This window comes from Rutidosis leptorrhynchoides, chromosome 6 (genome assembly GCF_046630445.1).
Source record: "Rutidosis leptorrhynchoides isolate AG116_Rl617_1_P2 chromosome 6, CSIRO_AGI_Rlap_v1, whole genome shotgun sequence".
NCBI lineage: Eukaryota > Viridiplantae > Streptophyta > Magnoliopsida > Asterales > Asteraceae > Rutidosis > Rutidosis leptorrhynchoides.
In genome coordinates this window covers 15022314-15094402 of record NC_092338.1, presented here as the reverse complement: position 1 = coordinate 15094402, position 72089 = coordinate 15022314, and the positions used below count along the sequence as shown (strand labels likewise).

The following is a 72089-nucleotide window of genomic DNA, read 5'->3' as shown; positions in this document are numbered from 1 at the left end:
TTAAATGTCTTTACAACGATAATCGTTACATATATGTCTTGTTTAAAAATCATTAAGTTAGTAGTCTTGTTTTTACATATGTAGTTCATTGTTAATATACTTAATGATATGTTTACTTATCATAGTATCATGTTAACTATATATATATATCCATATATATGTCATCATATAGTTTTTACAAGTTTTAACGTTCGTGAATCACCGGTCAACTTGGGTGGTCAATTGTCTATATGAAACATATTTCAATTAATCAAGTCTTAAAAAGTTTGATTGCTTAACATGTTGAAACATTTAATCATGTAAATATCAATCTCAATTAATATATATATACATGGAAAAGTTCGGGTCACTACAGTGCCCACGGTTAACATATACTTTATCATACTGTTTTGAAACGCTCCTTGTAGCACTGAAATCTCGTGGCCTACCTTACATACTGTTATATTTAACCTATAGCTCACCAACCTTTGTGTTGACGTTTTTAAGCATGTTTTTCTCAGGTGCTTGAGGTTAGCTTCCGCTGTGTACTAGTCATGCTGTAGACACCCGCTGCTTAGAGTTGTTATCGCATGAACTACTTTATTTTGCATTCAAACATTAGTACTTTTGAACTATGACTTGTAACGACCGTTGTGGTCACATACACTTATTATTTGCTTCTACTCAGTGAAGCATGCTTTTGGATTGTAAAAGATTCGATGTTGGTTTAGACATCACTTTATTTATGAATGCAACTTCTTTAATTACAGCATATAGTACTTAACATTGTAATGATCCTGTTGTTGATGATTCGTACACGATGGTTTTGTACGGGGCATCACATTTGGTATCAGAGCATTGGTTGTAGGGAATTAGGTTGCATTAGTGAGTCTAAGACCGACCCGATTAGGATTCACTAATATGACTAATCTACAACTTGCTAGTTTACTTGTTTCCGCTGAACTTACTACATGCTGCTGCTTACTGTTACTGCTATATGCCGTATGATACTACATGATTTCACTACTGTATGATATTACTTGCTTTCGATTGCATGCTACTTCTGTACGATTCGTTATTATTGCCATGCTACTTATTGTTATACACGATTTAAACTGTTGGCCTAATACGTGCTTGCTTTATGACTTACTGACATGGAAAATTTATTTTTCCTTGTTCAGATGTCGGATGTACCACCTGCTAGCATTTTGGGCAGTTTAGACTCTTCAGCTACTCCACCTACCACCATTGCCAATCCACCAATCCCGATACGCACAAGTGACCCCGGCGCTTCATCTTCCGGGACTAGCAGCCATCCGCCTGCACCAGTGGCTACTTCTGATGGACACGTGAGCCCTACGGAGATTCCAGCTCCGTCTGCTCCCGGACCCTCGGATTCACAGCCCCGCATCGGTGGTGTTGTGATCCCCGCGGAGTTCGGGGAAGGGCCATTCCGTAACCATATGCGCATGCCGTGCCGACGCACTTCAGATGGACGTTTAGTGCCGATTCCGCCAGGCAGACACAGAGAGATGTTGGCCACCTTCGGACTGCCAGTTCAGCCACCCGTGCCACCACCGCATGATTCGGATGACTCATCATCCGCCGATTCTTCATCAGATGATTCTTCATCAGACTCCAGTGATGACGAGGACCCTGCTGATATACCTATTCAGGAACCCTCCACCCCGCCGAAGAAGCGGTACCGTCCTGATGGCACCGTCATTCCAGGGGTGAATGGAGGTCGTGCTTTCACTGACACTTTTGGTCGGCGTCGGAGGGTTACTGCCCGTAAGCGGCTTGTGCCGTACCCTGCCGACCCACTCATACATAAGGCACCTCGTTACGTGCTTACTATTTCTGGAGCCGGGACATCTGAACCCCGCTTCGTGCGGTCTGCATCACCCGCTCCAGCCGCACCATCGGCAGCACCAGCATCATCCACTACACCGGCCCCACCTGCACCACCAGCACCGCCCGCCCCACCAACACCCACTGTCGAGGAATTGACAAGGGAGGTGGGAATTCTCCGAGCTCGGGTTACTGAGCTCGAGGAACAGTTGGCTCAGGTTTTAGACATCCTACACCCACCTTCACCGTAGGACCTTTTGTATTAGATTTCATGATGTAATCTAGTTGTATTTTCTTATTTCACTTATGTATTGTTCGAACTTATTCAGATGTATGAAACTTATTATTATTAATGAATGGAACTTTGTGATGTTACTTTTTGCACAAGTGTTCTATTTACGTTACTGTATGGTGTTTTGCGGTACTTGTATCAACTTGCGTTACTTAATTAACATGTGTTGTGCTGTTTACATGTTGGTTGTTATATACTATATTATTATATATTGAATGCTGGATTTTGACTTGAGTCAAAATTTTTGTTTAGAACATCATGGCTAACGGTCGATCCACACCTACTGCTGCTCAAATTGAAGAGATGATCCAAGAACGTGTAGCCGCAGCCCTAGCAGAAAGAAACCTCCAAGCTCCACCGCCACCACCACCGGTTATCCCACCCGTTCGAAATGGGTGTACTTACAAGGAATTCCAGAGCTGCAAACCGCATAACTTTAGTGGAACCGAGGGACCGGTTGGTCTCACCAGATGGTTCGAGAAACTTGAATCAGTATTCCGAGTTAGCAACTGTTCGGAGGACAATAAGACCAAATTTGCTTCTTGCACGCTATCTGACGACGCGCTAACGTGGTGGAACACGTTAGCTCAAGCGAAAGGCATTGATGAGGCGTATGCTACGCCATGGGAGGAATTCAAAGCGGCCATGATTGATGAGTATTGTCCGAGAACCGAAATCCAGAAGATGGAAATCAAATTTATGCAGTTAAAGGCCGTTGGGAACGACCTTGATGGTTACAACAGGAGATTTTTGGAACTAGCCCTGATGTGTCCGACAATGGTCACCCCAGAATTCAAGCGAATGGAGAGATACTTCTGGGGACTCCCTAAGAGCATTAAGGGAAACGTCACCTCTTCCAAACCACCAAATGTTCCCGAAGCGATGTGCATGGCGCATACTTTAATGAATCAAATTCTTATTGATGAGCCGGAGAAGGCTAAGTTTGAAGCTAGTGGTAGCGAAAAGCGAAAGTGGGATAATAACAACAACAACAACAATAACAACAACAACAACCACCACAACAACAGGGGGAGAACCTATGACCAGACCCCCGCCAAGAGGCACAACAACGGTGGAAACCCTAACTCCAACAACAACACCAACTCCAACCCGAACTACAAGGGAACCTTACCACAATGCAAGCGGTGCTACAAGCACCATACTGGATATTGCAATGTTGTCTGTAAGAAGTGTCAACGGGCTGGACATATCGGGAAAGACTGCAAGGTCGCCACTTTGAATGGGAAGCCGAACACCAATAGACTGAAGAAGTGCTACGAATGCGGGCAGACGGGCTATTTCAGAAATGCGTGCCCAAACAAGCGAAAGGACGGCGGACCACCCCGTGGTAGAGCTTTTAATGTTAATGCAAGGGATGCACGCGATAACCCCGACTTGGTGACAGGTATATTCACAATCAACAATCTTTTAGCTTCTGTCTTGTTTGATACTGGTGCGGATAGAAGTTATGTATGTAGACATTTTTGCGATAAGATTAATTGGTCATTAGTCCCATTAAAATAAAGTATGCTTGTCGAGGTCGCCAATGGAAAACTTGAAAAGGTTGACCATATTAGTCGTGGAGCTATTATCAATATAGCTGGCGCAGATTTCGAAATTGATTTGATACCAATCAAACTGGGAAGTTTTGACGTGATCGTCGGTATGGATTGGTTGAGCAAGATAAAGGCCGATATTATCTGTGGAGATAAAGCACTTCGCATACCACAAGGAGATGGCGAACCACTGGTTATCTATGGAGAGAGATGTACCTCGAAGTTGAACCTCATTAGTTGCGTGAAAGCGCAAAAGATTATGAAGAAGGGACGTTTTGCTGTCCTAGCACATGTGAAAGCGGTAGAAACTGAGGTGAAGAGCGTGAACGATGTTCGAATTGTGAACGAATTTTCCGATGTCTTCCCAGAGGAACTGCCTGGATTGCCGCTGCAGAGAGCAGTAGAATTTCAGATTGACTTAGTGCCAGGAGCTGCACCTGTAGCTCGCGCACCTTATAGACTCGCACCTTCTGAGATGCAAGAATTACAGAGCCAACTATTAGAACTACTTGATCGAGGATTTATCCAACCAAGTTTCTCGCCTTAGGGCGCACCTATGTTGTTTGTGAAGAAGAATGATGGATCCTTCCGTATGTGTATCGACTACCGTGAACTCAACAAATTGACAATCAAGAATCGATATCCTCTTCCACGAATTGAAGATCTTTTCGATCAACTACAAGGATCAAGTGTCTACTCAAAGATCGATTTGCGATCTGGCTATCACCAGTTGAGGGTAAAGGAAAGTGACGTGATGAAAACTGCATTCAGGACCCGTTATGGTCGTTATGAGTTTCTTGTGATGCCATTCGGATTGACCAATGCACCTGCCGTGTTCATGGACCTCATGAATCGTGTCTGCAAGCCGTACTTGGATAAGTTTGTTATCGTCTTCATAGATGATATCCTCATCTACTCTAAGAGCGACGAAGAGCATGAGCAACACCTCCGACTAGTACTTGAACTCTTGAGACAAGAGCAACTTTACGCCAAATTCTCCAAGTGTGAATTTTGGTTGAAGGAAGTTTAATTTCTGGGTCATGTTGTGAGCGACCAGGGTATCAAAGTTGATCCCGCCAAGATTGAAGCTATCAGCAAGTGGGAGACCCCCACTACTCCGACGCATATTCGCCAATTCCTAGGTCTCGCCGGTTATTACCGAAGGTTTATCGAAGGTTTCTCTCTGATTGCGCGTCCTTTGACCGCACTGACTCACAAGGGCAAGAAGTTCATTTGGGAACCCGCACACGAATCAGCATTCCAAACTTTGAAGAAGAAGTTAACCACCGCACCTATCCTATCACTTCCTGAGGGCAACAACGACTTTGTTGTTTATTGTGATGCATCGAAGAGTGGTTTTGGTTGTGTACTGATGCAACGATCAAAAGTTATTGCCTATGCCTCCCGCCAATTGAAGATTCACGAGCGAAACTACACTACTCACGATCTTGAACTTGGAGCCATTGTCTTTGCACTCAAACTGTGGAGACATTATTTGTATGGAACTAAGAGCACTATCTTCACCGATCACAAGAGTCTCCAACATATATTCGATCAGAAGCAACTGAATATGAGACAGCGTCGATGGATCGAGACGCTCAACGACTACGATTGTGAACTCCGTTATCATCCTGGCAAGGCCAATGTTGTAGCTGACGCTTTAAGCCGAAAGGAGAGGACGGCACCTCTTCGTGTTAGGGCTCTGAACATCACCATTCATTCGAACCTCAACAACCAGATCAGAGTAGCCCAAGATGAGGCTCTCAAGGAGGAGAATATATCTCATAAACATTTGAACATACTTGTCTCTCGATTCGAGGTTAGGGAGTCTGGACTCCGATGTTATGTCGAAAGAATTTGGGTACCTTATTATGGAGATCTACGGAACCTTATACTTGACGAAGCCCACAAATCGAGATATTCGATTCATCCTGGAGCGGGCAAGATGTACCACGATCTTAAAGAACAGTATTGGTGGCTGAATCTTAAGAAGGACGTTGCAACTTATGTTGGGAAGTGTTTGACTTGTTCGAAAGTTAAAGCCGAGCATCAGAGACCTTCTGGGTTACTTCAACAGCCGGAGATCCCACAATAGAAGTGGGAAAGGATCACAATGGATTTTATTACTAAGCTGCCGAAGACGGTGGGCGGATACAATACCATTTGGGTTATTGTTGACCGCCTTACTAAATCTGCACACTTTCTAGCGATGAAGGAAACGGATACAATGGAAAGACTTGCTCAACTTTATATCAAGGAGGTTGTATCATGACACGGTGTACCTTTATCGATCATCTCCGATCGCGATCCCCGTTTTGCCTCTAGATTTCAGCGTTCATTGCAAGAAGCCATGGGAACTCGTCTCGACATGAGTACTGCTTATCATCCTCAGACTGAAGGGCAAAGTGAACGAACGATTCAGACGTTGGAAGACATGTTGCGTGCATGTGTCATTGATTTTGGAAAGGCCTGGGAAAGGCATTTGCCACTAGCCGAATTCTCGTACAACAACAGTTATCACTCTAGCATTAATGCTGCACCTTTTGAAGCATTGTATGGCCGTAAGTGCCGATCTCCTATTTGTTGGGCCGAAGTAGGCGAAAAGCAAATCACCGGACCCGAGGTAGTCCACGAAACGACAGAGAAGATTGTTCAGATTCAAGCTAGACTTAAGACTGCCCGTGATTGCCAAAAGAGTTATGCCGATCTTAAATGAAAAGACTTTGAATTTAACGTTGGTGATCGTGTAATGTTGAAGGTTGCACCTTGGAAGGGTGTGATTCGCTTTGGAAAACGTGGAAAGTTAAACCCACGATACATTGGTCCTTTTGAAATCTTGGAACGTGTTGGACCCGTTGCTTACCGTTTGGATCTACCAGCACAAATTGAGCTCAGTTCATCCTACCTTCCATGTGTCAAACTTGAAGAAGTGTCTTGCCGCACCCAAACTTATCATACCACTTGAGGAACTCACGATTGATGACAAACTCCACTTTGTGGAAGAACCAGTTGAGATTATGGATCGTGAGATCAAAACTTTGAAAAGCAACAAGATTCTGATCATCCGAGTACGATGGAATTCCAAACGAGGACCTGAGTTTACTTGGGAGCGAGAGGATCAAATGATGCGGAAGTATCCTCACCTTTTCCCGACTCCTCCATCTACCTCAGCTTAAAATTTCGGGACGAAATTTTCTTTAACAGGTGGGTAATGTAACGACCCTGGTTTTTCCAACGTTTATTTATTAATAATTATTATTATTAATACGTGTGATTAAACGAATGTATGTAATTACATTTACATGTTGCCATGATTTCCCGTACTTGACTTTTAAGTGCCCGAAACGTCTTTGTGACACACGAAACTTAACGAATAATATTTTTAGATATTATTTACATTCATGATTAAATTTATTAATCATTTTAATTAACTAAGACTATTAGTTAGTTACTTGGGCTTTAATTGGTTTAAATTGTGATTTATTGAACTTGGGCTTTGATTAATGTTGTGGACTCTTGGTATTGGGCTTCCAAGCCCACCCTACATTTTAAATGGACTTAATTAGCCCATAAGACTTGTAAGTATTACTTGTATATGGTAACTAGTTAGTTAGAATACTTGGAATCTTGTTATCACTCAATCTCCATGCACACACCTCTAATAACCACACTTTTGAAGCTTTACATGCTAGAGACCACCAAAAAAATCCCTCCCCTTTGTTCCTTCAGCTGACCGTCGGCCTAGGGGCTGTTAAGGGTTGGTTTTGTTTCAAATTTCAATCACATATTGCTAGTATTTTTCTCTCATTTTCTCACACACACAAAACACTTCAACCTTGCAACTTATTTTCTCTCTTTTCTCTCTAGTTTTGGTAAGTAACTTGAACATTCTTTCTCTCTTTTCTTCTTGCCAAAACCGAACCAATAACACTCTTCATCATCATCATTCTTTGTTTGTTTAAATCTTTTGTTACTTGTGTTGATTACTAGTAGTTGTTTATTTACTTACTTACTTGTTTTCAAGAATAAAACTACCTAGTTTATTCTTCTTTTATCTTGTTTTTACAAGAACACTTAAGAACATAAACTTACTAGTTTATGTACTACACTTAATGTATCAAAAGATTTAGAGTTCATGTGTTGTAACTCATACTTGAAGTTCATGAAGTAAACTTTAAAGTTTACTTTCTAAAGATCAAACTTTGGTTTGAATCTTTAAAGTATGAACAACCATGAATAATTTACTTGTTTATTTAGTTTTACTTGCACTTAAATTTTATGATCTTGGTTGTTGTTGGTCAAGTACTACAAGTTAGTCTTGATCTCATATCTCTTGGAACTTAAAGTTAACTTAAAAGTTCAAGAACATGTAAATAAGTTTTCTTTAAATATAACTTTGTATACTTATGCTTGATCTAGACTTTTGGGTCTTGGATCTTCAAGATCTAACTAAGAACTATGTTCTACATCTTAAGATCTTGATTAGTTAGTTTTAACTAAGAACTATGTTCTACATCTTAAGATCTTGATTAGTTAGTTTGAAATTTCTCGTTCTTATTGATTAAAAACGTTCCATATTAATTGATTTCGTTGCGAGGTTTTGACCTCTATATGAGACATTTTTCAAAGACTGCATTCATTTTAAAACAAACCATAACCTTTATTTCATCAATAAAGGTTTAAAAAGCTTTACGTAGATTATCAAATAATGATAATCTAAAATATCCTGTTTACACACGACCATTACATAATGGTTTACAATACAAATATGTTACAACAAAATAAGTTTCTTGAATGCAGTTTTTACACAATATCATACAAGCATGGACTCCAAATCTCGTCCTTATTTAAATATGCGACAGCGGAAGCTCTTAATAATCACCTGAGAATAAACATGCTTAAAACGTCAACAAAAATGTTGGTGAGTTATAGGTTTAACCTATATATATCAAATCATAATAATAGACCACAAGATTTCATATTTCAATACACATCCCATACATAGAGATAAAAATCATTCATATGGTGAACACCTGGTAACCGACATTAACAAGATGCATATATAAGAATATCCCCATCATTCCGGGACACCCTTCGGACATGATATAAATTTCGAAGTACTAAAGCATCCGATACTTTGGATGGGGTTTGTTAGGCCCAATAGATCTATCTTTAGGATTCGCGTCAATTAGGGTGTCTGTTCCCTAATTCTTAGATTACCAGACTTAATAAAAAGGGGCATATTAAATTCGATAATTCAACCATAGAATGTAGTTTCACGTACTTGTGTCTATTTTGTAAATCATTTATAAAACCTGCATGAATTCTCATCCCAAAAATATTAGATTTTAAAAGTGGGACTATAACTCACTTTCACAGATTTTTACTTCGTCGGGAAGTAAGACTTGGCCACTGGTTGATTCACGAACCTATAACAATATATACATATATATCAAAGTATGTTCAAAATATATTTATAACACTTTTAATATATTTTGATGTTTTAAGTTTATTAAGTCAGCTGTCCTCGTTAGTAACCTACAACTAGTTGTCCACAGTTAGATGTACAGAAATAAATCGATAAATATTATCTTGAATCAATCCACGACCCAGTGTATACGTATCTCAGTATTGATCACAACTCAAACTATATATATTTTGGAATCAACCTCAACCCTGTATAGCTAACTCCAACATTCACATATAGAGTGTCTATGGTTGTTCCGAAATATATATAGATGTGTCGACATGATAGGTCGAAACATTGTATACGTGTCTATAGTATCTCAAGATTACATAATATACAATACAAGTTGATTAAGTTATGGTTGGAATAGATTTGTTACCAATTTTCACGTAGCTAAAATGAGAAAAATTATCCAATCTTGTTTTACCCATAACTTCTTCATTTTAAATCCGTTTAGAGTGAATCAAATTGCTATGGTTTCATATTGAACTATATTTTATGAATCTAAACAGAAAAATTATAGGTTTATAGTCAGAAAAATAAGTTACAATTCATTTTTGTAAAAGTAGTCATTTCAGTCGAAAGAACGACATCTAGATGACCATTTTAGAAAACATACTTCCACTTTGAGTTTAACCATAATTTTTGGATATAGTTTCATGTTCATAATAAAAATCATTTTCTCAGAATAACAACTTTTAAATCAAAGTTTATCATAGTTTTTAATTAACTAACCCAAAACAGCCCGCGGTGTTACTACGACGGCGTAAATCCGGTTTTACGGTGTTTTCGTGTTTCCAGGTTTTAAATCATTAAGTTAGCATATCATATAGATATAGAACATGTGTTTAGTTTATTTTAAATATCAAGTTAGAAGGATTAACTTTTGTTTGCGAACAAGTTTAGAATTAACTAAACTATGTTCTAGTGATTACAAGTTTAAACCTTCGAATAAGATAGCTTTATATGTATGAATCGAATGATGTTTTGAAAATCATTACTACCTTAAGTTCCTTGGATAAACCTACTGGAAAAGAGAAAAATGGATCTAGCTTCAACGGATCCTTGGATGGCTCGAAGTTCTTGAAGCAGAATCATGACACGAAAACAAGTTCAAGTAAGATCATCACTTGAAATAAGATTGTTATAGTTATAGAAATTGAACCAAAGTTTGAATATGATTATTACATTGTATTAGAATGATAACCTACTGTAAGAAACAAAGATTTCTTGAGGTTGGATGATCACCTTACAAGATTGGAAGTGAGCTAGCAAACTTGAAAGTATTCTTGATTTTATGTAACTAGAACTTGTAGAATATATGAAGAACACTTAGAACTTGAAGATAGAACTTGAGAGAGATCAATTAGATGAATAAAATTGAAGAATTAAAGTGTTTGTAGGTGTTTTTGGTCGTTGGTGTATGGATTAGATATAAAGGATATGTAATTTTGTTTTCATGTAAATAAGTCATGAATGATTACTCATATTTTTGTAATTTTATGAGATATTTCATGCTAGTTGCCAAATGATGGTTCCCACATGTGTTAGGTGACTCACATGGGCTGCTAAGAGCTGATCATTGGAGTGTATATACCAATAGTACATACATCTAAAAGCTGTGTATTGTACGAGTACGAATACAGGTGCATACGAGTAGAATTGTTGATGAAACTGAACGAGGATGTAATTGTAAGCATTTTTATTAAGTAGAAGTATTTTGATAAGTGTATTGAAGTCTTTCAAAAGTGTATAAGTACATATTAAAACACTACATGTATATACATTTTAACTGAGTCGTTAAGTCATCGTTAGTCGTTACATGTAAGTGTTGTTTTGAAACCTTTAGGTTAACGATCTTGTTAAATGTTGTTAACCCAATGTTTATAATATCAAATGAGATTTTAAATTATTATATTATCATGATATTATCATGTATGAATATCTCTCAATATGATATATATACATTAAATGTCTTTACAACGATAATCGTTACATATATGTCTCGTTTAAAAATCATTAAGTTAGTAGTCTTGTTTTTACATATGTAGTTCATTGTTAATATACTTAATGATATGTTTACTTATCCTAGTATCATGTTAACTATATATATATCCATATATATGTCATCATATAGTTTTTACAAGTTTTAACGTTCGTGAATCACCGGTCAACTTGGGTGGTCAATTGTCTATATGAAACATATTTCAATTAATCAAGTCTTAACAAGTTTAATTGCTTAACATGTTGGAAACATTTAATCATGTAAATATCAATCTCAATTAATATATATAAACATGGAAAAGTTCGGGTCACTACAGTACCTACCCGTTAAATAAATTTCGTCCCGAAATTTTAAGTTGTTGAAGGTGTTGACGAATCTTCTGGAAATAGATGCGGGTATTTCTTCTTCATCTGATCTTCACGCTCCCAGGTGAACTCGGGTCCTATACGAGCATTCCATCGAACCTTAACAATTGGTATCTTGTTTTGCTTAAGTCTTTTAACCTCACGATCCATTATTTCGACGGGTTCTTCAATGAATTGAAGTTTTTCGTTGATTTGGATTTCATCTAACGGAATAGTGAGATCTTCTTTAGCAAAACATTTCTTCAAATTCGAGACGTGGAAAGTGTTATGTACAGCCGCGAGTTGTTGAGGTAACTCAAGTCGGTAAGCTACTGGTCCGACACGATCAATAATCTTGAATGGTCCAATATACCTTGGATTTAATTTTCCTCGTTTACCAAATCGAACAACGCCTTTCCAAGGTGCAACTTTAAGCATGACCATCTCTCCAATTTCAAATTCTATATCTTTTCTTTTAATGTCAGCGTAGCTCTTTTGTCGACTTTGGGCGGTTTTCAACCGTTGTTGAATTTGGATGATCTTCTCGGTAGTTTCTTGTATAATCTCCGGACCCGTAATCTGTCTATCCCCCACTTCACTCCAACAAATCGGAGACCTGCACTTTCTACCATAAAGTGCTTCAAACGGCGCCATCTCAATGCTTGAATGGTAGCTGTTGTTGTAGGAAAATTCTGCTAACGGTAGATGTCGATCCCAACTGTTTCCGAAATCAATAACACAAGCTCGTAGCATGTCTTCAAGTGTTTGTATCGTCCTTTCGCTCTGCCCATCAGTTTGTGGATGATAGGCAGTACTCATGTCTAGACGAGTTCCTAATGCTTGCTGTAATGTCTGCCAGAATCTTGAAATAAATCTGCCATCCCTATCAGAGATAATAGAGATTGGTATTCCATGTCTGGAGACGACTTCCTTCAAATACTGTCGTGCTAACTTCTCCATCTTGTCATCTTCTCTTATTGGCAGCAAATGTGCTGATTTGGTGAGACGATCAACTATTACCCAAATAGTATCAAAACCACTTGCAGTCCTTGGCAATTTAGTGATGAAATCCATGGTAATGTTTTCCCATTTCCATTCCGGAATTTTGGGTTGTTGAAGTAGACCTGATGGTTTTTGATGCTCAGCTTTGACCTTAGAACACGTCAAATATTCTCCTATGTATTTAGCAACATCGGCTTTCATACCCGGCCACCAAAAATGTTTCTTGAGATCCTTGTACATCTTCCCCGTTCCAGGATGTATTGAGTATCTGGTTTTATGAGCTTCTCTAAGTACCATTTCTCTCATATCTCCAAATTTTGGTACCCAAATCCTTTCAGCCCTATACCGGGTTCCGTCTTCCCGAATATTAAGATGCTTCTCCGATCCTTTGGGTATTTCATCCTTTAAATTTCCCTCTTTTAAAACTCCTTGTTGCACCTCCTTTATTTGGGTAGTAAGGTTATTATGAATCATTATATTCATAGATTTTACTCGAATGGGTTCTCTGTCCTTCCTGCTCAAGGCATCGGCTACCACATTTGCCTTCCCCGGGTGGTAACGAATCTCAAAGTCGTAATCATTCAATAATTCAATCCACCTACGCTGCCTCATATTCAGTTGTTTCTGATTAAATATGTGTTGAAGACTTTTGTGGTCGGTATATATAATACTTTTGACCCCATATAAGTAGTGCCTCCAAGTCTTTAATGCAAAAACAACCGCGCCTAATTCCAAATCATGCGTCGTATAATTTTGTTCATGAATCTTCAATTGTCTAGACGCATAAGCAATCACCTTCGTTCGTTGCATTAATACACAACCGAGACCTTGCTTTGATGCGTCACAATAAATCACAAAATCATCATTCCCGTCAGGCAATGACAATACAGGTGCCGTAGTTAGCTTTTTCTTCAATAACTGAAATGCTTTCTCTTGTTCATCATTCCATTCAAATTTCTTCCCTTTATGCGTTAATGCAGTCAAGGGTTTTGCTATTCTGGAAAAGTCTTGGATGAACCTTCTGTAGTAACCAGCTAGTCCTAAAAACTGGCGTATGTGTTTCGGAGTTTTCGGGGTTTCCCACTTTTCAACAGTTTCTATCTTTGCCGGATCCACCTTAATACCTTCTTTGTTCACTATGTGACTGAGGAATTGAACTTCTTCCAACCAAAATGCACACTTTGAAAACTTAGCGTACAATTCTTCCTTCCTCAATACTTCTAACACCTTTCTCAAATGTTCACCGTGTTCTTGGTCATTCTTTGAGTAAATAAGTATGTCATCAATGAAAACAATGACAAACTTGTCAAGGTATGGTCCACACACTCGGTTCATAAGGTCCATGAACACAGCTGGTGCATTAGTTAAACCAAACGGCATGACCATAAACTCGTAATGACCGTAACGTGTTCTGAAAGCAGTCTTTGGAATATCATCTTCTTTCACCCGCATTTGATGATACCCGGAACGTAAGTCAATCTTTGAATAAATAGACGAGCCTTGTAGTTGATCAAATAAGTCGTCGATTCTCGGTAGTGGGTAGCGGTTCTTGATGGTAAGTTTGTTCAACTCTCGGTAGTCGATACACAACCTGAATGAACCATTTTTCTTCTTGACAAACAAAACAGGAGCTCCCCACGGTGATGTGCTTGGTCGAATGAAACCACGCTCTAAAAGTTCTTGTAATTGGCTTTGCAGTTCTTTCATCTCGCTGGGTGCGAGTCTGTAAGGAGCACGAGCTATTGGTGCAGCTCCTGGTACAAGATCTATTTGAAATTCAACGGATCGATGTGGGGGTAATCCCGGTAATTCTTTCAGAAATACATCGGGAAATTCTTTTGCAATGGGAACATCATTGATGCTCTTTTCTTCAGTTTGTACTTTCTCGACGTGTGCTAGAACAGCATAGCAACCTTTTCTTATTAGTTTTTGTGCCTTCAAATTACTAATAAGATGTAGCTTCGTGTTGCCCTTTTCTCCGTACACCATTAAGGGTTTTCCTTTTTCTCGTATAATGCGAATTGCATTTTTGTAACAAACGATCTCTGCTTTCACTTCTTTCAACCAGTCCATACCGATTATCACATCAAAACTCCCTAACTCTACTGGTATCAAATCAATCTTAAATGTTTCGCTAACCAGTTTAATTTCTCGATTCCGACATATATTATCTGCTGAAATTAATTTACCATTTACTAATTCGAGTAAAAATTTACTATCCAAAGGCGTCAATGGACAACTTAATTTAGCACAAAAATCTCTACTCATATAGCTTTTATCCGCACCCGAATCAAATAAAACGTAAGCAGATTTATTGTCAATAAGAAACGTACCCGTAACAAGCTCCGGGTCTTCCTGTGCCTCTGCCACATTAATATTGAAAACTCTTCCGCGGCCTTGTCCATTTGTGTTCTCCTAGTTCGGGCAATTTCTAATAATGTGGCCCGGTTTTCCACATTTATAACAAACTACATTGTCATAACTTGCTCCGACACTACTTGCTCCGCCATTACTCGTTCCGACACCATTTGTTCCTTTCGTTCTATTAACCCCTGGTCCGTAGACCTCACACTTCGCCGCGCTATGACCATTTCTTTTACACTTGTTGCAAAATTTGGTGCAGAACCCTGAGTGATACTTTTCACACATTTGGCATAGCTGCTTCTGATTGTTGTTGTTGTTGCGGTTATTATTGTTGTTGGGATGATTGTTGTAGTTGCTGTTGTTGTTGTTGTTGTTGTTGGGCTGTTTGTTGTAGTTGCGATTGATGTTGCGATTGTTGGGATAATTGTTGCGATTATTGTTGTAATTGCTGTTGTTGTTGTTTTGGTGATTCTTATCACCGTTTTCCTCCCACTTTCTTTTGACTTGCTTCACGTTGGCCTCTTCAGCAGTCTGTTCTTTAATTCTTTCTTCAATCTGGTTCACCAGTTTGTGAGCCATTCTACATGCCTGTTGTATGGAGGCGGGCTCGTGTGAACTTATATCTTCTTGGATTCTTTCCGGTAATCCTTTCACAAACGCGTCGATCTTCTCTTCCTCATCTTCAAATGCTCCCGGACACAATAGGCACAATTCTGTGAATCGTCTTTCGTACGTGGTAATATCAAATCCTTGGGTTCGTAACCCTCTAAGTTCTGTCTTGAGCTTATTGACCTCGGTTCTGGGACGGTACTTCTCGTAAATCAAGTGCTTGAATGCTGACCACGGTAGTGCGTACGCATCGTCTTGTCCTACTTGCTCTAGATAGGTATTCTACCATGTTAACGCAGAACCTGTGAAGGTATGCGTAGCGTACTTCACTTTGTCCTCTTCAGTACACTTACTTATGGCAAACACCGATTCGACCTTCTCGGTCCACCGTTTCAATCCGATCGGTCCTTCGGTTCCATCAAATTCCAAAGGTTTGCAGGCAGTGAATTCTTTGTAGGTGCATCCTACACGATTTCCTGTACTGCTAGATCCAAGGTTATTGTTGGTATGTAGCGCAGCCTGTACTGCGGCTATGTTTGAAGCTAGAAAAGTACGGAATTTCTCTTCATTCATATTCACGGTGTGTCGAGTAGTCGGTGCCATTTCCTTCAAAATAGTCAAATGGAACAAGTTAATCATACAGAATATTAAGAGTAGTTAATAGTATTTCGTAGCATAATATGAACTCATTTATAAAAGCTTTTTCTTCATATTAGCGTTTTATAAGTTTAAATTCGGGTAGTACCTACCCGTTAAGTTCATACTTAGTAGTTAATATACAATTCAACTACTACAATTCTATATGAAAAACTGATTATAATAATATTTCGCGTTCAAACTTTTACACAATATTTTACAAACTTACAATACCGCTTATTTTACATATAGCATGAAATATAGCACACAATAAATTTGATACAATATGGTTGTGAAGATAATTCTAGCTAGTACATAAGTCGTTCAGCAAAGGCAATAAAGACACGTAATTCATACGTCCAGAAACAAGTCATGCATTCTGGTTTTACTAGGATTACTTCCCATCCTTGGTCTTGTGGAACATAACTGTTATGGCCGTTGATAAGACAGCGTGTTGTAACGTCGTCAAAGGGATGAGGGTTACGTAATGTCCAACAGTCCCGTAACAATCTAAAAACCTCATTTCTTACCCCAATTACCGACTCCGTCACTTGTGGGAACGTTTTGTTTAATAGTTGTAGCCCGATGTTCTTGTTCTCACTTTGGTGAGAAGCGAACATTACTAATCCATAAGCATAACATGCTTCTTTATGTTGCATGTTAGCCGCTTTTTCTAAATCACGAAGTCCAATATTCGGATATATTGAGTCAAAATAATTTCTTAACCCATTGCGTAAAATAGCATTTGGGTTCCCCGCAATATATGCGTCAAAGTAAACACATCGTAACTTATGGATTTCCCAATATGATATCCCCCATCTTTCGAACGAAAGCCTTTTATAAACCAAGGCATTCTTGGAACGTTCTTCGAATGTCTTACAAACTGATCTCGCCTTAAATAGTTGTGCCGAAGAATTCTGACCGACTCTAGACAAGATTTCATCAATCATGTCTCCGGGTAGGTCTCTTAAAATATTGGGTCGTCTATCCATTTTGTGTTTTTATACTGTAAAATAGACAAGAGTTAGATTCATAAAAAAAAATACTTATTAATACAAGCAATTTTTACATATATTATAAAGCATAAGCACACTATATTACATATATTACACCACACGAATACAACTATCTTATTCCGACTCGCTTGTTTCTTATTCTTTGGTTTTGGTTCATTTTGCCAAGTTTCTAGGGATATATGATGTTCCCCTAATACGAGCCGTCGTTTTCCACATTGGTTTAGAAAAACCAGGTGGTTTAGAGGTTCCCGGGTCATTGTTACAACTTAAGGACTTCGGGGGTTGACGATACATATAAAGTTCATCGGGGTTGGAACTAGATTTCTCTATTTTTATGCCCTTTCCCTTATTATTTTCTTTTGCCTTTTTAAATTCAGTTGGGGTAATTTCTATAACATCATCGGAATTCTCGTCGGAATCCGATTCATCGGATAATTGGTAATCCTTCCAATATTTTGCTTACTTGGCGGAAACACCATTGACCATAATTAACCTTGGTCGGTTGGTTGAGGATTTTCTTTTACTTAACCGTTTTATTATTTCCCCCACCGGTTCTATTTCTTCATCCGGTTCCGATTCTTCTTCCGGTTCCGATTCTTCTTCCGGTTCCGACTCTTCTTCCGGTTCCTCTTCGGGAACTTGTGAATCAGTCCACGAATCATTCCAATTTACATTTGACTCTTCATTATTATTAGGTGAGTCAATGGGACTTGTTCTAGAGGTAGACATCTATCACATAATATCAAACGCGTTAAGAGATTAATATATCACATAATATTCACATGTTAAAAATATATAGTTTACAACAAAATTTGTTAAGCAATCATTTTTCAAGTAAACACGGTCGAAGTCCAGACTCACTAATGTATCCTAACAAACTCGATAAGACACACTAATGCAAAATTCTGGTTCTCTAAGACCAACGCTCGGATACCAACTGAAATGTCCCGTTCTTATTGATTAAAAACGTTCCATATTAATTGATTTCGTTGCGAGGTTTTGACCTCTATATGAGACATTTTTCAAAGACTGCATTCATTTTAAAACAAACCATAACCTTTATTTCATCAATAAAGGTTTAAAAAGCTTTACGTAGATTATCAAATAATGATAATCTAAAATATCCTGTTTACTCACGACCATTACATAATGGTTTACAATACAAATATGTTACAACAAAATAAGTTTCTTGAATGCAGTTTTTACACAATATCATACAAGCATGGACTCCAAATCTCGTCCTTATTTAAATATGCGACAGCGGAAGCTCTTAATAATCACCTGAGAATAAACATGCTTAAAACGTCAACAAAAATGTTGGTGAGTTATAGGTTTAACCTATATATATCAAATCATAATAATAGACCACAAGATTTCATATTTCAATACACATCCCATACATAGAGATAAAAATCATTCATATGGTGAACACCTGGTAACCGACATTAACAAGATGCATATATAAGAATATCCCCATCATTCCGGGACACCCTTCGGACATGATATAAATTTCGAAGTACTAAAGCATCCGATACTTTGGATGGGGTTTGTTAGGCCCAATAGATCTATCTTTAGGATTCGCGTCAATTAGGGTGTCTGTTCCCTAATTCTTAGATTACCAGACTTAATAAAAAGGGGCATATTCGATTTCGATAATTCAACCATAGAATGTAGTTTCACGTACTTGTGTCTATTTTGTAAATCATTTATAAAACCTTCATGTATTCTCATCCCAAAAATATTAGATTTTAAAAGTGGGACTATAACTCACTTTCACAGATTTTTACTTCGTCGGGAAGTAAGACTTGGCCACTGGTTGATTCACGAACCTATAACAATATATACATATATATCAAAGTATGATCAAAATATATTTACAACACTTTTAATATATTTTGATGTTTTAAGTTTATTAAGTCAGCTGTCCTCGTTAGTAACCTACAACTAGTTGTCCACAGTTAGATGTACAGAAATAAATCGATAAATATTATCTTGAATCAATCCACAACCCAGTGTATACGTATCTCAGTATTGATCACAACTCAAACTATATATATTTTGGAATCAACCTCAACCCTGTATAGCTAACTCCAACATTCACATATAGAGTGTCTATGGTTGTTCCGAAATATATATAGATGTGTCGACATGATAGGTCGAAACATTGTATACGTGTCTATGGTATCTCAAGATTACATAATATACAATACAAGTTGATTAAGTTATGGTTGGAATAGATTTGTTACCAATTTTCACGTAGCTAAAATGAGAAAAATTATCCAATCTTGTTTTACCCATAACTTCTTCATTTTAAATCCGTTTAGAGTGAATCAAATTGCTATGGTTTCATATTGAACTCTATTTTATGAATCTAAACAGAAAAAGTATAGGTTTATAGTCGGAAAAATAAGTTACAAGTCATTTTTGTAAAGGTAGTCATTTCAGTCGAAAGAACGACGTCTAGATGACCATTTTAGAAAACATACTTCCACTTTAAGTTTAACCATAATTTTTGGATATAGTTTCATGTTCATAATAAAAATCATTTTCTCAGAATAACAACTTTTAAATCAAATTTTATCATAGTTTTTAATTAACTAACCCAAAACAGCCCGCGGTGTTACTACGACGGCGTAAATTCGGTTTTACGGTGTTTTTCGTGTTTCCAGGTTTTAAATCATTAAGTTAGCATATCATATAGATATAGAACATGTGTTTAGTTGATTTTAAAAGTCAAGTTAGAAGGATTAACTTTTGTTTGCGAACAAGTTTAGAATTAACTAATCTATGTTCTAGTGATTACAAGTTTAAACCTTCGAATAAGATAGCTTTATATGTATGAATCGAATGATGTTATGAACATCATTACTACCTTAAGTTCCTTGGATAAACCTACTGGAAAAGAGAAAAATGGATCTAGCTTCAACGGATCCTTGGATGGCTCGAAGTTCTTGAAGCAGAATCATGACACGAAAACAAGTTCAAGTAAGATCATCACTTGAAATAAGATTGTTATAGTTATAGAAATTGAACCAAAGTTTGAATATGATTATTACATTGTATTAGAATGATAACCTACTGTAAGAAACAAAGATTTCTTGAGGTTGGATGATCACCTTACAAGATTGGAAGTGAGCTAGCAAACTTGAAAGTATTCTTGATTTTATGTAACTAGAACTTGTAGAATATATGAAGAACACTTAGAACTTGAAGATAGAACTTGAGAGAGATCAATTAGATGAAGAAAATTGAAGAATTAAAGTGTTTGTAGGTGTTTTTAGTCGTTGGTGTATGGATTAGATATAAAGGATATGTAATTTTGTTTTCATGTAAATAAGTCATGAATGATTACTCATATTTTTGTAATTTTATGAGATATTTCATGCTAGTTGCCAAATGATGGTTCCCACATGTGTTAGGTGACTCACATGGGCTGCTAATAGCTGATCATTGGAGTGTATATACCAATAATACATACATCTAAAAGCTGTGTATTGTACGAGTACGAATACGGGTGTATACGAGTAGAATTGTTGATGAAACTGAACGAGGATGTAATTGTAAGCATTTTTATTAAGTAGAAGTATTTTGATAAGTGTATTGAAGTCTTTCAAAAGTGTATAAATACATATTAAAACACTACATGTATATACATTTTAACTGAGTCGTTAAGTCATCGTTAGTCATTACATGTAAGTGTTGTTTTGAAACCTTTAGGTTAACGATCTTGTTAAATGTTGTTAACCCAATGTTTATAATATCAAATGAGATTTTAAATTATTATATTATCATGATATTATCATGTATGAATATCTCTTAATATGATATATATACATTAAATGTCTTTACAACAATAATCGTTACATATATGTCTCGTTTAAAAATCATTAAGTTAGTAGTCTTGTTTTTACATATGTAGTTCATTGTTAATATGCTTAATGATATGTTTACTTATCCTAGTATCATGTTAACTATACATATATCCATATATATGTCATCATATAGTTTTTACAAGTTTTAACGTTCGTGAATCACCGGTCAACTTGGGTGGTCAATTGTCTATATGAAACATATTTCAATTAATCAAGTCTTAACAAGTTTGATTGCTTAACATGTTGGAAACATTTAATCATGTAAATATCAATCTCAATTAATATATATAAACATGGAAAAGTTCGGGTCACTACATAGTTTACTTTCAAATTTGTAACTTGTTATTAGCTTTAAAGTTCATGTATGTGTTAGATCTAAGACTTTGATGTAACTTTGGTTCATCAAAACACTTGCAACACTTAAGTGAGTTGTGCTTCATGTCTTAGACTTGCACTTGGGTTATGATGGTCAAGTCTTGGTCAATATGATGCAAACACATCAACGAGTTGTACACTTGAAGCTATATGCATCAAGGATGAGAACCGTGATAAGCATCGAGCACCGGAACCCATTATTTTACTGCTTTCTGTCTTATACCTACTGTTTTGCTGATTCTGTAACAGGACAGTAGACCTGGGCTGTTTTGGTTATTATTTTAAAATAGCTCTGTTCTATTAGATAACTTTTCATATAGGACTCGTCTTAATCCGAGTTACGGTTTAGGATTTATGGCCCTCCGATCGTCACTATGTCCTTTTAACGTTGTGCAGAAATTTCTGACCTACTCGCACTTAGACCGTCGCCACAGTCAAACGAAGACGAGTTTGCTTCTGTAAATTTTACCACACTGGTCTCACCTTAATTCAGTAATGGTAGAGGCCGTGGTGACTGACCGAACTCAGCCCTTGTTTTAAACTACTTTCATAAACGAAACTTACTTTACACCTTTTGTTAAATGATGAATGATGATGACCCTCAAGACCTTATTTACATACTTTTAAACCTATTAAGACAATTTACTGACTTAATACTATTTGCCTTAGGTTGAGGACCTTCGGACCGATTACTTGCACACCTTTTCCGAACCGACTTTACGACTACTTTATCATTGTGAGTTATAGCATTCTCTTTTTACTTTAACTTATTTTGGGAACTGAGAATACATGCGGATTTTATGTTTTACATACTAGGCACGAGTACTTAAACTTTATATATGTGTGGGTTATACAACGGCAGAAATATTCCCTTTAGCTCGGTAACGTTTAGTCATTGGTTTTTGAACCGGTGAACGCGAATCTTAGATATGGATCCATAGGGTTTGACATCCCCACTCGGGCTAGTAGCGCTAGTATTTAACGAGTGTTTAATACTTCGTAGACATACGCACTTGCCAAGTGTACTTTCAGGGGATATAAATGTTAAGTTAGTTACCAAGTGCCCACGGTTAACATATACTTTATCATACTGTTTTGAAACGCTCCTTGTAGCACTGATATCTCGTGGCCTACCTTACATACTGTTATACTTAAACTATAGCTCACCAACCTTTGTGTTGACGTTTTTAAGCATGTTTTTCGCAGGTGCTTGAGGTTAGCTTCCGCTGTGTACTAGTCGTGCTGTAGACACCCGCTGCTTAGAGTTGTTATCGCATGAACTACTTTATTTTGCATTCAAACATTAGTACTTTTGAACTATGACTTGTAACGACCGTTGTGGTCACATACACTTATTATTTGCTTCTACTCAGTGAAGCATGCTTTTGGATTGTAAAACATTCGATGTTGGTTTAGACATCACTTTATTTATGAATGCAACTTCTTTAATTACAGCATATAGTACTTAACCTTGTAATGATCCTGTTGTTGATGATTCGTACACGATGGTTTTGTACGGGGTATCACAGTATTAATATCCATGGTTTGTAACCTCTGTGTTGTTATTGGGCTTTATATTTTCTCTTATATTTTGGAGTCCCTGCTTCCGTCTTCTATAATCATCGTCATTCACAGTTAATGCTCTCTTTTATTTGCTGCGATTTATACCCCCTTTCTATTTCAGAGCTTCATGCTTTTGTTTACTTTTCGCAAGTAATGGTCCAGAATTCATAGGTATGGAGTTTCGAATTATCATAATATACAAGGTAGAAAGGAAAGGTAGTAGCATGATTTGGTTTGTCAAATTACCTGAATCACTGAGAATAGAACTATTAAGAATATATTTTCTTGATATGTTCAGAAGTTAAGCAGAATGAAAGAGTTATGTAACATGGCACATGATGACGTTATGATCTGTGAATCATCACGTCCCATTAGAAACTCAGCATGACTTACTGTAATATAATCACATTGATCAAGTGTCATTATATTATACTAACTCATGCTTCAGCTCCCAACACTACTTCAAAATCATTCATAGTTTAAACTCAAAGGTTTACAGAATATAGAAACTAACAGTTTCTTATATGATGTAACTCTAATAGCGTGAAGAGATATATGATTTCAGATAAGAATATCTTCAGATATATCGATGGTATAAAAGTACGATGATATCTTAGAATTTTTGAATCAAGTTGTGATGAAGAAATTAATTCATAATTCAAACTCGAATTTTAAAGGAATTTAGAGACTAAAGTAGTTTCCTTTATGATGTAACATATATAGTAGGAAGAGATAAATAATTTTGGACAAGAATATTTATGAAAATATCCTCAGAAATATCAAAGATATTTATGATGATATTTTGGAATTTCTAAGTTCGAAGGTTGTTGAAGAAAATTTGTCCACAAGAATTTAGAGTCAGGAGTAAGGTATTCATTAATGACTTCAGTAGATACTGAATCATTTGGATTCTTTAAAGACAGATTTATTCTTTGTGATTTGTCTACAATCTCCTTCTTGGTTTGCTCAATCCGTTTTCCAGTACCAATTTTTTTTTTATCGAGCGTTCCCAACATTCCACTCTTTATTATCAACTTTTGGCCGTTTAGACCATCTACAATTTTGCTGTTTCCTCTGCATTTAATGCTACCATATCTGAATCATTGGTTATCAATTCGAGGTGGTTTCAAGAGAATTGTGTTTTTAGATGAGTAAACGCTGAGGGTAATATGGTGGAATATAAAAGGTTCTCCGGTAACAATAAAAGAGCATACATATAAATCAAGGTGATAATAAGGTTGTTTCGAACGAAAAGTAGAAGTTGACTTGTTGGAGTTGTGACAAAATTTGCTACTTTGAAAGGAATTACCAAGTTATTTTGGGTAATAATAACACTAAAGAAATTAGCACAGATACGTGTTAAACATTTACTTAGGTTCCGAGAGTTTTCAAGTGCATAACTATATGCATCAATCTCTTCTTACGTAGATGAAGTGCGGTTGGTTCATTTCTCGATTGAGGTGTTTTCAAGAATCATGAAAGGTTTGAACGCAGATTGTAATCGTCAAGATACAAATGAGGTTTAAGATGAAATCAAGTGGCAAACTTGAAGAATTGTTTAGTTTCATATGTTATAATCAATATTTTAATTCATTTTAATTGTCCAATGTCGGCAGTCCATAGTTGATAGTCCACAGTTAGCAATTAAATAATTCATATATAGTTTAATATATAAAATTCGGATTAATTAATACATATCGTGACCCGTGTACATGTCTCAGACTCGATCACAACTCAAAGTATATATATTATTGTAGAATCAACCTCAACCCTGTATAGAGAACTCAATCATTACTACATATGGAGTGTCTATGGTTATTCCAAATAATATATATATGCGTCGATATGATATGTCAAAACCTTGTATACGTGTCCCGATATCTAAAGTGCGTAAAATAAATACAGAAATTAAATGACGATAAATAAAATGCGTAAAGTAAATAACAAAAATTAAATGACGATAAATAAAATTGCGAGAATATAAATTGCGATAAATAAACTGCGATAAATAAATTGCGATAATTATATATATCCGATATGATTTTTCATTAAATACGCATATATAAATCAGTTTTTATATATCTGAATTAATGTTTACGTATATATATAAATCTGTATTTGTGTCTATATATATATATATATATATATATATATATATATATATATATATATATATATATATATATATATATATATATATATATATATATATATATATATATATATATATATATATATCCATATTTTGTATATGTTTATATTTAGTTATAATCAATATGTATCAATAATCCTATTTCTGTAATTATATCTTCTATTATTTATATAATTGTATTTATAAATCTTAATATTAATATAATTATAATAATAACACTCTTAATAATACAATTTATAATAATACAATAGTAATAATAATATTACTAACGGTAATGATAGCTATAAATTTATATCGATAATATTATTAACAATAATATTAATACTAATTTTAATCATACTAATATTAATAATGAATATTATAATATTAATAATAATAATAATGATATAACAATTTTTATACTAATTTCATATTTATCTGATATATATTTATTACTAATACTAATATTGATATTATTATTTATTATAATATTAATATTACTAATACAACTATACTTTAAACTTGAAATAACATATTTTGAGTATTTATTATTTATACATTTTAATATATTATCAAATCTATACAATTACCAATTATGAATAGAATTCGTTTATATATATATATATATATATATATATATATATATATATATATATATATATATATATATATATATATATATACTACTATATATTCAATTATGATTAAAGTATTAAGTAAATAATTATATTAATTATATATATATATTGAAACAATTAACATCTGAGTATAACATTTAATTACTTTGTTAACATTAATAAATTATGTATATTCAATCTACTCCCTATATTAAAAAATAAGTTTTAGTCATTTTAAGTTATCGTTTAATTCCATTTACATTCAATATTTCAATTATTTAAATTTATCTTTTATAATAACTAAATCACATAATAGTTTACTAATATATTTAATTTATAATATATAATTATATATATATATATATATATATATATATATATATATATATATATATATATATATATATACACATTTATTTTTACAATAGTGATTCGTGAATCGTCGAGATTAGTCATAGGTCAATTGTATACATGAACACAGTTCAAAGTTTTTAGGACTTCAACATTAAAAACTTTGCTTATCTTGTCGATTTCATATTAAGATCAAGTTTAAATTAGTTTGAAAATTTCCGGGTCGTCACAATCTAGCTGCTTGCTAGATGGGTGGTTTTTAATAAAATTTTGATGCAAAAAAAATAAAATTATCATGACATAGTATCTGCTACTTTTTTGGGTGGTTCATTTGTTGACAGAGGCAACAATAGTAAATTGAAAAACTACATGAGTTATATGTCGCAGGTAATTTTTAACTTAAATTTTATGCAAATGTATACACAAAACAACTCTCTTTTATTATCTTCTCGATTTGAGAAAAATAGTTTTTCAATAGCTCGCCAAGTCGTGTGGGTATTTCATTATATTGTGTGTCATATTAATCTACAATAGATTTGGATGATATTAATTGCTGTTTGCTCCACATGGTTTTGAGCCTTAATATTTTTCATCGGGCCGAGGACACTGACAAGGTATACTTGTCTGACCTTTGGTACCTGAAACAAATACGCTCCAAAATCATGTCAACATTCCTTATTGTGTGGCCTACTATTTGAGACATTTGGCCGCTGCCAACAACCCAATCTGCGATGGCCATTTTGTAACCTTAATAGCCAATCACTTTGGGATCAAACGTGATGAAAGTGTGCGGTTCATCAAATACTCGACGGGTACCATTAGACATATAGACGGGTACCATTAGACATATAGAGTGTAAGGATGCAAATGTTATCTTTTTTTTTTTCCCGAAAAGCAAGATATTATTAAAAACTCGAAAGGGACTAGGCATTGAAGTAGCCAGCCCCATAAGTACAACACGACATCGACTCGAAAATATGTTACAAGAAACATGCACACGATGTGGTATAGGAAGTTGCTAAGGGGGCAACTATACAAGAAAAATCAAGGCTAAAAATTACAAAACCGATTATTAAGACATTAGACGACATAGATACTCGGGTTAGTGATCCATTGTAGCCAATCTAGCTCCAAGTTCTTCACTTTAGCGGATATCCATTCGAAAGATTTTAGCTGTATTTCCATAAGCGCCACCGATCCATTCCAACACATATTTGAGAAGACTTTTTTGTTCCGGTTGCTCCAAATTAAATACGCGGTCGTCCACTCAATAGCTTGCCACATTTTTGTTCCCATATACGACATTGGTAGGTTACTGTTTCCTCGAAAAGCATCATTTACATTTGTAAACGACATCGAATTGGAACCCCACCACTTGTAAACACGAAACCATACGTCAAAAGCTTCACGACAAAAGAACAAACTATGGTCTAAAGATTCCACATCATTGTCACAAATCGGACATCTAACGGAGTCAAGGTCGATTCCCCGTTTATCAAATTCAATTCTCGTTGGCAATCTTTTCTTTAGCGTTCTCCACATAAAAACTTCAAGTTTCCCCGGTACCATGTTGTTTTTGAGTGTCTCAATTCTCGGAATGTTATCAAGAAGTAGTGCATTATCAATGAGCCTCGAAAGTTTCTTGGTTGTGAAAATACCATTCGGTGCGAGCGTCCAATACCATATATCTGAGCCTCCGTCCTGTTTAACATAAGAAAGTAAAATATTAGATAAAAAATTAAATTCATCGTGATCTCGGCCCCTTAATTCGCGTGACCAGTTCCACTCCAAGCTTGCACATCCATCTGTCCAGCTGATTCGATCAGCAACCTGAGCAGATTTCTCGATCTCAAGGTGATACAGTCGCTGGCATAAGGATTTGAGTACGCCTTGTTGCAGCCATGGATCCTCCCAAAAGCGTGTATCGGTCCCGTCGCCTATTTTCTTGACAAAAGAAGAGCTAAAATGGACTCCGGTCTTGTCAATATCATAACCTGCACGAATAATATTAAGCCACACACCACCCTTCCCAATTGGTCGATTAGGACCAGAGGGTATGTGATGCCTGTTAGTCCCGTGGATACTTCTAAGTATAGTGACCCAAAGTGAATTTGGTTCGGATTTGACCCTCCAAACCAATTTCCCCAAAAGAGCAAGGTTCTTCCCTTTAAGTGACCCGATATTTAGACCACCTTCATCGTAAGGTAAAAGTTCATCCTCCCATTTGATCCACGACATTTTTGAACGCTCACCCGACCCACCCCAAAAAAATTATGCCTAATACTCTCTAAATGATTTAGAACGCACGACGGAGCACGAAAAAGTGAGAAGTAATATAGTGGTAAGCTATTAAGAACCGACTTAACCAACACCTTATGGCTAGTCCCCGATTGCAGAAGGAACTGACTCTAAAGCTCCCGGAAGGCCTTTCTGAAAATAAATTAGCTAATTTTATGAATATTTGATGAAACTCTGTCCCGAATGCATAGTTTCCGTTTGACTGATGTTTGGATGAGATATACAACAAGAGAATGTGTCCGGATTCAGTCAAGTTGACTGGGGAGTCCATTAGACGACTCCTATACGATAATTATACATGATGATAGTTAAGACTTGCATCAGTTGGCAGTTGTTATTTCAAAATATTGTGTTTATTTTTCTTGTTATTTTGTCAAAATGAAGAGAAACAATTTGGAACACACCCTCTGATGCTGCAGCAACTTTTAATGATGTTTCGAGTGTGGTTTTAACATACATTTAAACTTACAAAGTTTAACATTAATCACTTTACTAATTTTGTGATGATATCGTATGCCACTTTTATGATTCACAATTGTGTGTACCAAACATTAGCAACATGGGACATCATTAGCTGCAACAACAAAGAGTACAAATAGCAAACCAAGTAAAACAAACCACCTTAATAAAAATAGCAAAATGCTCTAGCATGTAGACCACTCAATAGATCCTTGCATTATCAGGACAAAAGGGTATAGCCCCCGTAGAAAAATTAGAAACTGAATCAGACACGACTCCCAAAAAATCACCACGAAGCAAGTAAGTGATTACAGCACAATCTGCCTTTGTGACATATTGCCAGGAGGGAGGGACTGATGGTCCAACACCAGAGGTAATTACCCCAGATGTCGAACACTCACCTATCATGACCCTTTTTCTTAGCACCCATTATAGTTATTAACAACACGATAACATCAAATACTAACTCAAAACAAAAAGGGAGGTGATAAATACAACATTCATTTTACTTCATCCACCAAAATTTTAGTCAACTTTCAAAAACGCCCTTAGACCCAACACCAGAGGTAATTACCCCAGATGCCGAACAACACGATAACAACAAATACCAACTCAAAACAAAAACATAGGCCACCAATGCATACTTAATGCCAAAACCCACAAACAACAGAACATCAAAATAAATGCAAACAAACCCTAAGCATATCGATCATCATTATTTCTGATACTAATTCTCAATCAGATTAATTGTTCAATCATGACGTTGAGAGAATGTTTGATACAATCAAACCCTAAGCATATCGTCGATCAAGAAAATCACATTCTGTATCAATGTGTATGTTATTAGCTTTTGAAATCTTTTATCGACTACTTACCGACCTAATCCTGTAACTAGGGTTCTTAGGTTGCAAAAGTGAAGGAGCTTAGGGTTGTTCAGGTCAGATGCAGTTTGAACATGGATTATCTACGGAAAATTAGACATGGCGGAATACAATTGAAGACGGGCATATTCATGTCTGATAATCCATTCCAATCTATGGAAACTGTAATATGTAAGTCACGATATATTAGGTTAACTGATTATGATTATATATTAATTATTCGATTTGGTTAGGTTACAGATCTTCGTTTCGTTTATTTTAATCTACGATCTGGATTTCAAGTAGTTAATTTCGCTTATTGGTATAGTTAGCAGGTTTTATAAATTTTTTTATTTTATTTTTGGATGTTGTAAAACTGTTCAGGCGACATGTTCTCTATTCGACATATATGTGAACGATATCTGCAATGAAGTCGAATCAAATCAGAACTGCTGCTGCAGATATGAATCCATTGTCAATAACCTTCATTGAATCCGACTGCTTCAAATAATTCAACATATGAAAAAAGGTTGAAAACTCATTTTTGGTATGTGTTCAGTTTAGTTATCTTAATTATGTTTTATGGTTTGTGATATGACCTATATTAGTTACTTCCTTATAAATTATTGAGTGGCTATAAGTTTAAGTACTTGTCATTAGTTGTTTCTGCATTTCATATTTGAAATCATCCTATAGACAGCCTGCATCTTAGCTTATAAATGGTTCAGGTTGGATTATACTTTACCTTAATCCTATATCTTATAAATGGTTCAGGTTGGATCATACTTTACCTTCAACGAGTTAGATGGTACGGTGTAAAACTGACACATTATATATTGTTATACTATTTCAAATTGTATGCTTTACTTTCACATTACACATTGTAATGCATAACTAAGTTTATGCAAGTTATCATTCATCTTGGATCATACTTGACCTTCCACAAGTTAGATGGGTAAGGTGTAAAACGTCGGCTAAGAAACATGTCAAAACTAATCAGTTATGTAATCTGTTGGAAACTAAACTTGATTTGGGCTATGTGTTTTGGATTTGGGCTTGCAAGTATCAAGTATTTTGGATCAAGATCATAATCCATTATGTAGAAACTTCTTGTAAAATGTAGTAGACAAAGTGTGTAGAAAGTGTGTAGAATGATCTTATAAAATATCTAGGTCTAGAAGTATCATAATACTAAGAAATATCTAGATACTAGTAGATTGTGAAGTATTCTAGACTACTCCATTGTGTAGTATAAATAGAGGGTTTCACCCCTCATTTGTAATCAAGTAATTCAGCAATAAATAAACAAAGCTTTCAAGATCAATCAAACATCTAAATCATCAATCCTCTCTTCCACAAATAATATACATAACCTCCTATTTCTAACATAATCAAATCTTTACACCATCAATGCATTATTACTAAGTTTATACAAGTTATCATTCAGGTTGGGTCATACTTTACCTTCAACATTGCAAGCAGTATAAGGTGTAAAACATCGGCTAAGAAACAGGTCAAAATTAATCAGTTGTGTAATCGAATATTTATACCACATATATACTTATGTATGTTTGTATGTTGTATAAACAAGTAATTATGTATGTTATTTGGTAGTATTGTTTATTACGTGATTTTAGCATTGAACTTATGATTTAGATTTGCTGTTAATTTCTAGAATAACATCTACTGTATAACTTACTTGAAGATTGATATATGCTTAAGGTAGATTATTGTGAAATTAATGCACATATGTAATTGAAGATGGGAATTAGTGTTGCAAATTATAAAGTTGTTTGAAGATTTGATATATGCATGTGCTGGTAATTTGATTTGGGCATCTACCTATGCTGGAAAGCTTCCTGCTTCTTGGAGTTATCATCCTTCTTGCCATCTTTCAGTTAGTTATTCGTTGAGTCTTATTCGATAGACTTTTAGACTTTTTGCAACAATACTTACATGTTATATTTTGTGTATATACGTACTGTATGGGAAGATTGAAGATGGGGATTAACTTTTTGGTAAGTAATTGATTTATTTATTAGACTTGATGTGTATGTGTTGTTTTTCCAAATGCTATGATGTTTATTTGATATGCAATTTAAAAGCATTTGTCTGATGTTAGTCGAACATCGGAGGTGATAACTGGAATCGGAGTTGATCGTGTCATTAATGAAATATTTGAATAGTCAGTCGGTCACCATCAAACTATTCATGAAGATCGATTAAGTTCTCACCTACATGTATCCAGGTTTGTGGTACGTGATATTTGTCAAATAATTAAACCTCTTTATACTCTTTCTATTTGTTATATGAATATGAATAGGTTATGCAATAGTGATGTCATTGAGGTGGCAAAATACGTAGATTAGTTGGGGTCAAAATGGGTAAATTTGATTGTGGATCAGTTAGGATTGGTCAAAATATATAAGTTAGTGGGGGTAAAAGAGTATGTCTAACCACACAAAACGAGTAAAAAGAGGTTATAAATTGAGATTGTTGTTGTAAGTTATCATTATCATTTGAACGATTTATCAATTTACAAGAAACTATCCAAACCCATTCGTTGCCAAAAGAATGGAAGTGATATCACTACATTATCTGTATTATGTTTTCTCTAGTTTGATTACAAGCACGGTGAGATGGGTGGTGTTATATCTCAAACGTTTAGTTCTCTCCAATAGTGGAAATTTGACCCATTTATTCATACATGGGTAGAAATGCGTGTTGTTATATCTCAGACGATTCTATTTACAAAAAAATACTACTTTGTACTCAACTAAAAGGGGTAAAATCAAGTTCATCTGGATTCGACTTTAGCATCGATTCCCATAGGGGTCAATTTGGTTCAAAAGTTGAAGACTACAACAGAATTTGATTGGAATGCAATATATACAATTAGTAAGGTGGGAGATGCTCAAATATGGTACCAAGAAACAGTAGAAACTGACATGAAGAAGATAACAACAAGAACGACAATCTTCAATCTTCTTGTGGCTTTTATGGAACCATCAAGGTCTTCATGTCTAATTCTCAAGGTCTCATACGTATTCTCTTTTATCTTGCATATATTAACTTATGTTATCTATTGTTTTTTGCTTCTATGTTTTCATGTATTTGTCAAAATTAAGGATTAATGGTAAGCATCAACTTTTTGTATGTAGTTTAATTCTTTACAGTATTTCTTCGACTTTTATGTTCATTGAATCTTGAATGGTGCTGTATAAACGGTTACAAATTTGATCATGTAGCTGTTATTTATTTTGATTCGAACATATCCGGACAACATCTATGCTAGCAGCATACATCAACTCAATTTAAATTCTTGAAATAAAAAACTTTCACTAACATTAGAAATCTAGGTATATAATAGTAATAAAGATTATCATGACATAGTATGTGCTACTTTAACGAGTATGTGGTGGATGTGGGTAGACAGAGTGATAGGATTATGTCGGTTAGGTTAGTAATCCAGGAGGTGACTTACACAGTCATTAGCGCTTACGCGCCTCATGTGGGCCTTGGAGAAGCTGAAAAGAAATGCTTCTGGGAATCGTTAGACGAGGTTGTGAGGAGGTGCCCTCTAGACCATCGATTACTTATTGGTGGAGATCTTAATGGTCATGTAGGAACAGATGTTGAGGGTTGTGCGGGAGTCCATGGGGGTTTTGGGTATGGAGCTAGAAATGAGGAAGAGCTCTCTATTCTCGAATTTGCTGTTGCTCACGATTTGGTGGTTGTTAATTCGTTTTACAGGAAGACGGATGCGCAGTTGGCAACTTTCCATAGTGGGGGTCATAGCACCCAGATTGACTATTTGTTATTTCGCAAATGGGGATCTTAGGACATGTGGAGATTGTAAGGTCCTGAGTGCCTTGACATGCTCCTCCCAACATAGATTGTTAGTCATGGATTTGGTTCTCCAGAGACGGGTCACCACGAGTGTGAGGCCAATCCAACCTAAAATCTTGTGGAAGAAGTTGAACGGAGAGAGGGCAGAGACTTTTAAAACTTCGGTTGTAGAAAGAGTTGATGAAGAAGTGGATTTGATTTTGCAGGACGACGCGGATCAGATGTGGAATTGTTTGACGTCCATCATTAGAGAGGTAGCCAAAGAGACCTTAGGTGTGGTAGCAGGATTTTCGGGAAGACATAAGTCGGATAGAGAATCATGGTGGCTTAGTGACAAGGTTCAAAGCAAAGTCGCGCTTAAGCAACTAAGGTTCAGGGAGCTCATCACTTGTCGGGAGGGGGCTCCGGCGGATAGAACTAGGGTGGAACAGAGATATAAAGAAGCCAAAAGAGAAGCTAAGAAGGCCGTAGCCCGCGTAAAAGAAAAGGCATACGAAGAATTGTATTGAAAATTAGACTCCAAAGAGGGAGCAAATGATATCTATAGGATAGCTAAAGCTAGAGAGCGAAGGCGGAGGGATCTAGATAACATCAAGTTTATCAAAAATGAAGTTGGTCAAACTCTAGTTAAAGAAGACGAAATTAGGAAAAGATGGGAAGGGTATTTCTCATCTCTTTTCGTTAGGGGAAGACCCGAACGTCACGAAGACTTGCAAGACTCTGTTATAGAACAATCCCAGATCAACGTGGATTGTGGGAGGATCAACCAAGAGGAAGTAAATTTGGCACTTCGAAAGATGGGGAGAAATAAAGCTGTGGGACCGGACCAGATCCCCATTGAGGCGTGGCGGTGCCTTGGAGATGTCGGTGTTAGGTGGTTGAGGCAGTGAGATGTAAATATTCGTGGTTTCGTGTGTAATTTGTAGGTTTGTCTTTAAAAAAAATGCCTATGGAATGGAGATTGAGCGAGACTATTCCCATCTATAAGAACAAGGGGGATGCTCAAATTTGCGTAACTATAGAGGCATAAAATTGCTTAGTCATACTATGAAGCTTTGAGAGAGAGTGATAGAGCCTAGACTTTGACGCGAAACTTATGTTTCGGAGAACCAATTTGGTTTCATGCTAGGGCGCTCTTCGATAGAGACAATCCATATTATCAGGAACCTTATGGAAAAGTTGAAAGGACCCGTTCATATCGATTATAAATGATTCACAATAGTTGATTACATTTCGAGGTTCTGACCTCTATATGATACATTTTACAAACATTGCATTCGTTTTTAAAAGACAAACTTTCATTACATCGAAAGTTGACAGGCATGCATACCATTTCGTAATATATATATCCATACTATAAATGATTTAATAATAATCTTGTTGAACTCAACAACTCGAATGCAATGTCTTTTGAAATATGCCATGAATGACTCCAAGTAATATCTTTAAAATGAGCAAATGCACAGCGGAAAATTTCTTTAATACCTGAGAATAAACATGCTTAAAAGTGTCAACCAAAAGGTTGGTGAGTTCATTAGTTTATCAATATCAATCATTTCCATCATTTTAATAGAACACAAGATTTCATTTTCATAAACAATCATACACTCGCAAGTGTATAAAAATCATTCGTATGATGAACACCTGGTAACCGACATTAAAATAATGCATATAGAATATCCCCCGCATACTCGCAAGTATGCTATATATCGGCGATCGCAATCACCTTTTAAATCGAAGTACTAAAGAAGTTCAAATTCTCTGACTGGGACTGATCAGCGCCCGTAGATCTACCTTTAGGATTCGCGTCAATTAGGGACCATTTCCCTAATTCTTAGGTTACCAAGTTAAAAGGGGCGATATTCGGTTTAATAATCCAACCATAGAATGTAGTTTTGAGTACTTGTGTCTATTTCGTCAAACATTTATAAAATCAGCGCATGTATTCTCAGTCCCAAAAATATATATTGCAAAAGCATTTAAAAAGGGAGCAAATAAAAACTCACAATACTGTATTTTGTAATACATATGACGACATTGAACAAGTGTAGGGTTGGCCTCGGATTCACAAACCTATATTAAGTATATATATTTATATGTTGGTCAATATCTGTCTAACAATTTAGGTCAAATCATAGTGTATCACAATCCTAATGCTCGAGATCGACATGCAAAAGTTAACAAAAGTCAACTTGACCCAAAATGACTTCCAAAATCTATACATGTTTATCATATAACTTAAATATAGTCGTTTTATATGTTTAGATATATTTATCAGATTTTATCAGAGTAAATAATACAAGTCATTTATTAATAAAATTTATAATAAAATTTATATATGATAAAAATATGCTTTTATATATCACAAGTAATGAAATTTATAAAGTTCTCTTAATATCATAAAAATATAGTGGTATGTATTATTAATGTAATTATATTACGTGTGGTAAAAATATCTTTGTTGAAAGGACCCGTCCTAATCCATCTGGACGAATATATTACATTTGGTTACATCGCGAGGTACTTGACCTCTATATGATACATTTTACAAACATTGCATTCGTTTTTAAAAGACAAACTTTCATTACATCGAAAGTTGACGGCATGCATACCATTTCATAATATATCTAACTATAATTGACTTAATAATAATCTTAATGAACTCAACGACTCGAATGCAACGTCTTTTGAAATATGTCATGAATGACTCCAAGTAATATATTTAAAATGAGTAAATGCACAGTGAAAGATTTCTTTCATACTTGAGAATAAACATGCTTTAAAGTGTCAACCAAAAGGTTGGTGAGTTCATTAGTTTAACATAAATAATCATTTCCATCATTTTAATAGACCACAAGATTTTCATTTTCAGTTCTCATAAATATACGTCCCATGCATAGAGACAAAAATATCATTCATATGGATTGAACACCTGGTAACCGACATTAACAAGATGCATATAAGAATATCCCCTATCATTCCGGGAAATCCTTCGGACATGATAAAACAACATCGAAGTACTAAAACATCCGGTACTTTGGATGGGGTTCGTTAGGCCCAATAGATCTATCTTTAGGATTCGCGTCAATTAGTAGATCGGTTTACTAATTTTTAGGTTACCAAGCAAAAAGGGGCATATTCGGCTTCGATCATTCAACCATATAATGTAGTTTCGATTACTTGTGTCTATTTCGTAAAACAGTTATAAAAGCAGCGCATGTATTCTCAGTCCCAAAAATGTATATTGCAAAAGCATTTAAAAAGGGAGTAATGAAACTCACAATACTGTATTTTGTAGTAAAAATAGATATGGCGACATTACACAAAAGTAGGGTTGGCCTCGGATTCACGAACCTATATCATTTATATATATTAACACATATAATGATAGTCGAACAAATTTATATATTATTAGTGATTTAATTGTTATTCTAATTAGGTGTTTCATTAATAACCTAATTAATTATATTTATTAATATTTATTATAAAAGTATTTATATAGTTATGTTATATGTAATAAATATGACTTTATATAACTAATAGTTATTTGATAAAATAATATTGATTATATTAATAAATAAAAACTTGTTTTATTTTACAATAATAATAATAATAATAATAATAATAATAGTTATTATGATAATAATATTGATGATATAAAGATAATAACATTAATGTCAAAATAATAATAATGATAGTAATAATAATAATTTTGATAAAAATGATAATTTTTCTAATAATGATAATAATAATAAAAATGATACTTTTAACAAAAATGATAGTCTTCAATAAAAATGATACTAATAATAATAATAATAATAATAATAATAATAATAATAATAATAATAATAATAATAAAAATGATAATAATAATAATAAAAATAATAATAATAATAATAATAATAATAATAATAATAATAATAATAATAATAATAATAATAATAATAATAATAATAAAGAGTAATAAGTAAACTACCTCAAGGAAGTAGTCCTAAAAAAATACCCAAGTCCGAGTTTGAACCTTCGACGTCCCGCTAACCCGCAAATACTCTTAACCATTAGTCTGTTTCTATTCATCTATTATTATTCAAAATTTATTCATGTATAACCATTATCATCATCGTCAATATCGTACCATTATCATCATCAAAACAATATCATCATAATTATCATTCGTTCATCATCATCTTCGAAATTATTTATCATCGTACATCATTAACAAGAAGTCATCAACTTTTATAATTCACCAATATCATGGCCTAATATTAAGGCAGGCCTAAATCCTTTGGCCCACTATTTCAAATAAATACACTGCCCACGAGAAAGGAAAATATATGATAGCCCAACAAATAAAATCAGTTTTATTAGTTTAAGATTCTGTATCACCAAAACTATCTTGTTTCCTCGTTCATTCATTCTCTTCACCATCATCAATAACCTGTTGAAATGGTAAGTATAAATAAGAAATTGCAGTAGTAGTAATTAGGGAAATAGAAGCTGCAGCAAAAGTGTTTCGTGAATGTGAAAGCAGGAGTGAAAACAGAAGTGTAGCGTATAACAACAACCCAACTCCGGTTATGGTGATAAAGGTGATGATGTTTGCTCGTGAGGGTGGGTGGATCGACAGGAAGTAAAACAGTTTCGGCCCAACCGACAACATTGGCCCAACAATTAAATCCCATTATGTAAATTTAGTTAATCCTAATCGGCCCAATGCTAGTGATAGAAGACTTCGTTTATCAGCTCATCCTGAGTCATATTCCATTAATCCTAATAATTTCGACCGTCCAAAACAATTCCAATTCAAGTTTACTAAATGTCGGCTGAATAACTCAACTGCCCCACTTCCATATGCTATTCGACTTTTTTTTATATGATTACAACCACTTTTGTATCTCTATCAGATACCCCATATAATATATTATTGTACTAGTTTTCAAGAAAACAAATGCTTTTGTCTGCCACTTCTCAATCAATCCCTTAATCAATTCAAAAGTGACTTTTTATATTGTTTACTATAATCAAAGGTTTATTCATATATACCTTATTACATAGCGAGCCACACTTAAAGCATTAGTTGGCATTCTGGTTGACGGTTTTTAGCAAAAAAATAAATGATGGTTTTAGTGGTGATGTATGATTGATTCACGATGGAACAACAACAATAAAACAACCAATGGTTCTCGGTTTGGGGTGGCAACCAAACAGGAAATCCTGCAGCCTTGTTCGATCAATAATAGCACAACCTGGTTCGATGGTGGCTTGAATCAGAACAGTAACACCGAAGGTGGTGGTTTAGGTTTATGGATTTTGAATGGTGGTTGAGAGTGTTAATGGTTTTCATGATGAACAAGAAATGGAAAGGTGGTGATGGGTTTACGTGGAAGAAGAAACCGAGAGTAGCAAGACAATGGGTTCGGTTGTGGTGTGTAATTTGAGTATGTATATGTATATTATATAGAAAGGTAATAATCGAGTAAGGTGGTCTTCGTGGTGTGTACTTGGTGAGTGTTGCACGAAGGGGTTGTGGCTTGGTTCATGATCCGAAACATAAACATAGATTGGCAGTCGGGTGTTTGCTTATGGTGGCCGTTTGGTGTCGATGGTGATGAACAAAAGGGTGTTCATGGTGATGAGATGGTGCTTGTCGAAGAACATAGATTAGATAATGGATCGGTTTTTGGTTGATTGAGCATATAAAAAAATAGATATAATTTAGAGTTAGGATTATATTATCTTTTCTTTCATTCTTCTTCGTGGTTTCCAGTGAAAACAAAGATCCATCAACTTCGCGTTTTAAATTCCTAATAGAAACACGAGTAGTAGTAGATTTCGAGCAGTATGTGAAATGTCCCGTTCTTATTGATTAAAAACATTCCATATTAATTGATTTCGTTGCGAGGTTTTGACCTCTATATGAGACGTTTTTCAAAGACTGCATTCATTTTTAAACAAACCATAACCTTTATTTCATCAATAAAGGTTTAAAAAGCTTTACGTAGATTATCAAATAATGATAATCTAAAATATCCTGTTTACACACGACCATTACATAATGGTTTACAATACAAATATGTTACAACAAAATAAGTTTCTTGAATGCAGTTTTTACACAATATCATACAAGCATGGACTCCAAATCTTGTCCTTATTTAAGTATGCGACAGCGGAAGCTCTTAATAATCACCTGAGAATAAACATGCTTAAAACGTCAACAAAAATGTTGGTGAGTTATAGGTTTAACCTATATATATCAAATCGTAACAATAGACCACAAGATTTCATATTTCAATACACATCCCATACATAGAGATAAAAATCATTCATATGGTGAACACCTGGTAACCGACAATAACAAGATGCATATATAAGAATATCCCCATCATTCCGGGACACCCTTCGGATATGATATAAATTTCGAAGTACTAAAGCATCCGGTACTTTGGATGGGGTTTGTTAGGCCCAATAGATCTATCTTTAGGATTCGCGTCAATTAGGGTGTCTGTTCCCTAATTCTTAGATTACCAGACTTAATAAAAAGGGGCATATTCGATTTTGATAATTCAACCATAGAATGTAGTTTCACGTACTTGTGTCTATTTTGTAAATCATTTATAAAACCTGCATGTATTCTCATCCCAAAAATATTAGATTTTAAAGTGGGACTATAACTCACTTTCACAGATTTTTACTTCGTCGGGAAGTAAGACTTGGCCACTGGTTGATTCACGAACCTATAACAATATATACATATATATCAAAGTATGTTCAAAATATATTTACAACACTTTTAATATATTTTGATGTTTTAAGTTTATTAAGTCAGCTGTCCTCGTTAGTAACCTACAACTAGTTGTCCACAGTTAGATGTACAGAAATAAATCGATAAATATTATCTTGAATCAATCCACGACCCAGTGTATACGTATCTCAGTATTGATCACAACTCAAACTATATATATTTTGGAATCAACCTCAACCCTGTATAGCTAACTCCAACATTCACATATAGAGTGTCTATGGTTGTTCCGAAATATATATAGATGTGTCGACATGATAGGTCGAAACATTGTATACGTGTCTATGGTATCTCAAGATTACATAATATATAATACAAGTTGATTAAGTTATGGTTGGAATAGATTTATTACCAATTTTCACGTAGCTAAAATGAGAAAAATTATCCAATCTTGTTTTACCCATAACTTCTTCATTTTAAATCCGTTTTGAGTGAATCAAATTGCTATGGTTTCATATTGAACTCTATTTTATGAATCTAAACAAAAAAAGTATAGGTTTCTAGTCGGGAAAATAAGTTACAAGTCGTTTTTGTAAAGGTAGTCATTTCAGTCGAAAGAACGACGTCTAGATGACCATTTTAGAAAACATACTTCCACTTTGAGTTTAACCATAATTTTTGGATATAGTTTCATGTTCATAATAAAAATCATTTTCTCAGAATAACAACTTTTAAATCAAAGTTTATCATATTTTTTAATTAACTAACCCAAAACAGCCCGCGGTGTTACTACGACGGCGTAAATCCGGTTTTACGGTGTTTTTCGTGTTTCCAGGTTTTAAATCATTAAGTTAGCATATCATATAGATATAGAACATGTGTTTAGTTGATTTTAAAAGTCAAGTTAGAAGGATTAACTTTTGTTTGCGAACAAGTTTAGAATTAACTAAACTATGTTCTAGTGATTACAAGTTTAAACCTTCGAATAAGATAGCTTTATATGTATGAATCGAATGATGTTATGAACATCATTACTACCTTAAGTTCCTTGGATGAACCTACTGGAAAAGAGAAAAAATGGATCTAGCTTCAATGGATCCTTGGATGGCTCAAAGTTCTTGAAGCAAAATCATGACACGAAAACAAGTTCAAGTAAGATCATCACTTGAAATAAGATTGTTATAGTTATAGAAATTGAACCAAAGTTTGAATATGATTATTACCTTGTATTAGAATGATAACCTACTGTAAGAAACAAAGATTTCTTGAGGTTGGATGATCACCTTACAAGATTGGAAGTGAGCTAGCAAACTTGAAAGTATTCTTGATTTTATGAAACTAGAACTTTTGGAATTTATGAAGAACACTTAGAACTTGAAGATAGAACTTGAGAGAGTTCAATTAGATGAAGAAAATTGAAGAATGAAAGTGTTTGTAGGTGTTTTTGGTCGTTGGTGTATGGATTAGATATAAAGGATATGTAATTTTGTTTTCATGTAAATAAGTCATGAATGATTACTCATATTTTTGTAATCTTATGAGATATTTCATGCTAGTTGCCAAATGATGGTTCCCACATGTGTTAGGTGACTCACATGGGCTGCTAAGAGCTGATCATTGGAGTGTATATACCAATAGTACATACATCTAAAAGCTGTGTATTGTACGAGTACGAATACGGGTGCATACGAGTAGAATTGTTGATGAAACTGAACGAGAATGTAATTGTAAGCATTTTTGTTAAGTAGAAGTATTTTGATAAGTGTATTGAAGTCTTTCAAAAGTGTATAAATACATATTAAAACACTACATGTATATACATTTTAACTGAGTCGTTAAGTCATCGTTAGTCGTTACATGTAAGTGTTGTTTTGAAACCTTTAGGTTAACGATCTTGTTAAATGTTGTTAACCCAATGTTTATAATATCAAAAGAGATTTTAAATTATTATATTATCATGATATTATGATGTACGAATATCTCTTAATATGATATATATACATTAAATGTCGTTACAACGATAAACGTTACATATATGTCTCGTTTCAAAATCATTAAGTTAGTAGTCTTGTTTTTACATATGTAGTTCATTGTTAATATAATTAATGATATGTTTACTTATCATAATATCATGTTAACTATATATATAACCATATATATGTCATCATATAGTTTTTTTTTTTTTACAAGTTTTAACGTTCGTGAATCACCGGTCAACTTGGGTGGTCAATTGTCTATATGAAACCTATTTCAATTAATCAAGTCTTAACAAGTTTGATTGCTTAACATGTTGGAAACATTTAATCATGTAAACATCAATCTCAATTAATATATATAAACATGGAAAAGTTCGGGTCACTACAGTACCTACCCGTTAAATAAATTTCGTCCCGAAATTTTAAGCTGTTGAAGGTGTTGACGAATCTTATGGAAATAGATGCGGGTATTTCTTCTTCATCTGATCTTCACGCTCCCAGGTGAACTCGGGTCCTCTACGAGCATTCCATCGAACCTTAACAATTGGTATCTTGTTTTGCTTAAGTCTTTTAACCTCACGATCCATTATTTCGATGGGTTCTTCGATGAATTGGAGTTTTTCGTTGATTTGGATTTCATCTAACGGAATAGTGAGATCTTCTTTAGCAAAACATTTCTTCAAATTTGAGACGTGGAAAGTGTTATGTACAGCCGCGAGTTGTTGAGGTAACTCAAGTCGGTAAGCTACTGGTCCGACACGATCAATAATCTTGAATGGTCCAATATACCTTGGATTTAATTTCCCTCGTTTACCAAATCGAACAACGCCTTTCCAAGGTGAAACTTTAAGCATGACCATCTCTCCAATTTCAAATTCTATATCTTTTCTTTTAATGTCAGCGTAGCTCTTTTGTCGACTTTGGGCGGTTTTCAACCGTTGTTGAATTTGGATGATCTTCTCGGTAGTTTCTTGTATAATCTCCGGACCCGTAATCTGTCTATCCCCCACCTCACTCCAACAAATCGGAGACCTGCACTTTCTACCATAAAGTGCTTCAAACGGCGCCATCTCAATGCTTGAATGGTAGCTGTTGTTGTAGGAAAATTCTGCTAACGGTAGATGTCGATCCCAACTGTTTCCGAAATCAATAACACATGCTCGTAGCATGTCTTCAAGCGTTTGTATCGTCCTTTCGCTCTGCCCATCAGTTTGTGGATGATAGGCAGTACTCATGTCTAGACGAGTTCCTAATGCTTGCTGTAATGTCTGCCAGAATCTTGAAATAAATCTGCCATCCCTATCAGAGATAATAGAGATTGGTATTCCATGTCTGGAGACGACTTCCTTCAAATACAGTCGTGCTAACTTCTCCATCTTGTCATCTTCTCTTATTGGTAGGAAGTGTGCTGATTTGGTGAGACGATCAACTATTACCCAAATAGTATCAAAACCACTTGCAGTCCTTGGCAATTTAGTGATGAAATCCATGGTAATGTTTTCCCATTTCCATTCCGGGATTTCGGGTTGTTGAAGTAGACCTGATGGTTTCTGATGCTCAGCTTTGACCTTAGAACACGTCAAACATTCTCCTACGTATTTAGCAACATCGGCTTTCATACCCGGCCACCAAAAATGTTTCTTGAGATCCTTGTACATCTTCCCCGTTCCAGGATGTATTGAGTATCTGGTTTTATGAGCTTCTCTAAGTACCATTTCTCTCATATCTCCAAATTTTGGTACCCAAATCCTTTCAGCCCTATACCGGGTTCCGTCTTCCCGAATATTAAGATGCTTCTCCGATCCTTTGGGTATTTCATCCTTTAAATTTCCCTCTTTTAAAACTCCTTGTTGCGCCTCCTTTATTTGAGTAGTAATGTTATTATGAATCATTATATTCATAGATTTTACTCGAATGGGTTCTCTATCCTTCCTGCTCAAGGCATCGGCTACCACATTTGCCTTCCCCGGGTGGTAACGAATCTCAAAATCGTAATCATTCAATAATTCAATCCACCTACGCTGCCTCATATTCAGTTGTTTCTGATTAAATATGTGTTGAAGACTTTTGTGGTCGGTATATATAATACTTTTGACCCCATATAAGTAGTGCCTCCAAGTCTTTAATGCAAAAACAACCGCACCTAATTCCAAATCATGCGTCGTATAATTTTGTTCATGAATCTTCAATTGTCTAGACGCATAAGCAATCACCTTCGTTCGTTGCATTAATACACAACCGAGACCTTGCTTTGATGCGTCACAATAAATCACAAAATCATCATTCCCTTCAGGCAATGACAATATAGGTGCCGTAGTTAGCTTTTTCTTCAATAACTGAAACGCTTTCTCTTGTTCATCATTCCATTCAAATTTCTTCCCTTTATGCGTTAATGCAGTCAAGGGTTTTGCTATTCTGGAAAAGTCTTGGATGAACCTTCTGTAGTAACCAGCTAGTCCTAAAAACTGGCGTATGTGTTTCGGAGTTTTCGGGGTTTCCCACTTTTCAACAGTTTCTATCTTTGCCGGATCCACCTTAATACCTTCTTTGTTCACTATGTGACCGAGGAATTGAACTTCTTCCAACCAAAATGCACACTTTGAAAACTTAGCGTACAATTCTTCCTTCCTCAATACTTCTAACACCTTTCTCAAATGTTCACCGTGTTCTTGGTCATTCTTTGAGTAAATAAGTATGTCATCAATGAAAACAATGACAAACTTGTCAAGGTATGGTCCACACACTCGGTTCATAAGGTCCATGAACACAGCTGGTGCATTAGTTAAACCAAACGGCATGACCATAAACTCGTAATGACCGTAACGTGTTCTGAAAGCAGTCTTTGGAATATCATCTTCTTTCACCCGCATTTGATGATACCCGGAACGTAAGTCAATCTTTGAATAAACAGACGAGCCTTGTAGTTGATCAAATAAGTCGTCGATTCTCGGTAGTGGGTAGCGGTTCTTGATGGTAAGTTTGTTCAACTCTCGGTAGTCGATACACAACCTGAATGTACCATCTTTCTTCTTGACAAACAAAACAGGAGCTCCCCACGGTGATGTGCTTGGTCGAATGAAACCACGCTCTAAAAGTTCTTGTATTTGGCTTTGCAGTTCTTTCATCTCGCTGGGTGCGAGTCTGTAAGGAGCACAAGCTATTGGTGCAGCTCCTGGTACAAGATCTATTTGAAATTCAACGGATCGATGTGGGGGTAATCCCGGTAATTCTTTCGGAAATACATCGGGAAATTCTTTTGCAATGGGAACATCATTGATGCTCTTTTCTTCAGTTTGTACTTTCTCGACGTGTGCTAGAACAGCATAGCAACCTTTTCTTATTAGTTTTTGTGCCTTCAAATTACTAATAAGATGTAGCTTCGTGTTGCCCTTTTCTCCGTACACCATTAAGGGTTTTCCTTTTTCTCGTATAATGCGAATTGCATTTTTGTAACAAACGATCTCCGCTTTCACTTCTTTCAACCAGTCCATACCGATTATCACATCAAAACTCCCTAACTCTACTGGTATCAAATCAATCTTAAATGTTTCGCTAACCATTTTAATTTCTCGATTCCGACATATATTATCTGCTGAAATTAATTTACCATTTGCTAATTCGAGTAAAAATTTACTATCCAAAGGCGTCAATGGACAACTTAATTTAGCACAAAAATCTCTACTCATATAGCTTCTATCCGCACCCGAATCAAATAAAACGTAAGCAGATTTATTGTCAATAAGAAACGTACCCGTAACAAGCTCCGGGTCTTCCTGTGCCTCTACCGCATTAATATTGAAAACTCTTCCACGGCCTTGTCCATTCGTGTTCTCCTGGTTCGGGCAATTTCTAATAATGTGGCCTGGTTTTCCACATTTATAACAAACTACATTGGCATAACTTGCTCCGACACTACTTGCTCCGCCATTACTCGTTCCGACACCATTTGTTCCTTTCATTCTATTAACCCCTGGTCCGTAGACCTCACACTTCGCCGCGCTATGACCATTTCTTTTACACTTGTTGCAAAATTTGGTGCAGAACCCCGAGTGATTCTTTTCACACCTTTGGCATAGTTGCTTCTGATTGTTGTTGTTGCGGTTATTATTGTTGTTGGGATGATTGTTGTAGTTGCTGTTGTTGTTGTTGTTGTTGTTGTTGTTGGGCCGTTTGTTGTAGTTGCGATTGATGTTGCGATTGTTGGGATAATTGTTGCGATTATTGTTGTAATTGCTGTTGTTGTTGTATTGGTGATTCTTATCACCGTTTTCCTCCCACTTTCTTTTGACTTGCTTCACATTGGCCTCTTCAGCAGTCTGTTCTTTAATTCTTTCTTCAATCTGGTTCACTAGTTTGTGAGCCATTCTACATGCCTGTTGTATGGAGGCGGGCTCGTGTGAACTTATATCTTCTTGGATTCTTTCCGGTAATCCTTTCACAAACGCGTCGATCTTCTCTTCCTCATCTTCGAATGCTCCCGGACACAATAGGCACAATTCTGTGAATCGTCTTTCGTACGTGGTAATATCAAATCCTTGGGTTCGTAACCCTCTAAGTTCTGTCTTGAGCTTATTGACCTCAGTTCTGGGACGGTACTTCTCGTTCATCAAGTGCTTGAATGCTGACCACGGTAGTGCGTACGCATCATCTTGTCCCACTTGCTCTAGATAGGTATTCCACCATGTTAACGCAGAACCTGTGAAGGTATGCGTAGCGTACTTCACTTTGTCCTCTTCAGTACACTTACTTATGGCAAACACCGATTCAACCTTCTCGGTCCACCGTTTCAATCCGATCGGTCCTTCGGTTCCATCAAATTCCAAAGGTTTGCAGGCAGTGAATTCTTTGTAGGTGCATCCTACACGATTTCCTGTACTGCTAGATCCAAGGTTATTGTTGGTATGTAGCGCAGCCTGTACTGCGGCTATGTTTGAAGCTAGAAAAGTACGGAATTCCTCTTCATTCATATTCACGGTGTGTCGAGTAGTCGGTGCCATTTCCTTCAAAATAGTTAAATGGAACAAGTTAATCATACAGAATATTAAGAGTAGTTAATAGTATTTCGTAGCATAATATGAACTCATTTATAAAAGCTTTTTCTTCATATTAGCGTTTTATAAGTTTAAATTCGGGTAGTACCTACCCGTTAAGTTCATACTTAGTAGCTAATATACAATTCAACTACTACAATTCTATATGAAAAACTGATTATAATAATATTTCGCGTTCAAACTTTTATACAATATTTTACAAACTTACAATACCGCTTATTTTACATAAAGCATGAAATATAGCACACAATAACTTTGATACAAGATAGTTGTGAAGACAATTCTAGCTAGTACACAAGTCGTTCAGCAAAGGCAATAAAGACACGTAATTCATACGTCCAGAAACAAGTCATGCATTCTGGTTTTACTAGGACTACTTCCCATCCTTGGTCTTGTGCAACATAACCGTTATGGCCGTTGATAAGACAGCGTGTTGTAACGTCATCAAAGGGACGAGGGTTACGTAATGTCCAACAGTCCCGTAATAATCTAAAAACCTCATTTCTTACCCCAATTACCGACTCCGTCACTTGTGGAAACGTTTTGTTTAATAGTTGTAGCCCGATGTTCTTGTTCTCACTTTGGTGAGAAGCGAACATTACTAATCCGTAAGCATAACATGCTTCTTTATGTTGCATGTTAGCCTCTTTTTCTAAATCACGAAGTCCAATATTCGGATATATTGAGTCAAAATAATTTCTTAACCCGTTGCGTAAAATAGCATTTGGGTTCCCCGCAATATATGCGTCAAAGTAAACACATCGTAACTTATGGGTTTCCCAATGTGATATCCCCCATCTTTCAAATGAAAGTCTCTTATAAACCAAGACATTCTTGGAACGTTCTTCGAATGTCTTACAAACTGATCTCGCCTTAAATAGTTGTGCCGAAGAATTCTGGCCGACTCTAGACAAGATTTCATCAATCATGTCTCCGGGTAGGTCTCTTAAAATATTGGGTTGTCTATCCATTTTGTGTTTTTAAACTGTAAAATAGACAAGAGTTAGATTCATAAAAAAAATACTTATTAATACAAGCAATTTTTACATATATCATAAAGCATAAGAACACTATATTCCATATATTACACCACACGAATACAACTATCTTATTCCGACTCGCTCGTTTCTTCTTCTTCGGTTTTGGTTCGTTTTGCCAAGTTTCTAGGGATATATGATGTTCCCCTAATACGAGCCGTCGTTGTCCACATTGGTTTAGAAAAACCTGGTGGTTTAGAGGTTTCCGGGTCATTGTTACAACTTAAGGACTTCGGGGGTTGACGATACATATAAAGTTCATCGGGGTTGGAATTAGATTTCTCTATTTTTATGCCCTTTCCCTTATTATTTTCTTTTGCCTTTTTAAATTCAGTTGGGGTAATTTCTATAACATCATCGGAATTCTCGTCGGAATCCGATTCATCGGAGAATTGGTAATCCTCCCAATATTTTGCTTCCTTGGCGGAAACACCATTGACCATAATTAACTTTGGTCGGTTGGTTGAGGATTTTCTTTTACTTAACCGTTTTATTATTTCCCCCACCGGTTCTATTTCTTCATCCGGTTCCGATTCTTCTTCCGGTTCCGATTCTTCTTCCGGTTCCGACTCTTCTTCCGGTTCCGACTCTTCTTCCGGTTCCTCTTCGGGAACTTGTGAATCAGTCCACAAATCATTCCAATTTACATTTGACTCTTCATTATTATTAGGTGAGTCAATGGGACTTGTTCTAGAGGTAGACATCTATCACATAATATCAAACACGTTAAGAGATTAATATATCACATAATATTCATATGTTAAAAATATATAGTTTCCAACAAAACTGTTAAGCAATCATTTTTAAAGAAAACACGGTCGAAGTCCAGACTCACTAATGCATCCTAACAAACTCGATAAGACACACTAATGCAAATTTTCTGGTTCTCTAAGACCAACGCTCTGATACCAACTGAAATGTCCCGTTCTTATTGATTAAAAACGTTCCATATTAATTGATTTCGTTGCGAGGTTTTGACCTCTATATGAGACGTTTTTCAAAGACTGCATTCATTTTTAAACAAACCATAACCTTTATTTCATCAATAAAGGTTTAAAAAGCTTTACGTAGATTATCAAATAATGATAATCTAAAATATCCTGTTTACACACGACCATTACATAATGGTTTACAATACAAATATGTTACAACAAAATAAGTTTCTTGAATGCAGTTTTTACACAATATCATACAAGCATGGACTCCAAATCTTGTCCTTATTTAAGTATGCGACAGCGGAAGCTCTTAATAATCACCTGAGAATAAACATGCTTAAAACGTCAACAAAAATGTTGGTGAGTTATAGGTTTAACCTATATATATCAAATCGTAACAATAGACCACAAGATTTCATATTTCAATACACATCCCATACATAGAGATAAAAATCATTCATATGGTGAACACCTGGTAACCGACAATAACAAGATGCATATATAAGAATATCCCCATCATTCCGGGACACCCTTCGGATATGATATAAATTTCGAAGTACTAAAGCATCCGGTACTTTGGATGGGGTTTGTTAGGCCCAATAGATCTATCTTTAGGATTCGCGTCAATTAGGGTGTCTGTTCCCTAATTCTTAGATTACCAGACTTAATAAAAAGGGGCATATTCGATTTTGATAATTCAACCATAGAATGTAGTTTCACGTACTTGTGTCTATTTTGTAAATCATTTATAAAACCTGCATGTATTCTCATCCCAAAAATATTAGATTTTAAAGTGGGACTATAACTCACTTTCACAGATTTTTACTTCGTCGGGAAGTAAGACTTGGCCACTGGTTGATTCACGAACCTATAACAATATATACATATATATCAAAGTATGTTCAAAATATATTTACAACACTTTTAATATATTTTGATGTTTTAAGTTTATTAAGTCAGCTGTCCTCGTTAGTAACCTACAACTAGTTGTCCACAGTTAGATGTACAGAAATAAATCGATAAATATTATCTTGAATCAATCCACGACCCAGTGTATACGTATCTCAGTATTGATCACAACTCAAACTATATATATTTTGGAATCAACCTCAACCCTGTATAGCTAACTCCAACATTCACATATAGAGTGTCTATGGTTGTTCCGAAATATATATAGATGTGTCGACATGATAGGTCGAAACATTGTATACGTGTCTATGGTATCTCAAGATTACATAATATATAATACAAGTTGATTAAGTTATGGTTGGAATAGATTTATTACCAATTTTCACGTAGCTAAAATGAGAAAAATTATCCAATCTTGTTTTACCCATAACTTCTTCATTTTAAATCCGTTTTGAGTGAATCAAATTGCTATGGTTTCATATTGAACTCTATTTTATGAATCTAAACAAAAAAAGTATAGGTTTCTAGTCGGGAAAATAAGTTACAAGTCGTTTTTGTAAAGGTAGTCATTTCAGTCGAAAGAACGACGTCTAGATGACCATTTTAGAAAACATACTTCCACTTTGAGTTTAACCATAATTTTTGGATATAGTTTCATGTTCATAATAAAAATCATTTTCTCAGAATAACAACTTTTAAATCAAAGTTTATCATATTTTTTAATTAACTAACCCAAAACAGCCCGCGGTGTTACTACGACGGCGTAAATCCGGTTTTACGGTGTTTTTCGTGTTTCCAGGTTTTAAATCATTAAGTTAGCATATCATATAGATATAGAACATGTGTTTAGTTGATTTTAAAAGTCAAGTTAGAAGGATTAACTTTTGTTTGCGAACAAGTTTAGAATTAACTAAACTATGTTCTAGTGATTACAAGTTTAAACCTTCGAATAAGATAGCTTTATATGTATGAATCGAATGATGTTATGAACATCATTACTACCTTAAGTTCCTTGGATGAACCTACTGGAAAAGAGAAAAAATGGATCTAGCTTCAATGGATCCTTGGATGGCTCAAAGTTCTTGAAGCAAAATCATGACACGAAAACAAGTTCAAGTAAGATCATCACTTGAAATAAGATTGTTATAGTTATAGAAATTGAACCAAAGTTTGAATATGATTATTACCTTGTATTAGAATGATAACCTACTGTAAGAAACAAAGATTTCTTGAGGTTGGATGATCACCTTACAAGATTGGAAGTGAGCTAGCAAACTTGAAAGTATTCTTGATTTTATGAAACTAGAACTTTTGGAATTTATGAAGAACACTTAGAACTTGAAGATAGAACTTGAGAGAGTTCAATTAGATGAAGAAAATTGAAGAATGAAAGTGTTTGTAGGTGTTTTTGGTCGTTGGTGTATGGATTAGATATAAAGGATATGTAATTTTGTTTTCATGTAAATAAGTCATGAATGATTACTCATATTTTTGTAATCTTATGAGATATTTCATGCTAGTTGCCAAATGATGGTTCCCACATGTGTTAGGTGACTCACATGGGCTGCTAAGAGCTGATCATTGGAGTGTATATACCAATAGTACATACATCTAAAAGCTGTGTATTGTACGAGTACGAATACGGGTGCATACGAGTAGAATTGTTGATGAAACTGAACGAGAATGTAATTGTAAGCATTTTTGTTAAGTAGAAGTATTTTGATAAGTGTATTGAAGTCTTTCAAAAGTGTATAAATACATATTAAAACACTACATGTATATACATTTTAACTGAGTCGTTAAGTCATCGTTAGTCGTTACATGTAAGTGTTGTTTTGAAACCTTTAGGTTAACGATCTTGTTAAATGTTGTTAACCCAATGTTTATAATATCAAAAGAGATTTTAAATTATTATATTATCATGATATTATGATGTACGAATATCTCTTAATATGATATATATACATTAAATGTCGTTACAACGATAAACGTTACATATATGTCTCGTTTCAAAATCATTAAGTTAGTAGTCTTGTTTTTACATATGTAGTTCATTGTTAATATAATTAATGATATGTTTACTTATCATAATATCATGTTAACTATATATATAACCATATATATGTCATCATATAGTTTTTTTTTTTTTACAAGTTTTAACGTTCGTGAATCACCGGTCAACTTGGGTGGTCAATTGTCTATATGAAACCTATTTCAATTAATCAAGTCTTAACAAGTTTGATTGCTTAACATGTTGGAAACATTTAATCATGTAAACATCAATCTCAATTAATATATATAAACATGGAAAAGTTCGGGTCACTACAGTATGATGGTGTGGTCATACATGGTGGAGGAAGGTGATTCCCGTATCATAATATGGGATGTTTAAGGTGATACGGTTTGGTTGATTTGAAGGTGGTGATATTAGTCGAGAAACAACAATACGTAAATGGGTGGCGTATGGTGAGGATTAGAAGGTGGTTGTGGGTTTGTTGTCATGGTGTACGGTGGCGTATTGGAGTGGTGATTTATGATCATGTTGTGGTGGAAAGGTGGCGATGTAGTGATGTAGATGGAGCAGAAAAACAATTAATCGAATGATGCAGTGGGTTTGTTAGTGTGTGAGAATATATGCCCATGTAAATGTTTAGGGTAAGCTAAAATGAGGGATGTAATCTATATAGAATCACAAATGGTTATCAATCATTCGAGTAGCACAGTAATCGAATAGTAAATATTAATCTAAACTCACGGATGAAATATTTCTCAACAAGTGGTCTGATGGATATTTCATATATATTATATAATATTAAAAGTAAAAGTAAAGTAATACTATAATAATAATTATAATATAATATAAAATTAAACCGTGTGATTAAGTTAGCCGTCGTCTACTATTTCATTCACGGACTGAAATTCATGCTCCGTTGATAAATCAGAGGTGGACTAAAAGTCCTCGAAAAAATCCCAAATTCTTAAATTAAATATCTTTATTTATTTTAGTCATTATGGTGTAAGATTGGTCATTAATTATAAATAAAAATTTAATCACCTGTCCGCGCTCGATTTAAGGTAAAATATAAAAAGTGTTAAAATTTATTAATTAGCTTCTAAATATATTCTTAATAGGCCTAAAATTTATATAGCTCATTTTAGGATCACCGTTTATTTTAAAATCACATAAGTTCGTTTATAACTAATTGAGTGTTACTATCATTTATTAAATAAATTCTAAATCATATATATTCAATATACTTTTCATATATAAATATAGATTTATAGTAATATCATATATTATTTTATTTACAGATAGTGGTTCGTGAATCGTCGGGAATAGTCGAAGGGTAATTGAATATATAAACCTAGTTCTAAAATTTTTGAAACTCAACATTACGGACTTTTCTTATCGTGTCGGAATTATATAAAGATTAAGTTTAAATTTGATCGGAAATTTCTGGGTCGTCACAGTACCTACCCGTTAAAGAAATTGTGTCCCAAAATTTGAGTGATGTCGTCATGGCTAACAATAAAAATGTTTTCATAACGAATATGAGTTGACAAATAGAGTTTTATTACCATAGAGTAATATGGATAAAACAATTCGTTTATGTGAAGAGTACGAGTGAAGCTAGTACAAAGAAGTGGAATGAGTGAATGTAGATTCGTCATATCTTTTGAGTTCCATACTTTTGTTTTCTCTTCCCGACTTTAAATCAAACGAATAATGGTTCAGAATTCGTAGATATAAAATTTGAAATGAACATGGCTAACGTTCTAAGAGAGAGATTGTAATAGCACGATATTGATTGGTTAATCTACCAGAATTCAAGAGATAAGATAGAATCATCAGGAAGATATGTTCTTGATATGTTTAGAGATTAGGTAGAATGTAAGAGTCATGTAACATGGCACATGATGACGTTATGGTCTGTGAATCATCACGTTCCATTAGAAACTCAGCATGACTTACTGTAATATAACCACGTTGATCAAGTGTCATTATATTATACTAACTCATGCTTCAGTTCCCAACACTACTTCAAAAACATTCATATTTTAAATTCGAACTTTTCAGAATTTAGAAACTAAAACAGTTTCCTTTTATGATATAACACAGATAGAGCGGAGAGATACTTAATATCGTACAAGAATATTTATGAAGATATCTTCAGAAATATTTAGGATGTTTACAATAAAAGATACGATAATATCTTAGAATTTTAGAATCAAATTGTGATGAATAAATTCATTCACGATGATTTAGAGCGATTAAGGAGCAAGGTATTCGCTAAAGATTTCATCAGAAACAGAATCATCAAGATTCTTTATGTACAAGTTTAGTCCTTGTGATTTGTTCAGAGTCCCATTCATGGTTTGCTCAATTCTTTATTATCAAACTTTTGACTGTTAAGGCAGTCTCCAGTTTTCGCTGCTTCATCAACTTTTTCAGAACTCAGGGAACTGATTCATAAGCTAAAGCGCTTTTCAGAAAATTCAGAATTGAAGTTCGTAAATCCAGGAGATAGAATATATATATATATATATATATATATATATATATATATATATATATATATATATATATATATATATATATATATATATATATATATATATATATATATATATATATATATATATGTTTATATACATAAAATTGTTGTCGTAGAATCGCGGAAAAATTCGAGATTATCGATTGATGCCTCCCGGTATTTGGTATGGTAATTATCGTTACAAGATGCCGATGAGTTCATGATAGGGTTTTAATGAACAAATATAATGATTCTTCGGAAAGATTTAAACCAATGAGTAATGAAGTTGCTGGTAAGTTTACTGCTAATGTGGTGGAATATAAATGGTTCTCCGGTAACAATAAAAGAGCACGTATATATATCAAGGTTATAATAAGGTTGTTTCGAAAGAAAAGTCGAAGTTGATTTGCTGAAGCTGTGACAAAATTGGCTAATTTGAAAAAGAGTTGAAATGTTATTTTCGGTAATAACAATGCCAAAGGAGCTAGTACAGACACGTGTTAAACGTTTACACAGGTTTTGAGTGTTTTCAGGTGCATAACTATATGCATCGATCTCTTCTTCTGTAGATGAAGTGCGGTTGGTTCATCCTATCGATTGAAGTGTTTTCAAGAATTATGAAAGGTTTGAATCGCAGATTGTAATCGTCAAGATACAAATGAGGTTTAAGATGAAATCAAGTGGCAAACTTGAAGAAATATTTAGTTTCATATGTTATAATCAATATTTTAATTCATTTTAATTGTCCAATGTTGGTAGTCCACAGTTAAAAGTCCACAGTTAGTGTAACGACCCTACTTTTTCCGTTATCTTTTATCGTTAATTATTTAATGACCGTTAATTGTTATTCGTGCCACATCATTTCCCTGATCTATATTATTATTTTAGTAATAATATATTAATTAATATGTGTCATATGAATATTTGTATTCATATTTCAAGTTATACGTTTCTACGTGTGGCGGATTTCTATCCTGCGAATCTTTTCGATTTTCAAACCAACGGTCAAGCTTTTGGGATTTTTAAGTCCTAATTATTTTAAATATTATATTTTAATGTCATATGGTTATATATAGTGTTTATATATATTTTTCATCGTGTGTTTGTTATCTCTCCGAATTTTCAATCGCGTAGACGTGTTTTCTCGTTTTGGGCTTCGATCGAGCGTTCGGGCTAAAAGCAATCCATCGTTTTATGAACTTGGACCAAATTTGGGGCCTACCCCTCACCAAATGGCCGGACACCCCAAGAGGAGGGGGGTGTTTAGCCTTGTTTCTCTCACTTTTGATTTTTCATTCCCATTTTGGCATTTTAACATCAAACCTAATTTTCTCTCAATTTTTCTTCTCCCACTTTTCTCCCATTAGAGCCGTCGCCCATCTAAGCCACAAACATCATCATCTTCAACAATTAAAAGCTTGGATCATCTAATTGTTTGCATAATCGGATTCTACACGTTCTCCTCTACGTGTCTACATTAATCTTTTCTTGATTAGGGTATAAACCCTAACCCTAGATTTTCAATTTTTCTTATATTTTCTGTATTTTAATGTTATTTTGATAGTTTGATGCTTAGATGTTATTGTAATGTTGATTGTATGCGTAGAAATGCTCGATTATATATGTTTTCGGTTTGATTAATTTGGGACAGCAGCATTTTGGTTCATTTCTGATTATTTAACTGTTATAAAAGTGAAATTAAAGTATCTAGATAAGTTCCTCTCATCAAGACATTAATTTCAGACTCCGGATTCATGTCATTTCTGAAAGGACTCGTTCATATACATTATAAACAATTCACAATAGTTGATTACATTGCGAGGTATTTGACCTCTATATGATACATTTTACAAACATTGCATTCGTTTTTAAAAGACAAACTTTCTTTACATCAAAATTTGACAGGCATGCATACCATTTCTTAATATCCACTATCCAACTATAAGTTGACTTAATAATAATCATTGATGAACTCAATGACTCGAATGCAACGTTCTTCAAAATATGCCATGAAAGACTCCAAGTAATATCTTTAAAATGAGCAAACGCACAGCGGAAGATTTCTTTAATACCTGAGAATAAACATGCTTTAAAGTGTCAACCAAAAGGTTGGTGAGTTCATTAGTTTAACATAAATAATCATTTTCATCATTTTAATAGACCACAAGAATTTTATTTCCAGTTCTCATAAATATACGTCCCATGCATAGAGACAAAAATCATTCATATGGTTTGAACACCTGGTAACCGACATTCACAATATGCATATAAGAATATCCCCATCATTTCGGGATCCTCCTTCGAACATGATATAAATTTCGAAGTACTAAAGCATCCGGTACTTTGAATGGGGCTTGTTGGGCCCGATAGATCTATCTTTAGGATTCGCGTCAATTTGGAGATCAGTTTCCAAATTCTTAGGTTACCAAGCAAAAGGGGCATATTCGGCTTCGATCATTCACCCATATAATGTAGTTTCATTTACTTGTGTCTATTCCGTAAAACATTTATAAATACAGCGTATGTATTCTCAGTCCCAAAAATATATATTGCAAAAGCATTTAAAAAGGGAGTAATGAAACTCACCATACTGTATTTCGTAGTAAAAATACATATAACGTCATTGAACAAGTGCAAGGTTGGCCTCGGATTCACGAACCTAAATTAATTATATATATTTATATGTTGGTCAATATTTGTCTAACAAATTAAGTCAAGTCATAGTGTACCACAATCCTAATGCTCGGGACTAATACGTAAAAGTCAACAAAAGTCAATTTGACTCAAAATGTATTCCAAAATTTATACATGATTATTATATACTTTAAATATCGTCATTATATTTTAAATATTTTCTTAAAGGATTTACTATAGTAATTAATATAATTCTTTTAATAATAAATATAATTTTATATAAAAATATACTTTTATATATCTTAAGTAATAAAATTTATAAAGTTCATTTGATATCATAAAAATATTATGATAGGTTTTATTAAGGTAATTATATTATTTGTATTACATATTTATTTGATAAAATAACATTGGTAATAATAATAAGTAAAAGTTGTATTATTTTGTAATAATAATGATTATTATCTAATTAATAAAAATATTAATTTTATATTTACTAAAAATGATGTTATGATAAAATGATAGTTCTAATTCATAATAATAATGAAATTTTATATTAACAATGATATTCCTCTTAAAAATAATAATTTTTGTAAAAATGATATTTTAATATTAATAATACTTTAATAATAATAGTGATAAAAATAATGAAAAACGATAATTTTATCTATTTCAATGTCTCACAATATTTTAAATTTCATCATGATACCATACTCATTATTTCCTAATCGATTTGTTAGTAACTTTTAAATCGTCTTTCATATCGCGTTCATTTTGATGATAAGAATAGTAGTTATAATAATTAAGTGTTACTTAATATTATAATACTAATAATAATAAATGTTATGATAATGATATTACTAATAACTATTTTAATGATTAATAATAATAATAATACTAATTATAACTTTAACAATAGTAATAATAATAAAATAAACAATTTTTAATGATAATACTTTTTATTGATAATAATAATAATAATAATAATAATAATAATAATTTGATAAAAACTAGAACGACGATAATAACGACGATGAAAATAATCATTTTTAATAATAATATCAAAAATTCAATTGACTATAACTTCTAATCCGTTCATCGAATCCATTCGACATCTAAAGGAAAAGTTCTAAATTTTTCGCTAGCTTTCCAAAAAAATGCATATCTTATACCTTATCTCAATCACAGGTGTAACTAATTCGAGATTCAACATAACCTAACTAAGGGCAATATCAAAAGTACAAGCATGCATAATCCTAAATACTCGAGCACTAGTCAGGGATACACTATTGATATGTAAAAATTAATTTACGAGTACTCACGTATCAATATTGAGATTTAATATTGCAGGAAAGGTATGTAGACGCAACGTGTAGTGACCCGAACTTTTCCATGTTTATATATATATTAAATGAAATTGTTATTTACATGATTAAGTTTTTCCAACATGTTAAGCAATCAAACTTGTTAAGACTTGATTAATTGAAATAGGTTTCATATAGACAATTGACCACCCAAGTTGACCGGTGATTCACGAACGTTAAAACTTGTAAAAACTATATGATGACATATATATGGTTATATATATAGTTAACATGATTTTATTATAAGTACGTATCTCATTAGGTATTTTAACAATGAGTTATATTCATAAAAATGAGACTATTAATTTAAGAAACTCGAAAACGATATATATAACGATTATCGTTATAACAACGTCTTACTAGGTACATATGAATCATATTAAGATATTGATACACTTGGTTAATTATGTTAAATGATAAGTAAATATATTATTAAGTGTATTAACAATGAAATATATATGTAAAAATAAGACTACTAACTTAATGATTTCGAAACGAGACATATATGTAACGATTATCGTTATAACGACATTTAACTGTGTATATATCATACTAAGATATATTATATATCATAATATCATGATAATATAACAATTTAACATCTCATTTGTTATAATAAAAAATGGGTTAACAACATTCAACAAGATCGTTAACCTAAAGGTTTCAAAACAACATTTACCTGTAACGACTAACGATGACTTAACAACTCAGTTAAAATGTATATACATGTAGTGTTTTAATATGTATTCATACACTTTTGAAAGACTTCAAGACACTTATCAAAATACTTCTACTTAACAAAAATGCTTACAATTACATACTCGTTCAGTTTCATCAACAATTCTACTCGTATGCACCCGTATTTGTACTCGTACAATACACAGCTTTTAGATGTATGTACTATTGGTATATACACTCCAATGATCAGCTCTTAGCAGCCCATGTGAATCACCTAACACATGTGGGAACCATCATTTGGCAACTAGCATGAAATATCTCATAAAATTACAAAAATATGAGTAATCATTCATGACTTATTTACATGAAAACAAAATTAGATATCCTTTATATCTAATCCATACACCAACGACTAAAAACACCTACAAACACTTTCATTCTTCAATTTTATTCATCTAATTGATCTCTCTCAAGTTCTATCTTCAAGTTCTAAGTGTTCTTCATAAATTCCAAAAGTTCTAGTTTCATAAAATCAAGAATACTTCCAAGATTGCAAGTTTACTTCCAAGTTTTCTAAATCCATTCCATGTAATCATCCAAGATCAAGAAACCTTTGTTACTTACAGTAGGCTATCTTTCTAATACAAGGTAATAATCATATTCAAACTTTAATTCAATTTCTATAACTATAACAATCTTATTTCGAGTGGAAATCTTACTTGAAATTATTTTCGTGTCATGATTCTGCTTCAAGAACTTTCAAGCCATCCAAGGATCCTTTGAAGCTAGATCTATTTTTCTAATTTCCAGTAGGTTTATTCAAGGAACTTGAGGTAGTAATGATGTTCATAACATCATTCGATTCATACATATAAAGCTATCTTATTCGAAGGTTTAAACTTGTAATCACTAGAACATAGTTTAGTTAATTCTAAACTTGTTCGCAAATAAAAGTTAATCCTTCTAACTTGACTTTTAAAATCAACTAAACACATGTTCTATATCTATATGATATGCTAACTTAATGATTTAAAACCTGGAAACACGAAAAACACCGTAAAACCGGATTTACGCCGTCGTAGTAACACCGCGGGCTGTTTTGGGTTAGTTAATTAAAAACTATGATAAACTTTGATTTAAAAGTTGTTATTCTGGGAAAATGATTTTTATTATGAACATGAAACTATATCCAAAAATTATGGTTAAACTCAAAGTGGAAGTATGTTTTCTAAAATGGTCATCTAGACGTCGTTCTTTCGACTGAAATGACTACCTTTACAAAAATGACTTGTAACTTATTTTTCCGACTATAAACCTATACTTTTTCTGTTTAGATTCATAAAATAGAGTTCAATATGAAACCATAGCAATTTGATTCACTCAAAACAAATTTAAAATGAAGAAGTTATGGGTAAAACAAGATTGGATAACTTTTCTCATTTTAGCTACGTGAAAATTGGTAATAAATCTATTCCAACCATAACTTAATCAACTTGTATTGTATATTATGTAATCTTGAGATACCATAGACACGTATACAATGTTTCGACCTATCATGTCGACACATCTATATATATTTCGGAACAACCATAGACACTCTATATGTGAATGTTGGAGTTAGCTATACAGGGTTGAGGTTGATTCCAAAATATATATAGTTTGAGTTGTGATCAATACTGAGATACGTATCCACTGGGTCGTGGATTGATTCAAGATAATATTTATCGATTCATTTCTGTACATCTAACTGTGGACAACTAGTTGTACGTTACTAACGAGGACAGCTGACTTAATAAACTTAAAACATCAAAACATATTAAAAGTGTTGTAAATATATTTTGAACATACTTTGATATATATGTATATATTGTTATAGGTTCGTGAATCAACCAGTGGCCAAGTCTTACTTCCCGACGAAGTAAAAATCTGTGAAAGTGAGTTATAGTCCCACTTTTAAAATCTAATATTTTTGGGATGAGAATACATGCAGGTTTTATAAATGATTTACAAAATAGACACAAGTACGTGAAACTACATTCTATGGTTGAATTATCGAAATTGAATATGCCCCTTTTTATTAAGTCTGGTAATCTAAGAATTAGGGAACAGACACCCTAATTGTCGCGAATCCTAAAGATAGATCTATTGGGCCTAACAAACCCCATCCAAAGTACCGGATGCTTTAGTACTTCGAAATTTATATCATATCCGAAGGGTGTCCCGGAATTATGGGGATATTCTTATATATGCATCTTATTAATGTCGGTTACCAGGTGTTCACCATATGAATGATTTTTATCTCTATGTATGGGATGTGTATTGAAATATGAAATCTTGTGGTCTATTGTTACGATTTGATATATATAAGTTAAACCTATAACTCACCAAAATTTTTGTTGACGTTTAAAGCATGTTTATTCTCAGGAAAATACTAAGAGCTTCCGCTGTTGCATACTAAAATAAGGACAAGATTTGGAGTCCATGTTTGTATGATATTGTGTAAAAACTGCATTCAAGAAACTGATTTCGATGTAACATATTTGTATTGTAAACCATTATGTAATGGTCGTGTGTAAACAGGATATTTTAGATTATCATTATTTGATAATCTACGTAAAGCTTTTTAAACCTTTATTTATGAAATAAAGGTTATGGTTTGTTTTAAAAATGAATGCAGTCTTTGAAAAACGTCTCATATAGAGGTCAAAACCTCGCAACGAAATCAATTAATATGGAACGTTTTTAATCAATAAGAACGGGACATTTCACAACGGAGATGACAAACACTAAATTTGACCTTACGAGCATACCCATGAACATTACCCATAACCTCCATAGCTATAACCCATAATTTTCTTAGCTCCATCCCGCTCACAAAACTTATTTTGAAATTCACTCATGACCTCGTCGTAGTATTTTATGTATAATACTACTAATAATATTACTCTTAATGTTAATAATTAGATTAATAAAAATATTAATCTTAATAATAATATTTATAATATAAATATATGTGTGTATATCCTGAGAGATAGATAGAGTAAACACTAGAACTAGGATCGGGTTGATTTTATAGATGTATGCTTCCACCGACACTCATGCGATCGCATGAGTGTCTAGAAACATATTCATGCGAGCGCATGTCTTAATAATATACTGGCACACGGTTTCCATTATAATAACAACGTGTTTTTATTAATTAATATATATAATATAAATATTATTTAATCTATAGAATTAATTAAATATTATATTATATTCTCGTGCATAGTTAGTATGTAATTTTTGCTCGAATGTTTCGTACGTTGTCATTCAACTCATGTACCACTTTCGGTTTTTCGAGCGCACTTTCATATGTTGAGAAAACTAGCCTTTTACATTACGCGACGTGTACCTTTAATAATAATTTGATTTATTTATCAAAAAAATGTTTTATGAAGATGTATCTTATAAAATTTGAGCGTCGTGGTCATTTGCTTCTATAAATCAGTGACTCGTTGCTTACAAAAATATATTATTTTGTATTGGAATGTTTTTATGACTAATTTAAAAATATAGATTTATATATACATATTTAGAAATATAAGTTTGTATCCAAAATCTTTTATTTAACAATATAACATTTAGTTTTTCAAACTATTTATTTTCCAAAGTTTATTTTTATTTCGTTTAGAAAAATAGTTTATCGCGTAACGCTTTCATTTTACGAATTTAAGTAGATACAATTAATTTATGTACTAATCGTTTTAAATATCAATTACATCACTAGGCGAGTGTTACTACCGTGTACTTAGTTTGAAAATATTTATTTTTAATGAACACGTTTTAAATACACGTTACGACCAATATTCCAACTTAGGTTTATTTAATCAAAGACATTTTTAATAAACAAGTTCTATTATATCGAAAAGCATTTTCGTACATTTGGAAATTTCATTAATTGATTAATATGCAATTTAGTCTTCCACTAGCTTTTGTCTAACACTCGATATTTGACACATTGTCCTTATATGCTAATCGCTTTACCATTTTCTGAATACCGTTAAAAGAAAGGTTTTCTAAATCAAAGTGGACCTCTCAATAGAGACTCGCAATCATATAATGTAACTGTTAAATCACTCATTTGATAACATCTTCTAATTCCATCGATAACTATTTGAATATATTAAGAAAAAAATACGTTTATGTAAAGTATTATACGTCTAATACTTGGTTAGTGTTTTCAAGTTATAATATATACACATATACATATATAATCAGATTTGTTCATATAATGGTTCGTGAATATAGAAACTTGGTCGAGGTTTAAATGAATGTATGAACACAGTTTAAAAAATCTTTGAGATTAAACTTACAACTTTGCTTATCGTGTCGGGAATATATAAAGATTTAAGTTTAAATTTGGTCGGAAATTTCCAGGTTGTCACAGTACCTACTCGTTAAAGAAATTTCGTCCCGAAATTTGAGTGGAAAGGTTGTGAATGATAATAAGTATGTTTTCATGATGCATACGGGCTGAAAATTAGAGTTTTATCATCAGCGAATAATTTGGATAAACAATACATTTATATGATGCGTACGAATGAAGCTAACATAGAAGAATGAAATGAGTAAGTGTAGATTCATCTTATCATTTGACATAGATATGATTGATTTCCAGATTTCAAGGGGTTTGAAGAAAATCTTCGTAATAAGATTTGATTCTCCAGTAACCAAGGGAATTAGGATCCGCTTTAAATGCGATCGTCCATTTTAATTGTTCTGTCGGAGATTTTTTTTTTTTTTTATAAATTCACCTCCTTCGTTTCTTACAACTCACACCTTCTGTTGATGCATTTTATGCAAGTCCTAGACATCTACCCACGTCCATTGCAGGTACAACAGTTTACAGACCACCGTGATCGCTCGTTATTATCCTGTCCGTGTTTGTATGTGGTTATAGGAACTACAGGAATGAGATTTGGATGTTTGACTATGTTAGACTTAGTCAAACGTACGAGTGATGCCTCACTCATACAGCTGACAGGCTCATACGCGCGGTTGATGCTGAGCTAAGTCACAATTACAACCTAAATGAGAAGACACGAGTGAGTGATCACCCGTACGGCTAATGAAGCCAAATCGTACGTGTGATGGATGAATCGTATGGGTGAGTCAACAGCAGGGGTATATAAAGTCTTATGTTCTTCATTTTAGGTTAAGCCTCTCATTTGTTACACACACTCAGATCTGGTGAGCTCCTCCGATTTTTTCTCAACCCAAATCATCCAGGTGGTAAATAATAGCTCTAGGTGTTGATCTAATCACACTTGATTTAGTTGTGGTTTGACTAAATTAATCCCAAAAAGCTTAACCTATTCACTAGAGGGTTTGATTCACTTATTCCGTCACTGTGTGAGTTAAATCTGTTGATTTCTAAGTTCCTAGCCATGTTTCATCACCTTCTATTCTTTTCCCCTCAACTCATATTTTAAAGTATTCATCAATATGCTCCATCCAGTTCTGATTCTCGATATACTTCTAACTTTCATATCGGTCATTCTTCTTTTTCATCTATCGCCGGAAGAATCTATTTACTTCTACTACACTCTTGGGTATATAGTGTTTCTAGTTCTCCCGTGTCTTTATATTACTATATGCATCGATATATATGGTTTATAATTTCTGGTTTGTCGTTGGGCTTTATATCTTCCCTTATATTTCAAAGTCTCTGCTTCTGTCTTCTATAATTATTGCCATCCACAGTTAATGCCCTCTTTTATTTGCTGCAATTTATACCCCAATTTCTATTTTGGAGTTTTGTCCTTTCGTTTCTTCTTCTTGCGATTAAGCACCGCTTGTAATGGTCCGGAATTTGTAGATATGAATTTCGGAATGAACATTGTTAATGTTCTAGGAAGGAAATTGTGATGACACGATCTTGACTTGTCAAATTACCAGAACACCTTGGAAAAGGCTGAATCATCAAGAAATATTTTCTTGATATTTTAGAGGTTAAATAGAATACAAAAGTCGTATAACATGGCACATGATGATGTTATGATCTGTGAACCATCACGTTCCATTTAGAAACTCAGCATGACTTACTGTAATATAATCACGTTGATCAAGTGTCATTATATTATATTAACTCATGCTTCAGCTCCCAACACTACAAAAATATTCCTATTTTAAACTTGAATGTTTCAGAATTTTGAAACTAAAATAGTTTCTTTTATGATGTAATACAGATAGCGCGAAGAGGTAAATGATTTCAGATAAGAATAATTATGAAAATATCTCAGAAATATGAAGGATATTTATAATGAAAGATACGATGATATCTTAGAATTTCTAATATCAGAGGATGATGAAGGATATTGTCTGCAGGGGTTTAGAGTCAGAAGCAAGTTATTCGTTAATGACTTCAACAGGTACTGAATTATTTGGATCCTTTGAAGTCAGGTTCAGTCTTTGTGATTTGTCCACAGCCTCCTTCATACTTTGCTCAATCCATTTTCCAGTTCCAAAACTTTTTTTTTTCTGCGCTTTTACCGTTTAAAGTCGTTTATAGTTTTTGCTGCTTCATCAGCATTTTTCCATTTTCGAAGAACCAATTCGTAGTTCGGAGTGTTTTTCAGAAACTTCACATTCAAATTATGTAAGTCCAGGAGATAGACGTTGTACGTACACATATAACTGTTGGTGTCAACATGCTGCGAGATTTCAAAATATTGATTGCTAATTCCTAATGATTCGTATGGCAATTTTCGTTACAAGAGGCAGATGAGTAAATGATGGGGTTTCGATAAATATAATGATTCTTCGGAAGGTCAAAGATCAGTGCAGTTGTAATTAAGTTTATTGCTAATGTGGTGGAACATGAAAGGTTCTCCGGTAACAAAAGGGTAATCATATATATCAAGATTATGATAAGGCTACTTCGAATGAAAAATTGAAGTTGTCTTGCTGGAGCTGTGATAGAATTTGCTACTTTGAAAAGGAATTGCAAAGTTATTTTTGCTAATAAATGCCAAAGGATCTGACACAGATATGTGTTGAATTATGACTTTGGTTTTGAGAGCTTTTTAAGTACATAACTGTGGGTAATATGTGGTTGGATCATCATCTCGATTGCTCATTATTTGAAGTGTCTTCAGAAATTTTTGAAGGGTTTGAACACAGATTGTAATCGTTAATATACATTTAATGTTCTAACACAGTTTTGAGGTCAAAGTATAGCTTTGAAAGATGTAGGAATCTAAAAGTGATGGTACCGGTTATATCTCGAATTGAATTCTAAGGTTTCAAAATTAGAATATGTAATTGAGTTTGAATGAGTATGGTTGTTTTGATTTCTATGAAAGAATGTATATTATTGTGAAAGTAGGAAGTATAGCTGATAATTTGCTTAATCAGATTCGAAGAATGTAACATATTAATTGTGAATATATATATATATATATATATATATATATATATATATATATATATATATATATATATATATATATATATATATATATATCTCGGGTATTACCTACCCGTTAAATTTTTTTTTTTCACATTTAATATTTTGTACAAAAGAATTTTATTACAGTCTTTATGAAAATATATACGTATATATATTCTCTTCAGATGTAACATAGATTTTAATGAGTTAATACTAAATTAAACTCATTCGATTTACGGTTGGAACCAGAATTGAATAATCCCTTGAAGGCTTTAGAGATTACATAAGTATTTCTTCAATAATATTGTTTGAATTAATACTTCTTTATTTGTTGAGGCGTGATGTTGGTTTTCGTTATATTCTTGTGAACTTCGCAAAGTACGAATGATGTTATCTGAAAAGTTTCGGGTACATCGATGATGAAAGTGTAAAATCAAATATATACTTGAATAATACACTTGATTTATTATGAGATGGAATTTATTGAATTAAAACAGAGATTGAAGTTAACGATGGTTAAGTTGTTAAGGAAGGATGTACATCTTAGCATATTAGTAATACGAATTTAATCGAGTAGTATCTACCCTTATTTAATTCATACATAATAGCTTAGTACGAAAGATTTATTTTGATCTCAAAATTTATATATATATATATATATATATATATATATATATATATATATATATATATATATATATATATATATATATATATATATATATATATATATATAATATACATATAATTTCTTCAGAGGGAATGAATTAATACTTCATAACTCGTTGATACAATATACGCGTTATTGATTCGTAATGATGTCCACGGTGATTCTTGAACTGACGGAGTTTGTGATGTTATAGGTGATGCTGATTCTGATGACACTGACGGCACTGACTGTGATGGTGATGCTACGGTACTGTTGATGCTGTTGGTAAAACAAGTCTAACTTATAAATCACACATCATTCTTGTCAGGGTTTCTACTCTTCCTTCTATCATTTTGATTCACTCATCTGATTTATGGTTAGGGTTAGAATAGATAATCTCTAAGACTTTAGAGATTACATAATCATCGCGGAGTGTTTCTCCAATGAAGTTATGAATCAACACTTCATCGTTTGTTGTTGTTAGTATTCCTTGGTATCTACAGGGCGTATGACATTGGTGCTCGTGTGACAGATTGTAAAGTTGAGGTTTACGATGCGGTTATGGTTGGGGGTGGTAATGGTACTGTTGGCATTGATGATGGTAGTACTGGTTATGCTGCTGGTGCTGCTGCTGGTGTTTGTAATCTTTGCACCATATTCTCCAAAGCCACTACCCGAGCGCGAAGCTCGTTGACTTCTTCTATTACACCGGGGTGATTATCGGTTCGGACGAGCGGATAAATAAAATCTAGAATTTGATGTAGTATATAATCGTGACGAGATACTCTAGAAATGAGAGAGAAAATGGTGTTTCGGACAGGTTCGCCGGTAAGTGCTTCAGGTTCTTCGCCAAGAGGGCAATGTGGTGGATGGAAAGGATCGCCTTCTTCTTGTCTCCAATGATTGAGGAGGCTACGAACCCATCCCCAATTCATCCAAAATAGATGATGGCTGTTTGGTTGATCCATTCCAGTCACACTACTTTCGGAGCTTGAGTGGGATTCCATATCGGAATTCGAGGGACTTGAACTAATGACCAATTCGATTTCGTTCGATTGAATAAAGGATTTTTCGATATGAAATGATTTTCCGGCTATCGGGTGGTACTCTAATTACATAGAATATCTATATATATAGCGCAAAAGATTTCGTAGATTACGGAGGAATTTTCGGGATATGTCAGGCAAAGTCTAAAGTAACAGATACGATAAGATATGATTTAGCAGATACGCTAAGATATGAATTTTGTCTATACACTACTCATTCAATTAATGTAGCAAGACGTGTCTAGACTAATAATGATAAGCAGGTAATTTCCTAAGGATGATAAGCAGATGATTTTCGACTAGAAATAATAAGCAAAACTTTTGACATGCAGACACGGTCGAAGTCCAGACTCACTAATGTATCCTAACGACTTATCAGTTAAACACACTAATGCAGACCTGCTTTGCTAAGACCACTGCTCTGATACCAACTGAAAGGACCCGTTCATATACATTATAAACGATTCACAATAGTTGATTACATTGCGAGGTATTTGACCTCTATATGATACATTTTACAAATATTGCATTCGTTTTTAAAAGACAAACTTTCTTTATATCAAAATTTGACAGGCATGCATACCATTTCTTAATATCCACTATCCAACTATAAGTTTACATACCATTTCTTAATATCCACTATCCAACTATAAGTTGACTTAATAATAATCTTTGATGAAATTAATGACTCGAATGCAACGTTCATCGAAATATGCCATGAAAGACTCCAAGTAATATCTTTAAAATGAGCAAACGTACAGCGGAAGATTTCTTTAATACCTGAGAATAAACATGCTTTAAAGTGTCAACCAAAAGGTTGGTAAGTTCATTAGTTTAACATAAATAATCATTTCCATCATTTTAATAGACCACAAGAATTTTATTTCCAGTTCTCATAAATATACGTCCCATGCATAGAGACAAAAATCATTCATATGGTTTGAACACCTGGTAACCGACATTCACAATATGCATATAAGAATATCCCCATCATTCCGGGATCCTCCTTCGGACATGATATAAATTTCGAAGTACTAAAGCATCCGGTACTTTGGATGGGGCTTGTTGGGCCCGATAGATCTATCTTTAGGATTCACATCAATTTGGAGATCGGTTTCCAAATTCTTAGGTTACCAAGCAAAAGGGGCATATTCGGCTTCGATCATTCACCCATATAATGTAGTTTCATTTACTTGTGTCTATTCCATAAAACATTTATAAAAGCAGCGTATGTATTCTCAGTCCCAAAAATATATATTGCAAAAGCATTTAAAAAGGGAGTAATGAAACTCACCATACTGTATTTCGTAGTAAAAATACATATAACGTCATTGAACAAGTGCAAGGTTGGCCTCGGATTCACGAACCTAAATTAAGTATATATATTTATATGTTGGTCAATATTTGTCTAACAAATTAAGTCAAGTCATAGTGTACCACAATCCTAATGCTCGGGACTAATACGCAAAAGTCAACAAAAGTCAATTTGACTCAAAATGTTTTCCAAAATTTATACATGATTATTATATACTTTAAATATCGTCATTATATTTTAAATATTTTCTTAAAAGATTTACTATAGTAATTAATATAATTCTTTTATTAATAAAAATAATTTTATATAAAAATATATTTTTATATATCTTAAGTAATAAAATTTATAAAGTTCATTTGATATCATAAAAATATTACGATAGCTTTTATTAAGGTAATTATATTATTTGTATTACATATTTATTTGATAAAATAACATTGGTAATAATAATAAGTAAAAGTTGTATTATTTTGTAATAATAATGATTATTATCTAATTAATAAAAATATTAATTTTTATATTTACTAAAAATGATGTTATGATAAAATGATAGTTCAAATTCATAATAATAATGAAATTTTATATTAACAATGATATTCCTCTTAAAAATAATAATTTTTGTAAAAATGATATTTTAATATAAATAATACTTTAATAATAATAGTGATAAAAATAATGAAAAATGATAATTTTATCTATATCAATGTCTCACAATATTTTAAATTTCATCATGATACCCATACTCATTATTTCCTAATCGATTTTTTAGTAACTTTTAAATCGTATTTCATATCGCATTCATTTTGATGATAAGAATAGTAGTTATAATAATTAAGTGTTACTTAATATTATAATACTAATAATAATAAATGTTATGATAATGATATTACTAATAACTATTTTAATAATTAATAATAATAATACTAATTATAACTTTAACAATAGTAATAATAATAAAAATAATAATTTTTAATGATAATACTTTTTATTGATAATAATAATAATAATAATGATAATAATAATTTGATAAAAACTAGAACGACGATAATAACGACGATGAAAATAATCATTTTTAATAATAATATCAAAAATTTAATTGACTATAACTTCTAATCCGTTCATCGAATCCATTCGACATCTAAAGGAAAACTTCTAAATTTTTCGCTAGCTTTCCAACGACATGTGTAGTGACCCGAACTTTTCCATGTTTATATATATTAATTAAAATTGATATTTACATGATTAAATGTTTCCAACATGTTAAGCAATCAAACTTGTTAAGACTTGATTAATTGAAATATGTTTTCATATAAACAATTGACCACCCAAGTTGACCGGTGATTCACAAACGTTAAAACTTGTAAAAACTATACGATGACATATATATTGTTATATATATAGTTAACATGTTTTTATTATAGGTATGTATCTCATTAGGTATTTTAACAATGAGTTATATACATAAAAATGAGACTATTAATTTAAGAAACTCGAAAACGATATATATAACGATTATCGTTATAACAACGTCTTACTAGGTACATATGAATCATATTAAGATATTGATACACTTGGTTAATTATGTTAAATGATAAGTAAATATATTATTAAGTGTATTACCAATGAAATACATATGTAAAAATAAGACTACTAACTTAATGATTTCGAAACGAGACATATATGTAACGATTATCGTTGTAACGACATTTAACTGTATATACATCATACTAAGATATATTATATATCATAATATCATGATAATATAATAATTTAACATCTCATTTGTTATAATAAACAATGGGTTAACAACATTCAACAAGATCGTTAACCTAAAGGTTTCAAAACAACATTTACATGTAACAACTAACGATGACTTAACGACTAAGTTAAAATGTATATACATGTACTGTTTTAATATGTATTCATACACTTTTGAAAGACTTCAAGACACTTATCAAAATACTTCTACTTAACAAAAATGCTTACAATTACATCCTCGTTCAGTTTCATCAACAATTCTACTCGTATGCACCCGTATTCGTACTCGTACAATACACAGCTTTTAGATGTATGTACTATTGGTATATACACTCCAATTATCAGCTCTTAGCAGCCCATGTGAGTCACCTAACACATGTGGGAACCATCATTTGGCAACTAGCATGAAATATCTCATAAAATTACAAAAATATGAGTAATCATTCATGACTTATTTACATGAAAACAAAATTACATATCCTTTATATCTAATCCATACACCAACGACCAAAAACACCTACAAACACTTTCATTC

General features: G+C 33.7%; 2 protein-coding genes and 1 long non-coding RNA gene across 3 annotated transcripts; all 3 read left to right on the top strand.

The window, feature by feature from the left end:
* Nucleotides 1-29458: 29458 nt before the first annotated feature.
* On the top strand, nt 29459-32858 carry LOC139853132 (uncharacterized). Its single transcript, XR_011761294.1, has 3 exons — nt 29459-29839; nt 30032-31665; nt 31770-32858. It is a non-coding gene; the product is annotated as an uncharacterized lncRNA (long non-coding RNA).
* Nucleotides 32859-33041: 183 nt separating this feature from the next.
* LOC139853417 (uncharacterized) lies at nt 33042-33488 on the top strand. The gene has a single exon (XM_071842810.1). It carries the CDS (start codon nt 33042-33044, stop codon nt 33486-33488), a length of 447 nt encoding a protein of 148 aa, XP_071698911.1.
* A 64-nt stretch (nt 33489-33552) lies between these two features.
* Nucleotides 33553-34386, top strand: LOC139853416 (uncharacterized). The gene is made up of 2 exons (XM_071842809.1): nt 33553-33998; nt 34044-34386. Exons 1-2 carry the CDS (start codon nt 33553-33555, stop codon nt 34384-34386), a joined length of 789 nt encoding a protein of 262 aa, XP_071698910.1.
* The last annotated feature ends 37703 nt before the right edge of the window (nt 34387-72089 follow it).

Coding starts and splice junctions, on each gene's coding strand:
- LOC139853417 (XM_071842810.1), top strand. CDS start 33,042: ATGTGCTACTTTAACGAGTATGTGGTGGATGTGGGTAGACAGAGTGAT.
- LOC139853416 (XM_071842809.1), top strand. CDS start 33,553: ATGGATTTGGTTCTCCAGAGACGGGTCACCACGAGTGTGAGGCCAATC. Junction 33,999..34,043: donor GAAAAGGCATACGAAGAATT/GTATTGAAAATT, acceptor TGATATCTATAG/GATAGCTAAAGCTAGAGAGC.